We start from the raw sequence: 72089 nt of genomic DNA on the forward strand, positions 1-72089 counted from the left end.
GTTCGCAACAAAAGAGTGGAAGTGACAGAGGAAAGAGTACGTCAAGTTCTGAAGCTTAAAGACAACAGTGATGAACCACAAAGTCTTAGTCAAGATGATATTCTTGACGGTTTCAAAGGAATGGGATACGCAGGGGATTTCAGAAACAAGAAGGAAATCAAGAGGGGCGGTCTGACTCGGGATTGGAGGTTTATTGTTCACGTAATTTCGATGAGCCTAGCTCATCGAAAAGGCGGGTTTGACGGTTTGAATCTGGAGTGGTCTGCAGCTATGCTGAGCTTATGTACTAATCAAAAATTCAATCTCTCTGGATTAATATTCAATTATATGCGAGAGAATGCAAATGGAGCGACTTGGGCGATGTACCCGAGATTTATTCAAATGCTCATTAATGATCAACAAAAAGACCTCCCAAATGACGGAAATACCTACAAATTTCACGTGCCCACAAGTAGACAGTATACAGAAATCAAAACCAACGAATGGGTTTTGTTGCACGACTGGATGTATAGAGCTGAAAGACTACCCATCGTTAAAGCTGCATATCAGAAATACAAAGAAGGCGTCAAAGCTAAACAACAGAAAGCTGCACAAGCACAGGCCGAAGCAGCCGCCAAAGAAGAAAGTAGCAAAGGAAAAAGAAAAGGCAAACAACCTGCAGAAGAAGAACCTCCAAAGAAGAAAAAGACAACGGGAGGTTCTGAACGTCTTATGAGTTCAGCAATCAGGGCTGCAGAAACTGAAGAACATCGTCAGCACATTCAAGATCTGAAAGCCATTCATGCAATGCAGGAGAAAGAGAAAAGAGAAAAGAGTCTGAAACGTAAAGAAATATCTTCTTCCGAGATGCCCGAAGTAGTTACTGAAGAAACTCAAAATCTCAATGATTTCGTTGATCAAATTCTTGTTGATCCAGATGAGGCACAAGCAGGCAAAGGTAGATCAAAAGTTTCCCCAGTCAAACCCACAAGAATTTCAAAGCCACCTGTTGTTCCACAAAGGCTACGTCCATTTCAAGACCTGTATGATCGATTGATAAAAGACATCGGGCCCTCTGTGGCGAAAGAAATCTGTTTACTGAAGAATCAAGTTAATGATACAAACATCCTGAGAGAAAAACTCAAAGAATAGAGAAAGAAGAACAAGGAAATGACGGCATACATGGCCAAGCAAGCCAAGTTTGTCAGGTTTCAGCAAGCTAGCTTGGAGAAACTCTACAGGATGATGCGTGGGATATGTGAAAAGACGAAAATTGAGCCGATGTTTACTTTCGATGAAATTTTCGATTTTGAAGCTTTCATTCAGGAAGAAACAGCCCGCAAAGAAAAGGAAGCTGAAGCAAAGAAAAGGAGATTAGAATCTGTTGATAAGGCATTGGAGGGAAACGAAAGCGAAGAAGAGGAAGCAGATCGAGAAGTCATGCCACCGACCTTTATTGAATGGGGACTGGAGGATGAAGTCCTGTATGAGCAAGAAGACGGCAAAACATTTACTCCAGAGCACCCCGAGTGGTTTAGAAAAGAACGGGAAAAGCTTCCTGATCTTCATCAAGTGATAAGGGTCGTAAAATCTGAGGAAACTGAGAAAATCATCAGTTGGATGTATGACAATCTCAGAGGCATGTTTGTAGTGAAGAGACGTGGTGGGGTGATACAGTATTTTGAAACAGGATTTGATCTCTTCTCGCTCCCAAGGTGGGATCTGAGAGAGCTTGGGCGTCTGAATCTGCTAAACCATGGTGACAGAGGCATCGGAAGAGACTTTGAACGACTAATTACGAAAGAATGTGACAAGAATTTCCCGAATCATGCCCCGCAGCGCCCAAGACGCCGAGTGTCAAAAACTACCTTCGATCCAGTAACAGGCAAAGGAAAGGTGACGTGGGTTGTCAACCCTGCTAAAGTTGTCACCAGAGTCAAGCTTCCAGAAGAAATCCCTGTAGCCCTCAAGGATTTCAAGAAATGGTTTTATGATAGTCAAACCGGTGAAGCTGTAATCAGGTCAAACGATAATGTTGATATTCGAATTCTGGATCCTATGGACGTGTTTCAGTTCGGGCTCTCGGATCTCACCATGCTGAATGCAAGTCGGATAAACGTCGGAGCTGGCAATGCCAATCTTGAAGAGGCAGCACTGTTTCAGCGAGCAGTGGAGCGCGCCTGGAGATTAAAAAGAGACATGCTCGACATGGTAGACAAAATAGAGAAGCGAAAAGAGAAAGAACAGAAAAAGAAAGAAGCACGAAGGAAAAAGAAACACGAGAAAATAATAGAAGGAAGTGCTACTTCAACAGTAGAACCAACCTCCACCGACTCTCAAGCCACACCAACACCTCCGGACTCATCCACATATGAGGCCGCTAAGGAGGACCAAAAATCAAGTGAAGCTAATGTTAATCAGGAACCTCCGGTAGCACCAACGGAGATTGTCACACCACCAGAAACGATCGTTGTGGAAGAAAATCCAATCGAGCCTGAAAAGCAAACTACGGAAGATCCAGCGGTTACCACAGAAGAATGAGAAGACAAGCACGCAACAATCTAGGGGGATATTGTTAGAGCATGTGAGATCATTGGTACTTGTACTGGATTGGTTTGATAGTAGTTTGTATGCATTTTGAATGTTTAGGGGGTTATTTTGTAATTATCTAGAAGTTGTAATCCTGACTTAGTGTAGTTAAGATTCCAGCAAATTTATAAATTTGCTGGCAAGTCAGGAAGCTAGTATATATACCCCAAGCATTGTAACACATTCAAGCTTTTGGATCTTGGTTGAATCAAGTGTTGTTTACATTCATATTGTGCTTAGATCTGATTTCCAAGGTTATTCATTGTTATATCTTTCTGTTTGGATTCAATACAACACTAGTTGTATTCATCAATCCATTAGCTTCACCTTCATATTCATTCTTGATATTTCTTGACTCTTCATAGTTCAAACACTTAATCAATAGGTGTTTTGGACTAGAACAACCAACCACTGTGATCCGGATACGTTTTGGGATCTACACATTCCCAAGCCCTTGGGAATCCCATGCCTTAGTAAGGGTGTGAACTCACCTTGGTTTGTTCGGTATGCTAAACTATGCTCACAAGAAATCAATCAAGTCCTATATCAGGCACATATTCTCAATCAATTCAAGTTCGTAAAGTTTCGTATGCAGTTTATGACACAAAGTGTGCTTGGAAGTTAACATCATGTATCAGGTAGGCAGTAAGTCAATATCATGCAGTTCATATAATCTAATGTAGTTAACCAATAACACACTTTAACAGGGTTAGCAAGTTTAACATATACCAACTAGGTTACACTGTTGACAAAGTTAACATCTAACAGAACTAGTAACTAACTGCGTTACGCGCTCAACTTAACTGAGTTAGATAGTTTAACAGAGTTAACATGCTTAACAACTAACAGTGTTAATAATTAAGAGAGTTATATAACTAACAGTACTAGTGTGAGAAACATTGAACGAAATCACATGCATGGCGAAATCACATATTAGCGAAACCACATTAGGCGACGAAAACACATCATGGGCGAAAACTCCTACGGCGAAATCATTCTGGACTGAAAACCCTTTGGGCCAAAAACCATTTTGAGCCGAAAACATTATGGGCCGAAATCACTATGGATGAAAACACAAGTGTTTTCGTCTGTACCTTGTGTTCCCGTGGTTCTTAATCATCATCCCTCGCCTTTACAAGTTTCCAAAACCCTAAATAATTCTAATAGTTATGAGATCGAATCATCATTTCTATCATAAGAATCAGCATTAATGGAATCCATTCAAGTAACAGTTATGCAACAATCATTCAACATCAAATTATTATGATAATTAAGCATTAAGTTGAGCATGCATCGAGAACTAAACGAATGCCTTCACAACAACCGATCTACTCTACACGATTCATATCAGAAACATCAAATCCACCTATTCACTATTATGTCATCACTTCGATCATGTTTATTACGCGAAACCGTATTCTATAACCTAATACCGTATCCAACATGAATTCAAAACATCACATAAAATCACAGAATCATGATTTCAATTAAAAAATATACAATGGTAACAAACAATCAATCCCGAGCGGGTTAGACACTAACCTAGATATAAAGCTAATGGTTTGATCGGAAGGAGGAGGCTCCAAAGGCTTGCAGTTGCCGTCACACAGTTAACGAGACTTCTAGGGATTTTCTAAACTGATTTATGCGACCCACTCAATTATAAAAGAAAATTATAACACGTTGGGCCTTCACTGGTCTTTGGGTCGGCGAAAACAGAACCAACGAAATCCCCTTGATTTCGTTTAGAGGGTTGTGAGTGGGGGTGTTTTCGTTGGATTAATGAAGTCCAGTGATTTCACTTATATTTATTAACATATAATTGCTATCAACCATATATCACATACATCAAATATATTGCACACCAAAAATATACTTATAAGAACAACTCTTTGCGAACAAGTATTAAGTCAAGTAGAACCCTTGAAAACTCGGGTTGTCACACCAGTTTACCCAACTGGATATCTCGTGCAGGGGCATCAATACCCACCATATCAACAACCTCTTCCTCCCCAACTGGAGCAAACTCAGGAGATCCTGCAGAGGTTAGACAGGGTTGAGCGTGAAGCAGATGAAACCACAAAGAAGCATAATAGCTTTCTCAAGAGCCTTGCGAATCTCATTAAAGGCAAGAAGAAGTAGGAAGTTGTTTATTATATGTTATCTGGTATTGTCTTTCAATCAAGTCCCTGCGAGGACAATATTTTTATTTTCAATACCAAGTCCCTGCGTGGACTTATTTTCTATTTCTGTAGCCCTTGCGTGGGCAGTATATGTTGTTTCAAGTCCCGTTTAGGGCATCCTTGTACTAGTTTTATGATTTAATGAAGTTTATTTTTTATTTTTAAATATGTATTTTATTACATCATCATGTTATATCATTTCAATTTTAAATTGATCTGCTAAAGAAGTTCTTAGAGGTATAACCTAGCCAAAATATGGAATGCCTATGATGGTACAACCTTTTTAAGACAATAAATCCCTATTAGCATCTAAAAACATGTTAACATTCCTGGCTGTGCGATACGAGAAACCACACAAGCTTCCAAATGTACTTGGATCTTTTCAAGTCATTATCATAACCTATATGATCAATGCGAATCATGACTAATAAACATCAATATGATGTATACACCATAACATCCATTTGAGATGTATGCCTATAAGCAAAGGTGTAATAATTACAATAATAGTTTTATTGTATAAACTTCTTGTCAAAAAGGCGATGAACTATGTTCGACCCTAAAACGATCACTGATCCAGGAGATCATTGGTTATATTTTAATCGTCCTTGTGACAAGGCTTTTATGCCATCTAAATGTCCTTCGAGACGAGCCTTATGATATATGAAAATGTCTTTTAGGACATTGACAGTTGTGATTTATATTCTATGTCTAATAAAATAAAGGATTAAATCCTATTGATTGCTTATAATGGTTCTATTATAGCCTAGACAAATCATGATTAAATTGACTTTTACTTAAAATGGTCTATATGGTTATATAATACCATGACCATATAATGATCAATGCGATGATTTATTATATAATCTAAATGTATAAATATTGTTTGATTTAGTACTCAAGTCATGGTTGGCTCTGACGAAGCAAACAGTCATCCTGAAGAAGGAAACAATAATACCAGGATTAATATCACTGGTGCTGAGTTACAAGCAATGATAACTGCAGCAGTTGCTCAAGCTGTGGATGATAAGTTCAAGGAATCGAGTAATGTTCAGTCCAAAACTCATACGAAGTCCCATTCTCATTCACACACTCAGAAGAAAAGTGAGTCTCAACACTCATCTAATTAGAAAAGTGAACCACAGAGACAAGTTATTGTTAATCCGGCTCCTAAGTAAAACAAGGGTTGTACATACAAATACTTCGTCTCCTGTAAACCGAGAGATTTCACAGGAGAAAAAAGAGCAATCGACTGTATAAAGTGGTTAGATGAAATGGAGACTGCGATTGACGTCAGTGGATGTGCTAAGGAAGACATAGTGAAGTTTGTGTCTCAATCTTTTAAGGGCGATGCCCTCACTTGGTGGAAAGCATTGGTGCAATCCACTGGAAAGGTTCCTCTATATAACCTTGGTGGAACAAGTTCGTTGATCTTGTAAGGGACACTTATTGTCCTCAACATGAAGTCGAGAGGATTGAGACTGATTTCCTTACTTTGGTGATGAAGGATCTGGATTGTAGGTCCTATGTGACCAGTTTCAACTCAATGTCAAGGATTGCACCATACTTAGTCACCCAAGAACCCAAATGCATTACGCGTTTTATCGGTGGTTTAGCCCCATAGGTAAAAGGAAATGTCAAGGCTTCAAATCCTACTACTTATGGATCTGCTATGGATCTATCTTTGTCCCTTACTCTTGATGTTTTGAGGAGTAGGGCAAAGAAAAACACTGATGATGGGAAAAGAAAAAGGGAAGAAGATCATTCCCATCAATCGAGCAAGAAGAACAAAGGGAACTTTGGTTCCAAGAAAGGGCAGTCAGGTGACAAGCCCAGATGTAAGACTTGCAACAAGAGGCACTTTGGGAACTGTAACAAGGACCCACAAGCTAAACCATGTGGGATTTGCAAGAAGAAAGGTCACAAGTATGTGGAGTGCCGAAACATCAAGGATGCAACCTGTTATGGTTGCAATGAAAAGGGGCAGATCAAGACCAATTGCCCCAAGAATTCTAAGAAGCCCGAGGAGGCAAAGAAAAACAATGCTAGGGTTTTTCAGATAAACGCAAGGGAGGCGGTGAATAACGAGAACGTCATAACAGGTACCTTCCTCATTAATAATAATTATTCTAGAGTCTTATTTGATTCAGGTGTTGATAAGTCCTCGACCACAAGTTTTGTAATTTTCTGAATCTGCCTATTAAGGATCTAGACATAAAATATGAGGTAGAGCTTGCCGATGGTACCTTAGAAACAGCTTCAACTCTTCTTGATGGATGATCTATATCCATTAAGAACCATTATATTCTGCTATCCCTCTTTCCAATGAAATTGGCTGGTTTAGATGTGGTGTTAGGCATGGATTGGTTTTCGTGTAACCAAGCCCAAATCGCCTGCGATAAAAACCTAGTTATCATCAAAACATCTTCTGGGGAATCTGTCACTATTCAAGGAAATACACAATATGGTTTGCCCAACAATGTGTCTATTCTCAAAGTATCCAGGTCTTTGATGAAAGGATGTTTCATTTACATGGCACAAGTGACAGTGAATGATCCGAAGCCTAAGATTGAAGATATTCCTATTATTTCCGAATATCCTAATGTCTTTCCTGATGAATTACTTGGATGACCTCCTGAGAGGCAAGTTAAGTTCAGGATAGACATTTAGCCTGGATCTGCACCTATTGCACGACCTCCTTATCGACTAGCACCTACTGAAAATGAAGGAGCTCAGAACTCAATTGGATGACTTACTGGAAAAAGGTTTCATTCAACCAAGCTCTTTGCCTTGGGGAGCTCCAATATTGTTTGTGAAAAAGAAGGATGGATCAATGCGATTATGCATTGATTATCGTGAATTAAATAAGGTAACGACTAAGAATCGTTGTCCTTTACCCAGGATCGACGACTTATTCGACCAACTTCAAGGGGCAAGCTATTTCTCGAAGATCGATCTAAGATATGGGTATCATCAACTCAAAGTTAAAACTGAAGATGTACCTAAGACAGCATTCAGGACGGGGTATGGACATTATGAGTTTTTAGTGATGCCTTTCGGGCTCACTAATGCACCAGCAACATTCATGGATCTCATGAATAGAGTCTGCAAGCCATATTAGATAAGTTTGTCATTATCTTCATAGATGACATACTTATTTACTCTCGTAATCATGTTGATCATGAGAAGAACCTTTGATGTATCTTAGGATTGCTTCGACAGGAGAAGTTGTATGCTAAATTCTCCAAGTGCGAGTTATGGCTTCGCGAGGTTCAGTTTCTTGGACACGTTGTTAGTGAGCGTGGTATCCAAGTAGATCCCGCTAAAATAGAAGCCATCATGAACTGGGAAGCACCAAAGATGCCAACAGAAATTCGCAGCTTTCTGGGATTAGCTGGATACTATAGAAGATTCATTGAGAACTTCTCGAGGATAGTTGCACCATTGACTTCTTTGAACCATAAGAATGTAAAATTTGATTAAGGTTCAAAACATCAAGAATCCTTTGATATTCTTAAGCGGAAATTGAGCAATGTTTCGGTGTTGACATTACCTGAAGGAACTAAAGAATTTATTGTTTACTGTGATGAGTCACACACCGGTATGGGTTGTGTACTTATGCAGAAGGCCAAGGTGATTGCTTATGCATCACGACAACTAAAGGTGCATGAAAAGAATTACACCGCCCATGATTTGGAGTTGGGTGCCGTTGTATTCGCACTAAAGTTGTGGAGACGTTATTTGTATGGAACTAAATGTATAATCTATTCGGATAACAAAAGTCTTCAACACTTGTTCAATCAAAAAGAGCTCAATATGAGACAGCGCCGTTGGATGGAGACTTTAAATGATTACGATTGTAAAATTTGCTACAATCCTGGTAAAGCGAATGTAGTCGATCATGCTCTAAGCCGAAAGGAGAGAGTGAAACCTATCAGGATTAATGCTAAGAGCATTGAATTGAAGAATAGCCTGAAAGAAAGACTATTAGCTGAAAGATGTTGTTTTGGAAGATAACCTTCCAGATGAAAGTTAGGTGTAACTGCTGAACAGTTTGCACCTAGCAAGGATGGAATTCTTAGAATAAATGGAAGAATCTGGGTTCCTATTCTTGGAGGACTTCGAGATATAATCCTCCAGGAAGCTCAAAATTCTAAATACTCTGTTCACCCTGGAGGTGACAAAATGTATAGGGATTTGAAAGCTAATTATTGGTGGATAGGTTTGAAGAAATCTATTGCTACACATGTAGCTAAGTGCCTGACTTGTGCTCAGATTAAAGCTGAACATCAAAAGCCATTAGGTCTGCTTCAATAGCCAGAACTTCCCACATGGAAGTGGGAGTTGGTGACTATGGATTTTATAACCAAGTTACCTAAAACAAGGCATGGAAATGATACCATATTGGTTATAGTTGATAGACTGACTAAGTCAGCACATTTCCTACCTATTAAGAAGACTTATAGCTCCGATAAGATAGCCCAGTTATACGTGGATAAGATTGTATCCCTCCACGGAGTTCTGATGTCTATAAATTCTGATAGAGATACTAGATACACCTCTCACTTTTGGAAAAGTTTCCAACAATCTTTAGGCACTCGTTTAAATTTTAGTACTGCTGCAGACAGATGGACAGAGTGAGCATACAATTCAAACACTGGAAGACATGCTTCGTGCATGTGTTATTGATTTGGGAGGTAGTTGGGATGACCACCTACCTTTGATCGAGTTCTCCTATAACAATAGCTACCATACTAGCATTCAGGCTATGCCTTTTGAGGCGTTGTATGGAAGGAAATGTGGAACGCCTGTTTGTTGGGCGGAAGTAGGAGAAGCTCAGTAATCAAGACCTGATATAGTCTTGAAATGACGGAAACCTCTAAAGTTTGAGGTTGGTGACAAAGTCTTACTAAAAGTATCACCCTGGAAAGGTGTAATGTGCTTTGGTAAGAAGGGCAAGCTAAGCCCTAGATATATTGGGCCATTCAAGATTATCGAATGTGTCGGCAGTGTAGCTTATAAGCTAAACTTGTCTGAAGAGCTCAGTGGAATTCATAATGTGTTCCACATCTGTAATCTCAAGAAATGTCTAGCAGATGAATCGCTAGCTATGTCTCATAAAGACGTACAGATTGATGAAACCCTGAGGTTTATTGAAAGACTTATATCAATCGAGGATCGTCAGGTTATGTAGGATCATTTGCTAACCCGAACGAGTCGTTCAGAGGTTAAATCTTGCACTTCAGATGCGGAATAATAAGAATAGCAAGTAGATATAGCTTGTTCTTCCTTCTAACTGTCTTTTGTATTGATTAGAAACGATTTACAGCTCGATCGTCACACCGGCAAAGCTTCGGCGTGGAATACCAGGACTATCTAATAAGGATCGCTCAAGACCTATTTATAGGCTTCTGGGGCCGCTCATGTGGTCATGTGACACTTGAGCGGTCCAGGCATGTTCAAATAATCGACCCACAAAGTGTCGTATAAGCGGTCCAAGACATGTGTGACCATATAAGCGACCCTAGGTCCTAAAACCTATACAGACTCCCGTTTTCTCGTATTTCGAGCCCTATGCTATACAATTCGATATAAGACTTGATCCTAGACACTTAGACGGAATCAACAGATGTAGTGTACCAACAGGTTAAAAAGCTCCGAAGGAAGCAAGTACCTATAGTAAAGGTCAAATGGGATGCCCGTAGAGGTCCCGAATATATGTGGGAAGTTGAGTCCGCTATGCGACAGAAGTACCCTCACTTTCTCTAATAAAACTCGGGGTCGAGATTTCTTTTAAGGGGTTGAGGATGTAACACCACGTAAAAACGTGTCCAATTATGTAAAGACACGTGTCCTAAACTCTGAATATGTGAAAGATTGAGTTTGAAGGACTAAAGTTGTCAAACGGTGAAAATACGTATGCCAAGGGACTAAAAGTGTCAACATGCCAAACTTGTGCCTCTGAATGACCCTACGTGATGAATATATTCTTAATCGAGTGATTGATTGGATATAAGAAGCCGTTTATGAAAATAATCAGAAGATTATGAACCACAGGAGTTAAATGTGTCAACATGTTAATTCTTACCTCTGAGTGACCCTTTAACGAACCCGAGGCTTCGAAATATTCAAATATGCTCTCAAGAATAAGTGATATAAATTTCATGAGGTTTCAAGATCGTTATACGTTATTTATGCAAATTCCCAAGAATTAGGGTTCAAAGTTTCAACGAGGCGAAACTTATGTTTTCGGTGATCAATTAACGACACTGGGCCTAACAGAGTTTTGTTGTACTCCCTTGAACCTCTACAAACTAACTTCAAGGGCCTTATATCCCAAAAATGAAAGAAATAAAGCTTTAAAAGGTCCAGGGACTAAAACTGCAAACAATTGAAACTTTTTGAACTGGTGCCACACCCTTACACAGGCTGCGTAGCCCATGGTGAATCCCTACGCGGGCCGCGTAGCAGCTGCCAGCATCCAAAAAACTAGCAGCTGCATGTTGCAATCTGTTACACCGACTTTAGAGCCATTTTTTTCGATTCCAGGAGCTATTTGATGGTACTAGAATACCACTAGGACACCTGGAGTGATCCTAGATGCATTCAAAACAGCTGCAAACATCTGAGAGCATGGGAAATTTGTATATAAGAGAGCCTAAGTTCTTGTTCATATGCACACTTATTTTCAACATCATTCAAAACACATCTCTGGAGCTAGCAAGCATTAGGAGAAGACTTAGAAGTGTAGAAAAGATAGCAAGGACTTTGTGTAAGAGTTTTAATCCCTGCTTAGTCCTTTTAATTATTTAAAAACCGAAAAGTCAAGCCACTGACCGAAATGAAAGTGGTTATGGAACCATATTAAGGTAGGTGATTAACCCTTAAAAGGCACCTCCGATTTATTTCGTTTGAATAGTTAATTGTCGGGTCAAACTAGTTAATCAAAAAGTCAAACTGGACAGAAAGTTTAAAAATGATTTAAACTAATAAAACAGAGGTTCTAAATTATATTTTAACAGTCTAATAATTTGGTAATTAGTATTAAAACATGTTTGACCAGGTCTAATCCGACAATTATCAGTCTAAGGTCAGTTTATAACCGAAAGTCGCAAAAGCTTGACATTTACTTTGAATTTCAGTTCTGACCCATTTAAGCTTAATTATTCCATGTTTTATTCTTCCATTAGGACCATATTATTCAGTAGTATAACCCTTTGAAGTTATATTGCTTTGTCCTTAGTAGTTTGAATTATATTCTCTTGTTTGTTAGTATGCTTATAAATGCCGTAAATGCCCTTTTGACATATAAATTAGGTTTTTAGAAATGTGAGATGACAAAAACCTTTGCTACTGATATATAAGCTTGTCTTGAAAGTTTGACATCAGTTCTTGGTCTCAAATAGGAGTTATGCTCGATATCGTAATTAGACGCTTTTTATTAATTAATTTGCGATATCTTGCATAATACATGTTTAAACTTGGATTTTGAACCAAAACTCATTACCTACTATTAAGATATTATTTTTAAGGAATTTTAAGATTTTTGGTCACATTATAATCTGTTTAAAACATAGAGTTCTTGTGTAATTCGTTTAATGACGATAATACCCTTTTCATGCATAAAATGAGATTATCAAATGATTTGAATGCCAAACCTTTTCCTACTGATTTCATACATAAAATAAATTATTTTGAGTATTTAAAACTGATCAAAATCTCAGATTTACATAAACATCTTGATGTAATATCTTATTGATGTAATGAGATAAAATAAATATTTTTACTGATTACCAAAGACCAGAACTTCAAATTGTTATAAAATCTCTTTTATAATTATTAAAATTACCAAAATGCCCTTACGGGACTTAAATTGGTTTAAATTAATTTTTGGGCATATATGTTAACATCCTACTGATGTATTAACATATTTTAAGCATAATAACATTTGAGACCTGTACATAATTCATTTGGTTACCCGTTACGCATTTATGCGTTCGGATCGGTTATGTGACTAGTTTACGTGAAATAGCCGGAACGGGTTTGACCCTATCATTAAATCCTAAAATTCCAGAATGTGTTTAGTTTACCCATATTATACAAGTATCCAAACTTGTCGAGTCTAAACCACATTCTATTTCGGTCTCCGCTTAATCTAGCGTTTAAACCGTAAAGTTTCCTTCTAGCTAGCCGGTCTTAGTCTTTGACTTAACTAAAGACCCGTTAGCATCCTAGTAGGTTATTTAAACCTTCCATACATATTAAGTAGCATCCAGTAGAAGGTATCATCAAAAAGCTTTAGGATATACGGCTAAGTTACTTCTCACTTTTAGCTCCGATAAATATTTTTAACTTATTTTTCCTTATTTGGGCTTGGGATGTGGTATTATAATAATACCACTTGGTCGCGTATGTAATCATTTAATTCAATTGTGATTAATAATCTTACATAACCCGTTTTAATCTTTTTTGTTTGATAACATAAACATTGGGGGTTAATATGACCGTGTCCTGGATATCCTCGGCTCATTTCATTTGAAAATGGCCACGACCTATGCACGGGGTGTAGGCATACACCTGACAAATGCAAATGCTAAAATTTAAACCCACATGTTGGGGATAACTCCTTTGTGGGTTCTATAAGTGGTGAGTCGGTTAATCACGACCGACTTCCAAAACGGCCCCAATTATAAGACAAACATGTAAATCTGTATACAAGAATATCTTTAAATAATTGTCCCAAGTTATAAATGATTTCTGCCATGTGCACTTAAATCAACTTTTATAAATATTTTCAAAAGAGTCAGTTAATTGTATTTACCAGTGTAAACTAACGTATTTTCTAAAGACTGATTGACATGTACTTCTCGTAAATAGGCTGGAGCTACTAGGTGTCACATAAGAGGATCGTGCGAATCCCTAGATACCTGGAGTCTGTTATTTTCCGTTTTCTTGTATTTTATTTATGATCCGCCTGTAGATCTTATTACCACCCAGTCTGTATATTCTTTTGTTGGACACTCAGACATTATGGTTTGTAATATTTTATTCACCAAGCCTTCCGATGTGCTATTGTATAGTGTGTATTGACAATTATGATATCAAGTATGTCACAATACTCCCCTCCGGGCCCACCGGTAATACGTGGAAATATCGGGGTGTAACAACAAAGAACTCATGGTTCACGAAGACTCCCCCCATGAACAATCTGCATCCACGATGAATCCATGACAGAAGAAGAATGGTAGACGAAGAATGGGGACGAAGAATGATATCAGATACTCAACGAAGAATCTGTTGTTGACGAAGCATCACCTACGAAGAATCACCTGCGAAGAATGGTGTTCTTCGTAGGCCCATTCTTGAGTCTTCGTCGCCCACTTAACATTTGATTTTTGGTTTGGGCTTAACTGGAAACCATCTCACGAAGACTAGGACCTCATGATTCTTTGTCGGCCCAATTAAGTGTTCGTCGAACCTTGATTGTTCGCTGATGTGGTCTCTGCCGAAGAATCAAAGATGACGAACCATTCATTCTTCGTGGTCCATTGTTCGTCTTTACCTTGTTTCTGCCTTCACAGGATCTTTTTCATGCAATATAGAACGATTTACCTTACGAAGATTGTTTTTCCAGTAACGACGGCCGCTGTGTTGTTGTTCTTTGCATTGAAGTCGGTGGTGGCTGCACAAGAAGCAGATAAAGTTGTCTGGTTTGTGGCTAGGGTAGTAGGGAGTGTTAGAATGAAGGTTTGGATGATTGAAGGTAGAGGATGACAAGGATGAAGGCCGCTGTTGTTGTTCATTGTAGATGAAGACAGGAGATAATGGCTGGTACAGTATCATTTGCGCAAGGGTCCCTTTGTCCTAATGTGTTTGGGCCAGGAGTATCGGAGCATGTTTTTTTTTGTTTTCTGGGCCAAACACATATTTGATTGGGCCTCTCTACCAAATAAATCATACAACATTTTCAGTGAACATGTATACATGTTCAGGTTGGATTCCACAATAATGGGTCAATGACTTCGGGCCCGGTGTTAAAAGAATTTTAGTGAGCCAAAAATTTTAAGTATTGGGTACGAGTTCGGGGGCGTGCTAGATCAGTTTGGGATGATGAAAACATGATTTTTTTGTTAAACGTGGGGTAGTCACGGTTACCAGTGCAAATGTCAAAATTGGTGACGTGACTATTATGGGCCAAAAACCGTATTTTTTTCCACACGTGAAAGTTTGTTTTGTTATCGGTGTTCGTAAATGCTCGAAAGAATTTTGTTTATTGTCATATTCTCGCATTTGGTAACGATTGAAGGAACCTAGAGAACCAAGACCGGTCCTAACGAATTCACAAAGTCGAATAGTTATGCCTATAATGGAAGTTTTCGGATTAGGTGTTAGCAGAACTTTGGGAGGATACAAGTCAGATCCTACGGGGCTAGGGGACTTTCTTTATCAACTAGAATATTCAAAGAAGAAAGTTGCTTTCGTGTGTTTCCAAAAAACCGAGAACATTTGACTGTTCCGCTCAGTGGATGGAATTTGTCAAGGTTTAGAGATTTTACCAAAGAAATGGGGGGATAAAAATTTTCATATGTTTTGGAATTTCCTCGGTAAATTTCTAAACGCAATCACAGGTGATGGAGTTTGTGTTTTTCTGGTGATACCAATGGTTCTGCGTGGAATGTTTTGCATAGACATATTTGAGGATTTTAATTAATTCTCCAGCCAGCGTGAAGGGTTTTGCATGGAAACATACAGGTATCTAAAGATTACAGTAGTTTCAAAGCGCTGTTCACTGAAGATCCGGGGAATCTTTATGAGATTTTACAGGGATCTGGGTGTAATTCAATTCGTTGAATTCGCAAACAATGTACTTGGTCAAGCTGACATCCTGAGTACTGATGCTGATGATCCGTAGTGCATGACGTGGTCAACTTCACAAAGGTGAGACAATGAGATCTGGATCTAGTTCAACTTAGCATGCTGGTTGAGCTTGCATGTGATATAATCGGTCTAGCTGACTTCCTGAGTGTTGACGATGAGGATCAAAGTGCATTACTGTCACACCCAACCGATGGCGGAAACATCGGGGTGCGAGCACTAAGCGTTCAGATTGCTCATGAGAATTCCATAACACTATTATTTCAATAAAGATTAATTGATTTCATGTAATTGTCTATCAACGTCATCACAAGTATCTTATTACAAACCAAATCATAAAGTGTTCAAATTGTTCAAGAGACTATTATTAACTAGGCGACGTTTCTAAGCAATTCCTAGCTGAATTCCATGCATTCCAAGCATCCTATCAGCCCGCAACATGTACTAAAATATCAATACAAAAGTATTGGTGAGTATACGAGTTTAATAGTAGAGTAATAGATTAAAACAACTCATATCCATAGTGTACAATAAATATTTTCAGCCGTGCTAGTGTCGCAGTCCATGCAGTGATAGCCCAAGTATCCCGAAGCTTTAGTGTTTACCCAAGACTCAAGGTAAACTAGAATCCTCCTAACAATACCCCCCGAGAATATTCGGAGAGGTGCATCTTCCTATAGCGCTACTATTGTTAAGGCGGAACTACACACAGGGATTAAACGTTCATATAGCACAAAATAGTGTCAAGTATCACAAGTTTCATGTTTTGTTGGTGCACTACGTCTGTCGACTACGTCTTGTATCGAGTCTAGTAGTTTATAGGTTAGAACATGGCACGAAATCCAAGAAACATGTGTTAGATAGGGTTTCGCTTATGTGTCCTTGACATAGTTTCGCTTATGTGTGAAAGAGTAGTTTCGCTTATATGTCAAGTGATGGTTTCGCTCTTATGTACATGTCTGTATGAGCGAAACCTGATCACCTATATATAGGTTGAATGAGCGAAACCACATGCATAGTTGTAGGTGTTCTCTTCCGGCAAGCCACGAAGTGCTGCCGAAGTGTTGTCAGAGCTTGTACTTGCATCTGTTATCAATACAACAACAGTTAAAATTGAATCCAGCTGAAATCGCACAAAAACATTAGTTTCCGCCTCTTGTTTTGGATAGGAATTCTTCTGATTGACTCAATCAGGGCCGAAAACGTTCCTACATGTTTCATGTTTAGAAGGATAGAGTATGTTTCAAATAAGTTTCAAGTGTCACGTGTTTGAATATAGAATACATGTTGCATCCCAAAAGTGTTTAAAGCAAAAAGGGAATCGAGTATACTAACAGTGATTGCTTAAATAGTCGCAACTGTTATTGGATCAAAGGAAGCTCTTTTTAGAATTAGCCTGATTAGATTACAAAAGGATAAGGGTCGAGTAGACTAACAATGGGTTGAATAAAATGTTAAACCAGTAACTGGGTCGGCTGGATGTCCGATCGGATGGTCAGGCGGTCGGATGACCCTTGCGTGCATGAGGTGACAATGGCTGCCCGATCGGGTTGCCATTCGTTCGGGTGAGACTCACATGAAAGGGACCAGGGTGGCTTGTCTGATCGGATGGTAATCCGATCAAATAGCAGTTCGATCCAATTGTAGGTATCCTGATTATCCAATCAGATGGCTTCTCGATCGGACGGTTGTCCGATCGGGTTGCCATGCGATCAGACTTCCAAGTTTTGTTGGTTTACAAAGTGTTTAAAGTTTCAAGACAGAAGGCAGGTGTCACCCGAGAGGGTGGATGTCCGATCGGGTTGCCGTTCAATCGGGCGACCCTCTTTCTTGTTTATCACTATGTAAAATCTCTAAGTTTCATTTAAGGGTGACAACATGATACGTACTTTGACAACAGTACATTGTTAGCACAAGATCGTCCTGATCGGGTAGGAATCACCCCTGTCCAATCAGTCGCCTATCCTTAACGAAATTATGTCGGAATGCGTCCCATGCTCGTCTTCTCCGGTATAACTCAGATCCAAGCCGACTTTAGACTGTGCATTAAGTCCACAGCCTGTTTAGATCTGGTTTCTACCAAAATAAGGCAAAACTTGATGAAAAGATTAAAAATTACCCATTTTTATATGAAAAGTATAGATTTAGCTTAGATATAGTGTAAAAACGCATGAATCATCTTAGATCTGAGCTAGATCTTGCTTAGAATGACGTCACATGTCAGTTTGTACAAACCTACATGATGACATCACCCTCAAGAACTCAGATCCGAGAGATTTCATGGTGAGAAGTTTGATTTCAAGTGAGAATTACGTAGAGAATGATGTGTGGAGCATGAAAGTACAAGAATCTAGCCTAAAACGTACCGAAATCAGCAAGAAAATTGAGGAATTGAAGAGTGTGCGTGTCTGGTCGAGCAGAGCTATCACATCACCCAAAATGGTGATGTGACAGGTCTATTTATAGTGTGAGAGTGAAGTGGAGGTGGCATAAAGTAGATAGGGTGGTCACCCATTCGGGTGATTATCTGATCAGACGGTCATCCGATCGGACGGCCACTCTGGCCAATTGTCACACCCCAACCACGATAAAACAACAAATTGTGGCGGAAACATCGGGGAGTGTTGTAACAAAATCAATGTTTCAAAACACACGGAAATTTTAAGTTTCGTTTTATTAAACATTAAACACTTACATCGTCTTGTGATTTAACAAACAAGTTAAACATAGTCTATTTTTGTTACTAAGTCACTAAGGCCTCGTCCAGTCCTACGTGAGTATGCATCCTAGCAATCAACATCATTCAACAATACCTGAAACATATGTGAAAACAAAGTCAGCAAAGAAATGCTGGCGAGTACATAGTTTGAAAAATGTTGTTTTGAAAAATGTAGTATTGCGTCATAATTAACTAAATCCTTGTTTTGAAAATGTAGTATTACGTCATAATTAACTAACTCAAATCAAGTTGGTTATAATTTATAAAATCTTGTAGCCATGATTCTTAACCCAAAACATTTATTTAATCCAACCAAATTGTAATACATCTCGAAAAAAACTCGTTAATAAAACTCGTATGGTTTATATCATTTCGAAAACCTCATTGTGTGACATCGTTTTAAAATCGTACCAGCGGTTTATATCATCCCCAGTGAACTAATTAATGACACAAAATGTAATATGATAAGAGCATTTATATATAAGATGTACCAGCGGCATATCTACCATGCTTTTATCATGCTACACCTGTCCCATTATCTAATCACATCCCAAAACCAATCGTTTAACCAAATCGTTTATCTCATTTAACTCATTTCAAATCGTTTAACTTATCCCAAAATCGTTTAACTCGTTTTAATAGTGAAACTACTTTTGGTCGTCTCACTAATAACATTCAAACCTTCGTGACTCAACTATCTCGCCTTTCGCATTAATAAACCACCAAAGGGTAAATTAACAATCACAGATTCGGTCGTTACCCACCTAACCCACACATAATCATTGGTGCAGTCTGATAACGGGATTTGTCAGATGCTATGGTACCATAACCTAATACTGGTCGGTTTGGCCAAAATTAATGAATGTTATTCGTTATGTAATTACAACCAACAAGTTTGTTCACTTTATCAAAATAGTTATTAATTTAATATAAACCATTTTAATCGTTTTCCAAAAACCATCATTAAAACATCAAAATCATTTAACACATATGAATCACCCCAAAACATTCGAAAATAGTAAAATAGGGGAACTATGTACTCACCTGAGAATGCTTAGTGGTCTTTGAACAACAACCAAGCAAAGCTAGAGGGAGCACAGAATCAATCGGCAACCTAATAACTATATATATAAACCGGACCTAAGTCGGAAGATCGGATTGGATGAGGTCTTGTAAACCAAATGAGTTATTGGAACTCATATGACATGGTTTAACAATGCCTACATACTAAATCGAAACCTAACCTAAGTGCTTTCGACCTGTTACGACCCGTTTAGGTAGCTTACGCTACTTTCACGCGTCGTTCGTGTAACACGCGTTCGAGACGTCTAACTAGTCCTATGACAAGTATTATTTGCGTAAACATGTTTAAATAGGTTGCATTATCAGTTTAGGTGACAAAAGTTAGGTTTCATATGTTTAAGGTCCAATTACGCATGAAAAGGGCATTTTGGTAATTTACAAACTTTGTGTACTCGTCCATGAAATGAGTCGTCTCGTCATAGAAGTAGCAAGTTCCAGGAGGGAAACAAGCTTGTGCCGGATCTGCTTGAAGTTGAACAGGGTTCTGAGTATTTTGGTTTAACATTGCGACTGAACGACAGTCTCTTGCCAAATGACCAACAAGTCCACACTTGAAGCATCTTTGGCATTTGACACTAGCATGGTGATGGAGGTTACACTGATGGCACAAAGGGGCTGTTCCTTCGTATGGTGCTCGAGCAGCAGTAGGACCTGCAACAGCTTTATTTTGGATGACAAAGCAGCACCAGTTAATCAAATGTCCCCATCGTCCACATTGGGTACATTTGAAACAAGGTGCTTGATTGGGATGATGGCGATTGCATTGATTGTAGAAAGGAGCAGTTCCCAAGTACTGCTTCTTGGCTGGTGGTGTTACCACCTGACTAGGTCTTGCTTGATTTGGTGCAATGGCTGGAGGATTCTTTGAGGTTTTACGCTTCTTTGACCTTTTCAAAGGCTTGGCTTCTGCTTCCTTTAATGCTTCTGAGGTGGTTTCATCCGGGAGACGGGACATGGCAACAGCTAATTCAGCAGTCTTCAGGATTACTTCGCCTATTCGCTGGGTAACTTTAGTAGCCTGTTCGGACATCTGAGCGTCGTTGCGATTAAGTGACATTCTAGAGGAAATGGAAGACATATGAAGAAATGAATGAAATGCTATCGGGTAATCAAAACAGAACGACAACGCATAAAAATTGGGATCATTTGTTTGTTACCTAAGGCAAACAAATGAGACGGTGACAAATCAAAGTAAATGGGTCATATTAAAGTATCACTGAAGACATGCTCGCCTATAAGTGAATACTCACCCCAAGAGTTCCCAGGTAAGAGTGACTGGTCCGATACTGCGGATTTGTACGAACACTCTAGCCTTCGACAGAAAACTCAGGGTACATGCATTCACCCTTTCAGCTTGCACGTGTTCACATTATAAGACCGAAACTTTGCCGAGATTTTGAAAACTTAGAGGGTTCAAAACCTTATAACAAATCATCCTAGAACAGATGATTGGTTTTCAAAGTGGATTCGAAATTTATGTTCTTATTGCGGTTGTCACCTAAGGATAAGTGACGGTATTGTTTTAAGATCTAAATACAAGAATCTTGTGTTAGGGTCCTAGGAAGGTTATAGACTAGGTTAAAGCATTACTAATAACCTAATTCCCTATAACCATGAGCTCTGATACCAACTTTTCTGTCACACCCCGACCACGATAAAACAACAAATTGTGGCGGAAACATCGGGGGAGTGTTATAACAGAATCATTGTTTCAAAACACACGGAAATTTGAAGTTTCGTTTTATTAAACATTAAACATTTACATCGTCTTGTGCTTTAACAAACAAGTTAAACATAGTCTATTTTTGTTATTAAGTCAGTAAGGCCTCGTCCAGTCCTACATGAGTATGCATCCTAGCAATCAACATCATTCAACAATACCTGAAACATATGTGAAAACAAAGTCAACAAAGAAATGCTGGCGAGTACATAGGTTTTATGAGAGTGTGGGGTTCATGGCTAGTTTCCAAGCTGCAATACTTAACTAAAACCTTGTTTTGAAAAATGTAGTATTGCGTCATAATTAACCAACTCAAATCAAGTTGGTTATAATTTATAAAATCTTGTAGCCATGATTCTTAACCAAAAACATTTATTTAATCAAATCAAATTGTAAAACATCTCGAAAAAAACTCGTTAATAAAACTCGTATGGTTTATATCATTTCGAAAACCTCGTTGTGTGACATCGTTTAAAAATCGTTTCCCAAGTGAACTAAATAATGACACAAAATGTAATATGATAATAGAATTTATATATAAGATGTACCAGCGGCATATCTACCATGATTTTATCATGCTACACCTGTCCCATTATCTAATCACATCCCAAAACCAATCGTTTAACCAAATCGTTTATCTCGTTTAAGTCATTTCAAATCGTTTAACTTATCCCAAAATTGTTTAACTCGTTTTAATATTGGAACTACTTTTGGTCATCTCGCTAATAACATTCAAACCTTCGTGACTCGACTATCTCGCCTTTCGCATTAATAAACCACCAAAGGGTAAATTAACAATCACAGATTCAGTCGTTACCCACCTAACCCACACTTAACCATGGGTGTAGTCTGATAACGGGATTTGTCAGATCCTATGTTACCATAACCTAATACTGGTTGGTTTGGCCAAAATTAATGAATGTTACTCGTTATGTAATTACAACCAACAAGTTTGTTCACTTTTTCAAAATCGTTATTAATTTAATATAAACCATTTTAATCGTTTTCCAAAAACCATCGTTAAAACATCGAAATCATTTAAAACATATGAATCACCCCAAAACATTCGAAAACAGTAAAATAGGGGAACTATGTACTCACCTGAGAATGCTTAGTGGTCTTTGAACAACAACCAAGCAAAGCTAGAGGGAGCACAGAATCAATCGGCAACCTAATAACTATATAAATAAACCGGACCTAAGTCGAAAGATCGGATAGGATGAGGTCTTGTAAACCAAATGAGTTATTGGAACTCATATGACATGGTTTAACAATGCCTACATACTAAATCGAAACCTAACCTAAGTGCATTCGACCAGTTACGACCCGTTTAGGTAGCTTACGCTACTTTCACGCGTCGTTCGTGTAACACGCGTTCGAGACGTCTAACTAGTCCTATGACAAGTATTATATGCCTAAACATGTTTAAATAGGTTGCATAATCAGTTTAGGTGACAAAAGTTAGGTTTCATATGTTTAAGGTCCAATTACGCATGAAAATGGCATTTTGGTAATTTACCTAAGGTGTAACCTCAGAAGGTTATTCCCTATGCAACTATGGTCACTAACCATGCATGGCCAGATCCTAATGATCGACCAAACGAGTCGAGTTCGAAAGTCTACGCGGTGGTTTAGACCGCTTGACTTACGACTCTATACAAGCACTAACTAAAAGTGACGAGCTAAACATGTTAAAACATGTTTAACCTACTGATTGGGTATCAAAACAAAGTGTTTTGATACCTAAAAATAGTTTCGTTGCAAAATGCATGCTAAAACGCATTTTGACCGAAAATTTGACTCGTCACTACACCTAGTTAACGTGGTAATCAGCGGGTATAATCACTAAGGATTATAACCAACGTGATTACAATCACGTTGCAAAGTTCAACCGAACTTTGCGTTGACCAAAGACTGGTCAAACTGAAAGTCAAACTATATTTGACTTTCAAACTAGGAAAACATTAAAAAGAATGAAAGAATGCTCACTATGGATCCTTGCTATCTTTTCTACAAGAAAAACAGGTTCCAATCAGTTGAGAGAGCTCCCAAACCAGATTGTAGAGAAGAGAGGAGAGAAATGAGCAATGAACAAATGAAATGGTTGGGCTATATATACTTGTTGTGAGTTCATGTGATCATTCCAAGTGGTTTGTGTGGCCAACAAGGAATAATCTTGACCCTACAAGTGTTTGGAGTTGATTGGGAGCCTTGGTGATCACACAAACTTGACCATTACACAAAGAAGTTACCAAATCAGCCCCTAAATTATCAAACAGCAGCAAAAATCAACTTTCTGGTCGCTAGGCATGCTTTACGAACCGCAAAGGGTCCCTTACGGTTCGTAAGGACCATGCTGCAGATCAGCAACTTTCAGAAATCGATAGATTTGGCCCCTGAGCTTGTTTCGACGTGTTTTGGCACTTCTAACACCCGTCAAGCCCATTTTTAAGCTCCATAATGAAGTCAAAGTATGGGGAACATGAAAAATGCTCAAAAATATGTCGGATGTTGGTTCGTTTGGCCGTACGGTTGCGTTGTTCGGCTAATTACGACGGAAATCGTAACGGACGCAAAAATGATCTCCAGATATATTCTGAACGTAAGATATGCGCAAAAAATGCAAACTTATGCACTTTTTGACGCTTTTAGTCCCTGTTGATCAAATAAGTTTATTTTTGCGCACCAAACACCTCAAAGCCTATTTATAAGCTATGAAAAGGATATTTAAGGCATGTTTAACTTATGATCAAGTTCCGGAATGTTCGTTACAGTACGAATCTGCATACTTTCGCAGTTTGTCGAAATTAGTCCCTGTAAGCGAATAAACTTGATTTCGACACACCAAAGCTTCCAAAACTTATTTATAAGTTATGTAAAGGTTATTTAAGGTATGTTAAGCCTATGTCACTATTCCGGAGTGTTTATCACGTTAAACGGATTACGTTTACGCATCAGTTCGCGTATAACTTTCCACTAAGCGATTTAGAGCTCGAAATTGAACTAGAATTGATATGTGCAAATGATACACATATTTATACAAATCCCAAGTATGAAATACAATATTTCATTGATTTGGTATTTGTTTGATGGCCGTGGAGGCACAGATGTCACACTAATCCATCTTTTCCGTGTTCCCGGTTAAGAATTGTTTTACGCGTTAGGTTAGGCGTTGTGTCGCATATAGTTTATGTAAAGTATCTAGATTACATTTCAAAAAAAAAAGTTTCCAAGTTTCATAGATTCTGCCAGTGACAAGGCTGCAGTCTCTCATTCAACCAAGAATCAAGTTTCAGGAGTCTAAGGAGTCAAGCACCAATTTAAGTATCAAGCATCAAAATCAAGCGTCAAAGTATCAAGTATCAGGAATCAACAATAAGAATCTAGTTTCCATAGTATCAATAATTAAGTGTCTAGATTAAGCATCAAGGGTCAAGTATCTAGATTAAGTATCAAGTCTCATAGTTTAAGTGTCAAAAATCAAGCATCTAGAATAAAGAGTCAAGCATCGTAGTATCAACAAGATTCATAGTAAAAGTATCAAAACATCAACCCCATAAAACCACAGGGACTAAAATTGACAACCCATTAGAAGTTCAGGGACTGTTCTTGCCACATGTCGAAGGTTCAGGGACGTTGGGCGTTACAGTCTCCCCTCCTTTAGGAGATTTCATCGCCGAAATCTTAGAAGAAGACTATTTGAAGAGATGTGGGTACTTGGCCTTCATATCACTTTTCAACTCCCAAGTGAATTCGGCACCGCGCTTTCCTTCCCATCGAACCTTGACAACGGGAATTTTGCTGCGCCTTAGACGCTTGACAATTTGATCCATGATTTTGACCGGTTTCTCCACAAACTGAACAGCTTCGTTTATTTTCAAGTCTTCAAGAGGAACCAACAGTTCCTCGTCGGCTAGGCATTTCCGTAAGTTAGATACATGGAACACTGGGTGCACGTTGCTTAGCTCTTGGGGCAAGTCGTGTTTGTATGCTACCTTGCCAATCCTTTCAAGTACCAAGAAAGGACCCACAAAGCGAGGAGCAAGTTTTCCCTTCTTCCCAAAACGGACTACTCCCTTCTAGGGAGATACCTTGAGAAGAACCCGGTCACCAAAAGCAAATTCCAAAGGCTCCCGCCTATTATCAGCATAGCTCTTTTGTCTGCTCCTAGCCTTGATCAAGTTATCACGGATCTGAAGAATGTTATCCGTCGTCTCTTGAACAATTTCAGTGCCAGTGAACTGCTTTTCCCAACCTCATGCCAGCTGCGAGGAGATCGGCATTTCTCCCATATAAAGCTTCGAAAGTAGCCATCTGAATACTGGAATGGTAGCTATTGTTGTACGAGAATTCAATCAATGGTAAATGTAGATCCTAGTTACCACCAAAGTCGATGACACAAGAATGGAGCATATCCTCTAGGGTTCGAATACTACGCTCGGTCTGCCCATCCGTCTGAGGATGAAAGGTCGTGCTAAGATTCAAGTGCGAACCTATAGCGGACTGAAATGTTTGCCAAAGCCGCAAAGTAAAACGACCATCACGGTCCGAGATTATGTCAAGGGGTACACCATGACGGCTTATAATATCATCGGTATAGACTCGAGCAAGTTTCTCCACTCTGTAATCTTCACGGATAGGAAGAAAGTGAGCGGATTTGGTTAAACGGTCAATAATCACCCAGACACTATCGTGGCCTTTCGAGGTTCGGGGTAGCTTAGTAATAAAATCCATAGCGATACTATCCCATTTCCAAACTGGGATCTTGACTTGCTCTAAGAGTCCACAGGGACGCTGATGTTCAGCCTTTACCTTCGAGCATGTAAGGCACTTAGACACATATATGGCAATGTCCCTCTTCATGCCAGGCCACCAATAAGTCGTAAGTAGATCCTGGTACATCTTATCGGCACCTAGATGGATAGAGTAACAGGATTTATGAGCCTCGGTCATAATGAGTTCACGGAGATCGTTGCGATCTGGCACCCAGATGCGATTTAGATAATATTGCAGACCATCAGATTTAGTTTCGAGCTGGTCCATCCTAGCGTCGTGAATTTCTTCTTCTAAACTCCATTCGGTTGCTGATGAATATTGAGCTTCACGAATACAAGTGTGTAGATCACTAGAGATACGAATAGCCTTGAAATGGGTCTTACGACTAAGGGCGTCGGCTACTACATTCGCCTTTCCTGGGTGATAGAGAATTTCGCAATCGTAGTTGTCACACCCCGACCACGTAAAACAACAAAACGTGGCGGAAACGTCGGGAAGTGTCGTAACAGAATCATTGTTTCACAACCATGGATTAAATAGTTTCGTTTTATTGAATTATTGAACTCATTGTTTTAGAACAATTTAGATAAATACAAATAATTGTTTCTCAGTTTTAAAGTCAATAAGGCACAAGTCCGTCTTATATGTAGCATGCATCAACAATCATCACACAGCAGTACCTGAAACATATATGAAAATAGGTATGTCAGCATAAAAATGCCTGTGAGTAACATAGGTTTTGTTGATTTAGATTCATGGCTTTAGTTAACATAAGAAAAAGGTTTTATGTTTTGCCAAAAATAGCCATGAATCCTTGTGAAAAGTTTTGTTTCTAAAATGCATTGTTTTGATAAAAGGTTTGTAGTATATAAAATATACTTTGGTTTAGAAAAGACCGGATAAGTAGTATATCAAAATATACTTTAGTTTTGAAATAGTTAATAGGTAGTATAAAATATATTTTGGTTAATGAAATAGTAGATTTGATAGTATATCTCAAATATACTTTGGTTTAAGAATAAAAATGTTGGTAGTATATCAAATTATACTTTGGTTTGAAAATAGCATATCAATTATGCTTTGGTTTGAAAATAGCATATCAAACTATGCTTTAGTAGTATATCAAAATATACTTTAGTAAACAGTAGCATATCAAACTATGCTTTGCTTTTGAAAATAGCATATCAAACTATGCTTTAGTAGTATATCAAAATATACTTTAGTAAACAGTAGCATATCAAACTATGCTTTGGTTTTGAAAATAGTATATCAAACTATGTTTAAGTAGTATATCAAATTATACTTTGGTAAACAGTAGCATATCAAACTATGCTTTGGGTTATAACAAAGTAGGATAATAAAACATATGTTGGATTTTGTACATAGTATATCAAAATATACTTTGGTTAATAATATCACATTTGAGAGTATATAATCTATACTTTGGTAGTATATCAAAATATACAAAAGAAATTGTGATTTGGATTCATTCAAACCTTAGTGTATCAAGCTACACATTGGAGACTATAGAAATACCACAAAGGCAATTTCTATTGGGTTAAAATTTGGTTTCTGACATTCCGTACAACAGGAACGGGGTGTCTAGTCCTATAGTGCTATATCGTACTCCCAATCGGCTTGGTGAATGTATTATAATGAGTACAACCCAACAATTTGTTTTACAAGTTTTGAAAATCAGTGTTTAAAACCATAGATAATCGTTTAATTTGTCAAAGAAATAGGTACTATGCATATGTAATCATATAGTTTAAAATCATGAAAATATCAAATAGGCATATATGTTTCACCCTAAAATATTTGAAAGCAGTAAAATATGGGAACTATGTACTCACTTGAGATTGCAAGTATCCTTGATTTAGTGTCCTAACAAAGCTCGGGAAATCAAGGAATCAAGTGGCACCTGGTATGGAATCACTATGTCATACAATCGGATCCTAGATCAGGAGATATGATAGAATGGTGTTCTATAAATCAAATGAGTATTTGAACTCATATGGTATGATTTAATAGAGCTAACATTCTGATTTGGAAGTCTACCTAAGTGCTTTTGACCCGTTTCGACCCATTATGGTAGTATAAGCTACTATAATGCGTCTTTTGCGTAAAACTATGTTCGGATGGTTAACTACGTGCTATGTTATGTTTTACATGCCCAATTATCCCGAAACATGTTACTAAATCAGATTATATGTCAAAAACGTGTTCACATATGCAAAAATGCGGATTTATACTTCAAAAGGGCATTTTGGTCATTTCCTATGGGCATATAAGCTAACAAACAAATGACTAACCAATCCTAAGTGATCATAAGGTATAACCTCAGAGGTTATTCCCTATGCAACTATGATCACTAAGTAAGCTTGGTCGGATCCTAATGATCGACCAAACCGGTCGGGTTTGAAAGTCTAAGTGGTTGTTTAGTCCGCTTAACTTAGACCCTAAACAAGCACTAAACTAATAGTGACGGATTAAACATGTCAAAACATGTTTAACTACTTTAGAAAACTGATTTGGTATCAAAACAAAGTGTTTTGATACCTAAAAGTAGTTCCGTGGCAAAATGCATGCTAAAACGCATTTTGACCGAAACTTTGACTTGTCACTACGCCTAGTTAACGTGGTAATCAGTAGGTATAATCGCTAAGGATTATAACCATCGTGATTACAATCACGTTGCAAAGTTAAACCGAACTTTATGTTGACCATTGACTGGTCAAACTAAAAGTCAAATACTTTTTGACTTTTTAGACTAGTAAGCAATAAAAGAATGAAGGAATACTCACTAAAGGTCTTTGCTATCTTTTCTACCAAGAATAAGTTTCCAATCACTTGAGATGGCTCCCAATTCAGATTAGAGAAGAGAAGAGAAGGAAATGAGGAAGGAACAAATGAGAGTTGATGGCTATTTATAGTTGTTGCAAGATCACAAGATCAAGACACGTGTTTGTGTGGCCAACAAGCAATAATCTTGACCCTACAAGTGTTAAGGACTGATTGGAATCCTTGGTGAACACTTAAACTTGCTCAACACACTAGAAAATTGCATAAACAGCCCCCAAAGATCAAACAGTTTGCTGAAATTCATTTTCTGTCACTGGGCATGTTCACGCGGCCCGCGTAAGGATAGAGAGGAACCTTACGCGGCCCGCCTGGGCTCCCCAGTTCAGCACAAGTTTCACTTATTAACAGCTTTGGTCCATGCATGCTTTTGAGTCCTTTTTAGGCACATTTAACAGCCGTTAAGCCATTTTCAAGGCTATACAAGGTCAATAAGGTTTAGAGGCCTCAAAATATGCTCGGAAAACTCTAGGATGTCAATTCGTTTGGTCGTACGGTCGCGTTGTTCGCTAAATTACGACGAAACTCAAACGGGCGCGAAAACGAACCAAATTAAGCGACGAATGTATTTTTGCATGCTGATAACTAAAATAAAAATATTTTAATGTGCACAAATATTTTGGATGTCTAGATGAGGCCAGAACGTAAGATATGCGCGAAAATGCAAACTTATGCCGTTTTTGACACTTTTAGCCCCTATAAGATCATATAAGCATGTTTTCGCACACTGAACCTATCAAAGCTTATTTCTAAGCCATGTTTAGGTTATATATGGTATGTTTAACTTATGATAAAGTTCCGGACTGTACGTTACCTTACGAATCGGTATAGTTTCGTAGTTTGACGCAAATGGTCCGCACGATCGAATAAACTTATTTTTGCCATACCAGACCTTCTAAAAGTTATATCTAAATTATGTAAAGGTCATTTAAGGTGTGTTAAGCCTATTTCACTATTCCGGAGTGTTTGTCGCGTTAAACTAGAAAGCGATTTAAAGCTCGAAATTGAACAAGAATTGATATGTGCAAATGATATACATATTTATACAAATCCCATGTATGAAACACAATATTTCATTGGATTTGAATTTGTTTGACGGTTGTAGTGACACAGGTGTCACAGTCTCCCCTACTTTAAGAAATTTCGTCCAGAAATTTAATTCTAGAGGAAACTTGTGAAGACAACTGTGATTGTTTCGCTTTCGAATGAATCCTCCGTTTCCCAAGTAGAACTCTAGGTCACATTTGGATCCTTAGCGAATCTGATAATTGCCAAGATGTTGTCATTGTAGTAACAAAAACATGGGGTTTCGAACAACGGGTAGGAGAATGTTTCCTATGAAGACTATTATAGGAAACTTGTGTGTGCTCAAAATTAGAGTTGGAGATTGCAAAATAGAATGAAATTGGCCAAGGTCCAGGACTTCTAGTAACTTGAATAACGCTACATTCGCAATGTATTAAGGAACACTTATATATAGGAAGTACCAGCGGCGTATCCACCATGCCCTTTTTTCATTGTTCCCGTCTCGTTATTATCATCACTATAGGTCTTAACACATGACAAAACTTGTTGTGGTTTCTGTGCACTGAATTCCATAATTACGTATGCATCCATAACTAAGTAATTCCTTGCACAGTCCGCACAGTTCATTTCATAATGTGTAGGGTAAAATCAATCGAACAGACAATGAAATGACTTGACTAGATCACCAACAGATCTTTTTAATTAAATCCACGAACGATCTTTTTAACTAGATCAACACATGATCTCCTTATCTAGATCGTCGTATGATCTCTTTAAATAGACCATTTAAGGGATCTTTGTAACTCAAAAACCAAATAATCGTTTTGAAACAGCACTTTGGAATCCAAGGGTCTGACTATTTGCATAGAAAGCTCCTTAAGGATTTAAGATAGTACTTTGAGTATCCTTCTGAGAATCTAACATATGAAAATACGGAAGATTCCACCAGGACTCAGATAGCGATCTTTGGAATTGCACATAAACACAAAATCACAAAATTGTGCATTTCTTAATTTAGCTATCAGCTCATTTGTTAATTTGAATTAATGCATTTTGAAGTACACTAGAATCCAATCATGGACTTCAATTAGTACTTAAAACATCCTCAAGAATCTAACTATGACGACAGAAAGATCTTATAAGGATTTGGAATTTGTTTCTGTATCATGACATTTGTATTAGAGCACATAAGGAATCCAGTTAAGGACTCATGATAATACCTTTAGATATCAAATCAAAGATTTGAAAGGGTATTTCGAGTATTTGTTTAAGAATTTGAAATTTTGTACCTTGTACTTTGTTTCTTAAGAGAAACTAGTACTTAGGATTTTTGGGGAGGTCACAAGTGATCACAAAAATGAAAGAAGCACATGAGAAGTTTGTTCTGCAGGGAACACGGTTCTTTGGTGACGTTATTGTAGAGGTATGTCAAACAGACACACAACCATATCAGTTTCGTAAAATAAAATTGGAACAACCATTTTATTTATAATAACTGAATTGTTTCGATGTCAAAAGATAACAAACAAGGTAATACAAAAGTTTAATTGTTCACTGCTGCATTGTCATTTGTATTTTCCTCGTTTATGTTAAATTCTCGTCCACGTACTGGATTTGCATTAACAAGTCTTGGGCAATTATTCCTGTAGTGAGTAAGATCACCACAGTTATAGCACGATCCAGGTGGAAACTGTGCTCGAGCAGCAGGATTGGCAACATTCTGGTTTTGGATAACATGGCGACATGTATTGACCAAATGTCCCAATCGCCCACAGTGGGTACACTTGTGACACGGTGTCTGGTTCTCATGATAACGGTTGCATTTGTTGCACAAGGGTGCAGTACCAATATAGTTCTTCCTAGCACGAGGTTGTGCTGGCTGATTTGGTGCAACCTGATCATTCTGATCAACCACTGGGAGTTTTGTGAAGCCTTACGCTTCTTCGACTTCTTAGAGGATTCGGTCTATTTATCCTTTGGTTTCTCATGAGCAGGCTCGTCAGATGGTTTTGGGTCACCTTTTCGGAAAAGCTTACCCTTCCTAATTTGAGATCCAGTCAAGGTTGCAGATAGTACAATGGCTTGTCTGACGGTATTGGGGTTACTACCAGTAACAATATCCTGAACTGGGTCAGGGAGACCATCGATGTATTTTTCGATCGCTTTCTCCAAAGGTGTAACCATTGTAGGACATAACAGACTTAACTCCTCGAATCGATCAGTGTAAACTTGATGTTCACCACTGTCTTGTTTAAGATCATCAAATTCTCATTCCAAAGCCCTGAGCTCATGACGAGGACAAAATTCCTTCATCTTTAGAGCCCGAAGCTCTTCCTAGGTTTGTGCCATTGCCACTCGATCCCTCATTACACCGTTCCACCATGTGAGTGCTCTTTTCTGGAATACACTCGACGCAAACTCAACTTTTCGCTCGTTTGGGCATTGCACATGACGAAATGTGCTTTCGAGACTCTAAAACCACTGTAGGAGCCTAGTGGCCCCTTCAGACCCAGTAAATGGAAGTGGCTTGGCTGAGTTAAAGGTCTTATAGCTGCACTGAACATTGTTATTGTTCGCTTGATTTTTCTGGGTAATAAGGGTCGGGAGTACAGCAACGATTTGTTGACTGATTAAGGCTGCCATGGCGGCATCCTGAGCTTGATCACGTCGAGGAGGCATATTCTAAAAGAGCAAAGGAAACATGAGGGAAAACGAGTGAGATGCTTATTGGATATTCAAAACTGGGTGTTAAGAATATCGACAAGGCATAAGGATTGTGATCATTTATTGGTTACTTAAAACAATTTCTTTGCAGGCTGTCTAGACCACTACCAAGTTAAAATACTATTTCTTTGACCTACAACTATTCTCTCTGCGACCCTGCACATTTTAAACATCTCCAAGCCAAATAGATGAGGCCATCTTTCCAAGAAAGAAAGATCACCCACCCAAGTGTCAATACAAAAACGGATAACATTCCCATTGCCAACACCCCACTATGTTACCATTAAGCGGAAGGAAGTTCCTTTGATTGTTTTTACCATGACAGGCATCCACCACACAAAAGATTATGGTTTTCGGCCCTGTATCTCCAGCCCCATTTAATGAGAAGAGCCTCATTAACCTCTTTGAGTCTGTTAATACCCAATTCCCCTTGTGTCTTAGGCCAAGAGACCCCCTACCAAGACACCCAATTCATTTTAGAATTGCTACTAGAACCCCCCCCCCCTATAGGATTTTTCTCATTTTGGCTTCGAGATTCTTGATAACCCCTACCGGAGCCTTATATAAAGAGAGATAGTAAATAGGCAGACTTTCCAAAACCCAGTTAATCAACGTAAGCCTCCCCCCTATCGACAAAGTCTTAGCTTTCCAAACTGATAACCTTTTATCAAAAACCTCGATAATATGCGACCAGTTACTACTTCAGTTCATATTATTCCCAACCGTAATCCCCAAGTAAGTAAGCGGGATAGAATCCGGATTACATCCAATCACTTTAGCCATATCGAACATGTCCCCACTATCGACCCCCAACCCGTAAATATTAGATTTTTTCATATTGATTTTAAACCCGAACAGAGGTAAAATACTCTCAACCATCTCTCCACGTTTTTCAGATTATCCAAATCCCATTCCCCCAACAAAAGAGCGTCATCCGCATAAAAAAGTTCTGAAATAACAGGACCGTTATTAGGAGTTTGGATACCTTTGAATAGCTCTTCATTCTTAGCTTTGCCTAGTAAGCAAGACAGGGCTTCCATGACCAGAAGGAACAAAATGGAGATAAAGGATCTCCCTGTCTAACTCCTTTGGTGCATTTAAATTCAAAGGTGGGAGACCCGTTAACAAGAACCGAAGACCCAGCCGAAACAAGGATCCCTTCGATCCATTTGCACGATAAATTTGGAAAACCCATTTGCCCCATGATATCCAAAAGAAAACTCCAACAAACGTTATCGTAAGCCTTTTCAAAATTCGTTTTTAGGATAAAAGCCTTTTTTATTATATCTTTTAATCCAAGCCAATAACTCATTTAACATTAACGGACTATCTAAAATGTACCTCCCTTTAAGAAACGCCATTTGATTCTCCGATATGATGGACCCAATAACCTTTTTAAGACGATTAGCAAGAATCTTAGATATAGTTTTGCTAATGACACCAATCAGAGTAATTGGTCTGTACTCTCTCAGTCCCACCGGGTCTTTGTTCTTTGGGATGAGAGTAATATATGATGAGCTGCATGCTATCGTGATAGATCCTTTGCTATAAAAAGAAACCAACAAGTTATAGAAATCAGTTTCGAATAAATTCCAATAACGTTTGATGAATTTGAAATTAAAACCATCTGGCCCAGGGGATTTGTCCGAACCACACTCGAACACCGCACTTTTGATCTCTTCTTTGCTAAACGGGACCGTCAGAGACGCCGCATCGACCTCCGACAGACACTTCACGTTATGGCAACTAATTTTAGGTTTGTCTTTAATTTTCTCCTCAAAAGACTTTTTGAAAAACCCCATTGTCTCTTTTTTGATCAAAGAAGGTTTTATGGTCCAAACACCGTCAATTATGAGACCCGGAATATTGTTGAAGACCAACCTGCTTTTGATGTACCCATGAAAGAAAGCTGAGTTTTCATCACCTTCCAACTCCCATCTACATCTAGCTCTTTGTTTGAAATCTTTAATTTTGAATCCTTCAAGCTCATTTAGATCTTTCAAACATTCCATTTTGGCCGACTTTTCCTCTTCAGATAACTCTCTTCCTTCTGATATCTCTTCCAGGGTTTCTAAGTCGTCCTTTAGCGTCATCTCCAATTCCCCTTCCTAAGATAAAACCTCTTTTTCCACATTTTTATAGCCTCCCTGATCCCCTTTAATTTATGCATTAACGCCTCATCGGGCTCCCCACCCACAAAAAACCTCGCAGCAGCCTTGTTGACCAACTCATCAAAATCCTTTCTCTCCAACCAAGAGTTGAAGAATCTAAATGGTTTTGTCCAAAGTTTTTATCCGCACAAGTTAAGATAAGAGGGCAATGGTCCAAAAGAAGTTTCGGCATCGCCCTGAGACAGGCCACTGGCCACTCTGAAAAGAACTCATTACAGACCAAGACTCTATCGATCTTACTATGTTTGTTACCATTATCCTTAAGATATGTGAATTTTCTACCTTTCATATTATATTCTCTTAACTCATTTTCAAAAATAAAATTATTAAACAACGAAGCACATTTTTTGTTGAAAATAGAAATTTTTTTCTCTCTTCCCTACTATGCACCGCATTACAATCACCCAAAATCACCCACCATCCCGGAAAACTTCCCATCACCCCCCCAATGTCCTCCCAAAAAACCTTTTTTGAGGGACTTTTTGCGGAGCGTAGACGTTAATGATATTAATCGCTTTATTGCTCCCCTTTAGAGTCCCAAAAGTAAGAAGGAAATTAGGATGCTTGATAGAATCAGGTACCTTAAAAATACTACGATCCCACATGCTGACAACACCTCTAGATCTACCCGCCGCCGTCACGTGATCCATCTCGAAATTTCCTGCTCCCCAAAATTTCTCAAATTCAATCCCTGAAACGTCACAAAACTGTATTTCCTGTAAAGCGATAAAATCAATACCATTCTCACGTTTCAAATTTTTTATCCAGCCTGCTTTGTTTTTACCGCCCTCTCCTAACCCTCTAATATTTAAAGATAGAAAATTTATCTGTCTCCTTTTTGAATTCCTTCTTCCATAATCGCTTATTTAATCAGATTCTCATGGTTCTGGAGCTCGACTCCCACTAGATCCCCCAAGACGGCTGTAGCGTGTTCCCTGTTAATTATCTCTTCCTCCTCCTCGTTGGGCTTTGACGGGTGGTCCATTGGACAACCCTTTATGATGTTAAAAGACAAGTTTATCCCTCATTTAAGTGTATAATTATCTTGAATTGGATAACTATTGTTGCTTATGTCTCAGGTGCGGTTTGGTGGCTTAAAGTGGATAAAATGCAGCTTTGGAGGGTTTGAAGACGAACGGGTCATGTGCGGAACGAAAGAAGAAACAAGGCGCACATTTCAGGGGTCCACCGTAATTTACGGTGCCACCATCATTTACGGTGGCCTGAAATGTCAAAAGATCCCACCGTACGTCAGTCCTCAACTACCGTAACAACCTGATGGCCACCGTAACTTACGGTGGCACCGTAAGTTACGGTGGAAGCTGTGAGAAAAATGTAACTGCCTCATTTAATCAGTTTTGATGGTGTCTTTTGGGATATTCTCATCATTGGACGGTTTGGGAGCTTGCTAGGGGCGATTTTGGCTATCTTTCTTGGTTGTAAAAATTTTCTAAACAATTCGTTTGTGTTTTCGATCCATATGAACATTGAAGTTGTTGCTATGATGATTCACCAAGCTATATGTGTCTAAACTTATGGTGATCATCCTGAATTGAAGGTTTGTCTATGACTTTTGTGTTTGGATTCGTATTTCTATAATAATAGACTTGCAATGTTTGTTTGTTTGTTTATTATGGTGTGTGAATGTTTGTTTGTAAATTGTTGATTGATGTTATAATCATATTCTAAACCGTACATTCTTGGTCTCGTTGACAATCGAGATATCACGGGAGGGATTAGGGTTGGATATTAATCAATTGGTTATCGGGTAACAACCTCGCATTGTCATAATCCGAGTACTTGGTTCCCTTTTATCACAACAAACAATTATACACGAATCATGTCTATGTGATTCTTTCTAGTGAATTTAAACTCAATTGTCAAAAGCAAACTGGAAATTTAGGATGGTCGCTTGTTCCTAATCTGTTTACAAACTACAATCTTTGATTTGCAATTTAATTAGTTAATTTTTGTTCTTAAAACCAAAACAATCAACTCTTGAATTTTAATTTCTGCATTTTAGGTCATTGTAGTTAAATCACAAAGCTATAACATCAACACATTTTCCACATACTCCCTGAGTTCGATACCCACTTACCGCTAGCTATTAGTTGTATTTGGATTAAATTTAATTGTGCCTACGACAGCACGTCAAATTTTGGCGCCGTTGCCGGGGAGTAATGCGCAACGTGTGTTAATTTAGTAGTTTTGTTTGTTATTTTCGGGTTTACGCTGGTTGTGTTTAGTGTGCAGGTACTTTCAGGTGTATGCATACTAGAGGCTCTCACAAGTTGTCACTACTATCGTTCGATCCGGAAACTGAAAGGACATTGAGGCAAAACAGAGTTCTATTACGAGAAAACAAGATCATTGGTTCACCTACTTCACCCATTACACCGAGAAACATTATGGTTGATTCACAACTTCCACTTACAACAGGTCAAACGACCTCATCCTTTATACCTACTTCCACCCAACCATCACCAAACACCACTTTACCTAATACCACTGTCGAATTCACACCAACCAATGTCACGCAACCGATCACTACCCAAGTCGAACCCACCATTACCTTTAACCCTTCTACCACAATCCCACCATTATCCCACTTCTTTCCCCCAACTACGGGACAATCATCATCTAACTTCGTAATTGCACCAAATTCAACCATTGTACATACTACTTCATCCTTTAGACCACAACACCAATCGGGTTTTCAGTACTCGACTCTTCCATTTGGGCAATCTTCGGGAATTCAAGGAGATGGGTATGATGAAGGATATGAGGAGTTTGAAGGTTTTGATGAAGACGAGTATGCTTATGGGGGTGATGGAAATCAAGGAGAATTCGGATACATGCAAGGTCAAATGCAAGTAATGCCAAGTGTTGATGGAGTACAACAACAACAACTCATACCACAACACATTCGGCCAAGACCACAAGGGCCGCAAATGCAACGCCCTACACCATTGCACCAAGTTCGACCGCAACACGTACAACCACAATTCCAAAGACCAATTCAACGCCCACCGATGCCACAACAACAGTTTCAACAACCAATTGCACCACAAGGGCAAGTACCAAGGCCAATGGGTCCTATTCCTCCAAGGGGTAGGTTCGGTGTACCAAGGAGGCATCTTAGAGAAAATGTGATGGGCATTGAAGCGCATTTTAGGCTGGTAATCACTCATAATCCTTCACCAGTAGTCATTCCTCACAATGATCAAGGGAGGACATTTGAAGTGAGGACTAACTCATTGCAAAGCTTGCCAAAATATAAGGGTTTAGCAACGGAGGAGCCTTACTTTCATTTGGAGGCTTATGACTCGATTTGCAACACTCTTGGGAGTCAATGATTCTCAGCCGATGATATTAAATTGGTACTATTCCAATTTTCTTTGGAAGACAAGGCGAAAAAGTGGTTCTACACGTTACCTTCAGCATCTATATATACATGGGGGGAAATGCAACAAACCTTTTTGGACGAATTTTACACTGCTCAAAAGACGAACGATGCTAGAAAAGGGTTGAGGAGCTTCCAACAACAACATGGTGAAATGTTTCATGAGGCTTTTGAGCGTTCCATGTCACACCCCCAAAATCCACATGCGGAGTACCACCGCTGGGAGGCGTGATTGACCAGGATCTTAACCATCAATCACATTGAACTCATAAGTATAGGTAAATGATACTTTCATTTATAAACAACAAGTGTTACAATATTACAATATTTCATAGTTTACAGTGGAAGCATATATAGCTCAATGAGTGTTTATAAACCCGCATGTAAGTTCTTAGCTCTTGTGTTGCGTTTCCATGTGTCTCGACCCATGACCACTCCAGCTTCCCAGACAACAAGTTCCTTGGATATGCCCCTATAAGCCGGCAAGGCATGTAATAGAGAGTCAACAACAATGTTGAGCCAGTTCACAGTTGGGTGTTCGTTTTACTTGTTTTACGAAAACATAGTTTGTCTTTAGTTGGCTTACTTGCCGTGGGGGTTTCCCATAATTGAAAACTTGATTAACCAGTTTACCCTGTTTCCCAAACATATCCATAGATGGTGGGGGTTTCCCAAGTGAAATGTTTATTGTCTAGGTATGGTATCCGTATTGTGAACCGTACGTTCGTTTAGTACTCATGTATCGTATATATTTGTATCGCAGTCTCCCAAACATGTGTGCGAAGGTTTGTGGGGGGTTTCCCATGTTTTCTAGACTAGGTATATTTGTATCGCAACCCACCTGGCATGTGTGTGAAGTTTAGTGTACACTTCGCAGCCATTCCAGGCATGTGTGCGAAGATTAGTTCTATTATCGCAGCCATTCCCGACGTGTGTGCGAAGAGAAGTACATGTATCACTAGTCTAGCCGTAAGTATAAGCACCCTTCCCCTCCCGAGGACAATATTACGAAGTTCAAGTAACTAGGTAAGTATAAGTAAATCCTCCAATCCCATTCCCAACCCCGGGAATCCCATGCCTTGGTAAGAGTGTGAACTCACCTTGGTTTGCTCGGTATGCTTAATTACTTGTGCACAAATCATTCAATCAAGGCCTATAGTATGCACGTATACACTATCAGTTTCTGTTTGTACATCACAGTAACATCACTAAGTGTGCTTAGGTATTTATTATCACGTATACATAAGCAGGTAATCAAGTTCGTCCAATTCATGTTTCATGATAGAGATTATGGCTTAAGAAGTAACTATTTCTTTAAGCTCATGGCACACATAACAGATGGTTTACCATACACTCAAGGCACATCAGATTTCCTATTTTTCTATTAATGCTATCATACATATGTGATCAGTTCATGTACACTTTGTTTCCATGTAAATTTCCAAATCTTAGAATGCACGCAAAATAATGAACACCGATTAACTCATAGCAGTTTTTATTACTCAATCAAGCATGCAGTGTGTGTGTATGTTTTGTATGCTAGCTCATACTTCCTAAACCATGAAAAAGATGCATAAACAGACAAATAATGAACCTTCATGTCTCATACTTATGTTAAATATTATTCTGTTATAGATCAACACTGGTCGGCGAACTCCAGGCGACGAAACACATGGAGTTTCGTCGAGATGACAGGTGACGAAACACTTTCTGTTTCGTCAAGGCGTAATGTGGCGAAACTCAACCCCTTTCGTCACTCCACAGTTCACGATACACAGAAACCCTAATAACAGTATAATGGTTATTCATCATCATCGGTACAGTTATATGTGACGGAACCCTAATTACTACTAGCTTCAACATACAATCATCACGGAATCATTCAATCAGATCATCGATATTTATATACCAAAACTGTAACACATGATCACAAAACACTCAGTTAACATGATTATCAAGCATCAGACTAACATGATCAGTGGCCTAATCAACCTCAGATCTATTCTAAGCAGTTCATGTTAGAAACACCAGACTCAATCCCTCAACCAACGCATTAACAACAATCAAATCTCGTTATACGTGACCGAAACTGCTAATCTAGCAACTTATCATTCTCAACCTAGCATCAAGCATGGGTTTACGTATTACATAATATCAACAAACAATGATTTCAATTGCACAACTAACAGGGATATCATTCAAGCAATCATGTAAAGGTTAACACTAACCGTGATGGGTAAAATAGTAACGGATCGTTCTAGAGAGCTTCACAGGCACAAGGTTGCCGTTGCACGCAGAGGGAACTCTAGGGTTTTGCTAACTAATCATCTACGCGACCTACTGGGTTATAAAAGAAGATTATAACATGTTGGGCCTTACTGGGCTTCGGCGAAATAGTTGGGCCGGCGAAACAAATCTTCTTTCGTCAAGCTATGTGTGACGAATCACACCCTTGTTTCGTCGGAGAAGCGTATGGCGAAACACACTTGTGTTTCATCGGGTTGTTCAAACTCTTAACAGATAACAAGTTCATGCGATCAAGTACTTTACACATAGTCAACACATAGAATTTCAGCATTCATCTCACTTGTAATCCAACGTACAGTTACAATTTAAACAAATCAAACAACTAGACAGTCAAAGTCAACGTGCAATAAATGCGAAAGTGAAAGTCGGAAACTCGAGTTGTCACATTTCAATATGATGATCAAGAATTGCCCTCACCATGGAATTGAGTTGTGGGAATTAATGAATGCTTTTCAAGAGGGGTTGACTGCCGAAGATGCACGTGATTTAATGTCTATCACCGGTGGGACCTTTGGTACAAATTACGAGAATGATGATTGGGAGTTTTTGGAGAGCATGGCAACTACATCAAAAAGAAAAGCTCAAGCATCGAGGAGAGCACGACCGACCATTGCCCGACCTCAAGTGCACGCAATAGATGACGGTAATGTTCAAACCACTAACCAAATTTATGATGTTTGTGCATTGTGTAATGAAATAGGTCATGCGGGTGAAAATTGCCAAGGAATGGTGGAAGGGAAACATGAAGAAGTTCATGCCGTTCAAGGTCAAGGAGGAGGTGGTACAAATTATAACAACATGAATTCTAATACTTACCACCCCGGGTTGAGGAACCACCCAAATTTTCGGTATGGCAACCCTTCAAATCAAGCTAACCCAAACTTTCAAGGTAGCCAAGGTAACTTTGGTTCGCGTCAACCCTATACCAATTAAAGTGGGTATAGAGGTGGAAACAACCAAGGCTATCAAAGGCAGTACCAAACGGGTCAAGAACAAAGGGGGTCGTCGGGTGGAAATGAAATGATGGATATGTTGAAGAGTATGCAACCGGAAATGCAAAAGAGAAACCAACTTGATGAAGTCCGAATGCAAAAAAGATGAAGTTTGTTACAAGACCATCCAATCACTAACAACCCAAATGGGTCAATTGGCAACCGATGTGGCGGAATTGAAGAAGGGAAAAGGTCCACTTCCAAGCGACACCAAGGTAAAACCGTCCCATGGTCCGTCACGAGGTAATGTTAATATTAATCATGTTAGTGTCTTGAGAAGTGGAAAAAAATTCAAATCCAATTTATCACCCGAATTGGTTGAAGGGTGGTTGAGGATATCACGGGTATTGAAAGTGATGATGAAGTTTCACCGGTAAAATCAAAAGGATCAAATTGTAGGATCGTGAATTGACCCGAACGGGTCGTTCAGAGGTGTTCTTCTGTGTTTCAGGTGCGGAATAACAAGAAACGTAGGTAGAAATAGCTTGCTCTTCACTTTAATCTACTGTATTATTGATTTGACAATGATTGCAGCTCAATCGTCACACCGGTAGCACATCGGTATGGAAATTGTCAAAAATTCTTATAGTTTCGCTCATAGGGACCCTATTTATAGTACTTGTAGTTTCGCTTATGTGTACATGACATATAAGCGGAACCTCTACAGTGACAACAAAGCGGAACCTCTAGCATATGTCCCTTTAAGCGAAACCTCCCTTTTACACACATACAATCTTTAGTTTTCTCGTAAAACATGCCCTAAACTATAAAATACAATGTATGACTCAATTCAAGACGAAGTCGACAGATGAAGTGCACCAACAGACTCCCCCTCAGATGTTGACGGAGTCGTCCATCGAGTCACGACAATGCTGTATCTTCACATCTTCAGTCTTGATCAGTCTCTGGGCTTTTCTATCTCTCTATCTTCAGACTCCCCCTCTCAATTTGCTGGCATTCCTTTGTTCTTCAGCAACATCTTCAGGATCGTTGTCTGTCCTACACAGGTTCTCAGTATCGATCAGCCTGGCTCAAACAGAGATCTTCAGGAAGAGAAACCTGGCACTCTATCTTCAGCTCCAAGATCAAAACCTTGTTAAACCTGCACATTCTTAACCCAGAAATAAAATTTCTAAATTTAACAATTTGAAAGCATCAATACTAACTTCCTCACAAATACATCAACAAACACTCTCCCTCAGATCATTCACATATGATGAACCACTAATTGATTTTAAAAACATATTTTGACAATTAGACACTCTCCCCCTTACAACAATGTCATCATGTTTAGCACTTAGAACTTAGAAAATCAGTTTTCCTACATCAGTTGTCGAAAATCTTTTTGACTTTTTCAAAAATTTATGCTGAAACACAAACAAAATCCTTTTATATTTTTCAAAAAGACAATAATTGACACCACTTGAACGAAAATTCTGAAATAAAATATTTACAGACAATATTTTTGTGAGTTCATGTAAGAGGATCATATCAGTTTATGAGACATGTCACTAACACCGTTAAGCTTGATGACATTTTCAGTTCAAAACAATTCACCTAGATTTTCAATATATCGGTCCACTGAAATTCTCACACAAAGTTCAACTGTTTCGAGATACGATGTCAATGTCTTAGATACTAACCTATCCGTGTGTGTCCCACTACTTGAATATACTCCCGTATCCAGATCCCAATATTCAGTCTTACAGGTTAGTATACCACAACTGATATCTGTATAGGGGTTAGATGCGAGGGCAGTGAGAGCTCAGGTCGATACTTCCGTATACGCAGAGAGATGACCGCTTCGACTTTTGGTGTGCCCCCTTTAGAGGATCTTTTTATTTCAACAGTTGCGACTATCAATTTTATTGTGTCATCAGCATGCTGAGGGCGAAGCTATGTTTCAAGCTTTTGCGGAAAGTATTATTTGGGGACTAGGTCAGTACTTCCATACAACAGAAGTCCCGGGATAATACCCCAGATATCACTGAGCAAAAAGACCTATTATCTCAGAATAAGGGACCTTTCAAACAAGATTTCAGGGGTTACCTATATATCCAAGTTTGTGTTAACCCACAGAACAAGCGAGTTTGAAATTTAGTTTATATCTCGTCACAATTTACTAAGTGTGTAAAAACGTACTGGCACATCCTCAGTGAGATTGTTTATCACATTTTATCTTTACATTTCTTTAGCATGTTGTGACAGCCTACTGATGTACTATCATTTCTGTTGGTGCAGTATGTCTAAAGCCTATGTCTTAAGTCTAGGGTCTTAATATATCAAGTTTGTATACTTTAGGGGTCAAATATATAAAGTTTTGGAATGTTTATTTCCTGTCTGTTTGAAACAAGTCCGTTTGAGTTTCAAACGGAAGGGTTGTATGCTGGCCGTTTGAATCTGTGTGTGTCATTTCAAACGGTCAGCCTTGCCTATATAAAGGCTTGTGTGCTTTTCATTTCAAATGTTCAGAACTGAAAGTGTACTATTACTCTGCCGGAATTTCAAGTCAAAGTGAATGAAAAGAAAGTAGTTTAAAGTATCTGCAACGTATATTCATCTATTTTCTACTCTTTCTATCTGATTCTACTATGTTTGTGTGTTTCCGCCACTCAAATAGTGTGTATTACTCAAATTGAATCATTCTAGAGGTCAAACTGATCCTACAATTGGTATCAGATCCGTGGTGAAACTCGTAGCGACTTGTCTTTCTCTTTCTCTAAAACTCGAACAAAGATGTAGTCGACAGACAACTGCACTAACAATTTCCTCTTTTCACAACAAAACTCATTTTTGAATTTTATCATGTTTTTGTCTTTTTCAAATTTTCAATTTTTTTGGATTTTCTGAAAATTTCTTACTCCCCCTAAAATGCAAACACATATCAAAGGAAATTTGAAAACTACTAGACTCTTGACCCAACTTGAAAACATAGAAAACAACACAAATTGTACAGAAACTTGACAACTGACCTCGAATCACATCAAATCGCCATTCACTCGGCATAAACAATCTGAACTCCCCCTTTCAACAAACCCTTTTCTCATTTAGATCTCAAAACATTTAAGTTTGTTTTAATTGAAATGATTTTTCCGAAAAATGAGTTTGTTTTTACCAGTTTTAAGTTTACCACTTGTAAAGCATGGGGATATGGTTCATCATCTTGTTTATCAATCTCATATATATAGTAAATCATGTACAATTTAATATCCCTGATTTACCATTTGCAATTAAGAATCCTCTTGATCCACTTGTAAATGATAACTACTTGAAAGAATAACCAACAAATACCACTTGTAAGTATATCCGACTAAAACCATTTGTAGGTTTTCCTGTAGGAGTGAGAGATCTACAAGAAACCTCTTTACCACTTGTAAGATTAGTCAGAAAGATGCCGATTCCTGCTTCTCAATTACCAACCTGGAAGCTCCGGCGTAGTCCTTTCAACCTGTAAAATTCAAACATTATTCAAAAATTTTCATACAGAATCATCAAAACATGAATGATGCCGATTCATGATCCACGATATAAACTTGGGATCTCCGGCATAGTCCTAAGACTGTCATGGGAAGCAAACTTCCATCCAAGTCTTCTCAGACTTGATGGCTTTCAACTATTTTGCAATGGGGTTGTATGTTGCCTTTTTAGTCGCATAAAAATCTTTAACCCCCTTTGCTTTCCTGTTGGTGCATGTTTGTGACAACTGCTTAGATTTGGTCTTTGGATATCTTGTAATTAGTTAAACGATAAACGGTTAGCGGGTTTAGCTTTGTAATAGTTAGTTGTAATGTTTGGGCTAACTAAACCCAAAGAATTGGGTGATGGGGGGCGAATTGGGCCTGTCCAATTCGCAGCCCATGTTGTTTAACCTAGCCCAGTTGTGAACCTTGTGTTATATAAACAAGGTTAGACATTAGGGTTAAGGTTAATCAGCTAAAACAGAGTTTGAGAGACATTGAAATTCGTGAGAACTAGGGTTTGGACGAATTTGAGTGTGTTAGAGTTTTGGATTGATTGTAATTCCTTGTGATTGATAATCAATAGAAAACCCGGTTTGAAAGTGATTTGCTGTTTCTGTTCTACACGTTTTCTGTTGCAATCTGATCTAGAGGATTCCGCACTCTAGGTTAGATAGACAATTCTGTGAAAGATCCATACATTAAGGGGACCTACAATTGGTATCAGAGCATTAGGCTCTTGATTGCTCGGTTCAGAATTGTTTGCTGTAGAAACAGGGAGTAAAATTTTTGAAATTTTGGAAACCTGATAATTAGGGTTCTTAAAATTTTCGAAAATTTTTGTGTGTTTGATCTTGATTTGCGAATTTTGTTGGCTGTTTTGATATTCTGGTTTGTTTGATTGCTGTTTTGCAGGTTTTATGGTTTGCAGGACTGTTTTTGGTTGATAGTTTGGAAGAATTTTGGCTGAATTTCTTGAAGATTCGAAGACTGTTCTTCGTGTTCTTCATTAATTTCATCAAAATTTTCATCAAAAGTTGACTGATTTGCTTGTTTGATTTTGCAGGTTTGTGTTGGAGAATCTTCAGAATTTCTAACAGATCAGGTTTCCAAAGATAACCAGCGAAATTGATTAACTTTGCTGACTGACCAGCGAATTTAACTAATTCAGCATATTTACCAGCGAATTTGGGACATAATTTCACGGTGATCGGCGAATTTAAAATCCATAGGCGACTTTGGTAATCGTGTTAGTTTCCACAGCGAAATTATCACGGTTTCAGCGATTTTACCAGTTGTTATAATAGCGAACTGGTTAACCGGCGAAATTAATCTGGGCGAAATTGGCAGCGAATTTGACCAGCAAATTTAACAGTTCAGCGAATTAACCAGCAAATTTAAACTGATCAGCGAATTTAACCACTGACCCAGCGAAATTAACATCATAACCAGCGAATTTATCAGCATATTTAAGGGGTGGAATTTCCATTGGCAAGCGTCGGAAAATTTTCAGTGTTTTGCAAATAGAAATTGATCCGTAGCTCGTTGGACAGAACCGTTTGCACCGTTGGACAGAACCGTTTGCACCGTTGAACTCTGGAAAATCCCGAATTTGGTTTTTGACATTATATATCATTGGATTCGTCTTTTCGAGACGATTCTAACGGTATAATTTGGTAACCACTGTTTTCGGACGATTTTTGTACGGTTTTATCAGTACGGTTACTGTTAAACGTGTTTAAAGATGATTAAAGTGCACAATGTCGAGAAGTGGCCAAAGCTTACAAATGTTAACGAATATGTTGTCTGGAAGGAGGAGTTTGAATTGGCTGTGAAGAGCGAAGATACCAGAATGTGGTATTGTATTATAGATGGATACATTGCTCCTACACGTCGTGCTGAAGGAAGGATAAAAGTGATTTCTTATGACAAGATGGATGAATCTGAGAAACTGATGGTTGATGCTGAGAAGAAAGCTTTAGCAGTGATAAAGATGTCCCTGCCTGAGGGAATTAAACATACCATCAAGCACTATGGGACTTCTTATGATCTGTGGGAAGCTTTACGAAAACGTTATCAGAATTCATCAAGACAGAGTGTAGGAGATCGTGCGTTAGATGAAGAAGCAGTTGCTGTGAAAGAAGAGAAGAAGGAAGCTCTTGAACAGAAGGTTGAGAAGAAGGCTGTAGAAGTTTCAAAGTGCATGAATGGTGTGAATGAACTTACAACAGAGGTGAAGGTAACACCAGAACCTATAAGTCATACGTGTCATAATTGCACTGAACTACAGGGTGAATTTGACAGACTATCGGAACAAAACAACATTCTGTTAGCTGATTTGGAAAACCGAAAAGAGTTAAATGTTCTTTTGATTAAAAGAGAGTCAAACTGTTTAGAAAAACTCAAATCAAATGAACAGGAAATTAGCAGTTTAACAAGCAAAGTCAATGAACTATTACAGGTCATTGATTTGGCTCGTGAAACTGTGAAAGAAAAGACTAACGAGCTTTCAGAAAAGTGCACAGAATTGGCTGATGCACAAGCCAAAATTGTAGAACTTCAGGGGAAGTTACATAATTTTGGGAATTCTTCGTTAGTCAGAACTCAAGGAGTAATGATAAAACAGGGGTGGGGTTTACTAAAGCTTCATCTTCTGACTACTCATTTTTGCCAACTGAAGATGAGCTAACTGATTTTGTAACCACTGCACATGTAGTGAATCCGATAGCTATGGACTTGCCAAGTAGTCCAGTTTCTTTGAAAGAATCTGTTGGGTCTAACAGTACACCTCATAAAGTGGATGAGGATACTGAAGACAAAAAGACCAACACATTTAAAAAGGGATCAAACAAAGAGAAAATATCCTGTTTTAAATGTCACAACAAAGGGCACGTGGCGAGTTGTTGTCCTTTGAAGAAAGGTAAGCAAAAAGTTGACGAAGTTATTGACGGGAATCAGGTTGGGTCAAGCAATAATGTGAAATCAAGTTGTCAGACAATGAAATCTGAATCTTGTTCAAAGACTTCCAATAAGAAGTTTTCGAAAAAGAGATATTGCTTCAGGTGTCACCCCAAGGGACATGTAGCTAGCTGCTGTCCTAACAAAAAGAATGAAGCATAAGTGAATGAGAGGAAGAGAGAGAAGTCATCAGAGAAAAGTGGTGATAAGCAGGAGAGAGAGTCCAACTCTCCAAAGAAATCTGCTCCCAAGCAACCACAGAATGTTGCTGTTGGTGTAGATAAGGGTGGAACAGGAACTTCACAAGTTCCACGTTTTCAAAGAAATCAACAAAGATTTCAGCCTAGATCTCCACCAGGCAGATTTGAGAGACCTAGAAGCAGTTCACCTAGAATGAACAATCAAATTACAAATAATTTCAGAAGTCAAGGTCAATATCAAAATCGATACCAGAATAATGGTGGTCGAAATTTTTATAACAATGGCTTTAGAAATTACAACTATAATGCTTCTTGGAATCAAAATCAAAATTTCCAAAGGTCAAATTGTCCAAATGTATATAGGAACCCTCAGGACCAAAGGCCTAGTGGAAATCAAAATCAGATTCCAACAAGTCTGAGATCCAAGACTCCAGTTAGGAGTAATGGATATTGGATGGATGTTCCGGTGGTTGGTGAATTTGGACGACCCAAGACCATTAAGGCTTGGGTCCCCCAATCTAACTAATTTCTTAAGTTAGTGTGTGCAGGAGCTGCTAAGGAGGAGTATCAACTTATGTTGATATTGGCTGCTTCAGGCACATGAAGGGGGGTGTGAGATTGAAGATATATGTATATTAAACGATTTAAATTGAAGTTCAAAGTGCTGAGTCAACACAGAAGATAACCTGGCAGATCTTTTTACTAAAGCATTTGACAGGGCTCGCTTTGAACACTTAGTCGAACTCAACGGGATGAGGAATCCTGAATAACTGGTTTTTCATAAGAATTTTTGTAAATAGTTTACTGTTTTTCTTAAATAATCAAAAACATAAAAAAAAACAGAAAAATCAAAAATGAGTTATCACTGTGTGAAAAGAAGAAATGATAGTACATCAGCAAGTTAGACTGTCACACTGAAGTTGAACCAAAATTGCTTAAGTGTGATAGCAGCTTCATCATATGATGTACCAGTAGGCAAAAGCATGAAATAATCAACTTACTAATGTGATGTAAACATAAATGAACTGAATATGAGTGGGGAACGCATCAGTGGTGTATGGCTTAATGACCTTAATTCTTGCGTTGATAGATTGCCAAAATCTGAGGTTTTAGGTCTTTATACTGTTATTTCATCTAGGGATATCTTGACTGTCTGTCTGTTAGAACTAAAATTGTACATGACCTCAGGAAAGATAGTCACTTGGAATTAGCTCATTTCTATTTGAATGTCTGTATGTTTCCCGATACACACAATTTTGATCTGATTCTGAAATCTTCTCTGAAAAAAGTCGTGTACCTCCTCTGCTGCATCCAGATATATGCTGACCTGGAGGTGCTAGGCAAGGACAGCTTCTGCTGCATCCAGATACATGCTGACCTAGCTGTACGTTGTCACGCTATAGATCTACTACACCCGAAAGAGGCCCTCTAGTGCCCAAAAGAAACCCAATAAACCTATATCAAACTGAGAAAATCTCATTTGATCTGTATATTATATCATCTCTACTAAAGATCTATTCTTTTCTCTTCTCAACCTATTCCCAGTTAAGATTTCAGAACTCAGGATTGGACTTGTGAAATATGTGGTAGGGAAGATACTTGCATGATAGAGTGTGCTGTTTATATTTCCAGGATTTGATTATTCTTTTTTTGGGTGTTCATTGTTAAGCAATCAAAACATGATAACACATATTATATGCATACCTAGACACCGTCATGATATTTTATAGTATGACATCAGTATACTCACCTACTACGATGAATCTTTGTGCATACCTTGATCGTGGGGGTATATCCTGAAGTGGGACACACTCTTATATCAGTAATAAAATTACCTTAAAGTATCATATCGTGGGGGTACTTGAAATGTTCATGCATTTTGTTTAAGTGGACAAACATACTGGTAATCGTCTTGAACTGCTTTTCATTAAAACTTTACATAAAAAATTATCTAATTGTGTGAAACAGTTTGATTGTGCTGATATGATCTTCTTACCAGTGATTCTCACAAAAATAGAGTGTTTATTGTTTTTGTATTTCTTTGCTTTCAGAAAAATATAAAAATCCAAAAATAGTCTCTTTTTCCGTTTAAAATTCTTAATGTACGGAAAACTGTTATTCTTGGAGGAATTGTTACCGATAGGGGGAGACGGTGTTAGAAAGTGAGTTCAAAAATTTTCAATTAGGCAGGTTCTTATGTGTTGGACAAAAAGTTTTGCGTGTTGGTGATGAAATTGAAAATGCTTAATCTGTGATACAGTTTAACTAATCTCTTGAAAAATAGTAATTTATTTAACTTTGTTGAAAACTTCTTATGGTTTCTCGAGATGTTTGTTTTATAGTATACAGATTGAAGCAGTTTGTTGCTGAGAAGTTGCTGTGAAGTGTGAAGATGAGAGTTTGATTGGCTGCATGGTAGAACCTCCTTTCTATATTGCAGACAAGATTGAAGAGTTTGAAGATTGTTGTGCAAATGCTGAACTGGAGTTTACTCAAACGCTAACGTGTTGAAGATTTGGTGATTGGATGCATCAGCTTAGGGGGAGTTTGTTGCTGACAGAAGCTATTGAAGCTGAAGCTATCCAAAGACCAAAGACAGTGCAAGACTACTTGAAGATTGCAAGAAGACTGAAGACAAAGTTTTGACTCAAGACAAAGTTTTTATGAAGCTATTGTCAAGGGGGAGTTTGTTGGTGCATGTTTGTGACAACAGCTTAGATTTGGTCTTTGGATATCTTGTAATTAGTTAAACGATAAACGGTTAGCGGGTTTAGCTTTGTAATAGTTAGTTGTAATGTTTGGGCTAACTAAACCCAAAGAATTGGGTGATGGGGGGCGAATTGGGCCTGTCCAATTCGCAGCCCATGTTGTTTAACCTAGCCCAGTTGTGAACCTTGTGTTATATAAACAAGGTTAGACATTAGGGTTAAGGTTAATCAGCTAAAACAGAGTTTGAGAGACATTGAAATTCGTGAGAACTAGGGTTTGGACGAATTTGAGTGTGTTAGGGTTTTGGATTGATTGTAATTCCTTGTGATTGATAATCAATAGAAAACCCGGTTTGAAAGTGATTTGCTGTTTCTGTTCTACACGTTTTCTGTTGCAATCTGATCTAGAGGATTCCGCACTCTAGGTTAGATAGACAATTCTGTGAAAGATCCATACATCAAGGGGACCTACATTTCCCGTTCAACATTTTCCCAAAAATTTTCTTTACACTTCTATTAAAAGTCTTCTCGACATCAAATTCATTTTTCTCAGTGTAAATCTGTTTTGAGATATCTACTTTTCCAATTTTCTTTTTAACTTCTTCAAATTTCAGTGATGGAAAATCATCATCATTCACTGAAATTTTCTTCTCAATATGTGGCTCTTCTGGTTTTGTGAAACCAGATTCATTGCCGACATTCACATCATTCCGTTTAACAACCCACACTTGGTTGTCGTTTCCTTTCTTTTCATACAAATTCTTCTTCCAACATTCACCAACCTCATACATTGAGTTTTAAAAAATTTTAAGTCTATTGGTTGATGGTTCAACATCAACAACTTTTTCTTTTAATTTCTGAGAAACTCCCTGTTTTGTTTTTGCATTCTTTGAACAATTCCATGCAATGTGACCAGCTTCATTGCACTTGTAACAGGTACGAGTCTCTCTTTGATACAACACTTCAGTTCCATTCTTTCTCTTGTCAGCAAGAAACTCTTGATTTGATTGTCTCCAGAATGGTTTCTTTTGTTCATCTTCTGAGCTTCCACCTGACACAAATTCTGTTTTTGTTTTAGAATTTTTTTCAGTTTTATAGTTTTCTGGTGGAATAAAACCTAAATCTTTCTTTTTGTAGCAACGATTTTGGTTAGATTTCTTTTGAAAACCAGAACCAGAATTGTAACCTTTTTTCTTGTTTAATCGTTGTTGAACTCTTGAAGTATATTTTTTAGATTTTTCAAAACTTTCAAATTTTTCAAAACTTTCAATTCAGGAATATAATCTCTATTAGTTTGAAAGTTTTGTTAATCAATTCCGTTTTAATACTCATTATTGGGAACTCTTTATTGTAATATAATTTGTTAGAACCATTCAAAGTATAAACAACTTCGAATGTTTCATCATTCAAATTTGCTTTTGATAACAGAAATTCTTTACTGTAAGACCGTTTAATCGACGAATTTTCCCTGTTGACTGATGAATTTGACTTTCTAGACTCAGACTTTGACTCGGACTCCTCATCAGTATCCAACCCCTGATCGACCACCTTTTTGATTAATTCAGACTCATGATCAGTATCGGACGAGGTAAACGTGACATCAACGTTATCTGGTAAAACGTTAGTTGTGTTGGTTTTAAGCTTTATATTGACTACTTTCTCAAGTTGCTCCTCGTTTGGTTTTCTAGGAGAATACCCTTCCCAAATTGGAGGCGGACACTTGTTATAGCTAATAGTCGGTTTCTTACCACGATCTTTCTTCTTCTTTTGCTTCTCATCTTGAAAAGCTTCCATACCTGCAACAGTTGGGTACATACGATCAATGAGATAATCAGAACTAGAATAACTTTGTAGCAAACGTCTAATTCTCTCATTCTCGATCTTTTCTGTCTCCAGCTCTTGCTTCCATTTATCACTATCTTCGATGTAGAAATTGATGGCTTTCTGCTTTGTCATCATCACAGCATTCATCATCGTTAGTGCTTGTTCTCTCTCAGAATTTGTCTTTTGGAGGCCAGTTACTGTTTTGTTCAAGACATCATAAGATTCTTTTACATAGTTGGGATTGAACAGTAACTGCTCCTTCTTCTTCTCGTACTCAGCTATTATATCATCTTTTGTTGCACATTCCTTGCAAGCTTCCAAACACTTTGTGCAAGGCTTGACAACTTCAACAATCTTCTCAACCTCGATTGTTTTCACCATTTCTATCACTTTTTCTTCTTCTTTCACGTTCTCAGCTTCAATTACTTTCTCATCTTCAGTAATCTTCTCAGCAATACTTTCAACATTTTGAACATTATCTTCAGATTTCTTTTGTTTTTCTTTAGCAGCTCTTTTCTCCTTCAGTTTCTCCATGCGATCTGCAAAATAGAAATGGAAACTTTCAGGAGAAAGATGAGATTTTGCAATATTTATATGTTTTTCTTCTTCATCGTCACTGCTACTATCAACTAGAGACTGATCAAACTGTACAGATTTTTCAGAATCAGCATCTGACAAACTAGAATCAGATGGTGTTTGATCAAATACAACTTCTTTTTCAGAACTAGCAACATTTTGAACACTCTCTGTTGGGATTGAACCCTAACAGAGGAACAGATAATGTAAAGCCAAAACCGGATGTCATCAGTGGACCATCAATAAGCAGCAGTTTATCCTATGCTCTCCCTTGACAGTGGTTATCTAACAGCTGATGGATCTTAAGTGCTGCTCAACTACAACGACTGATAAACCAAACTCTGATGATTATCCAACGACTACTGAAGACAAACACTGATGCTCTATCTACTGTTGTTTCCTAAGTACTGCTGAAGACTCAAGCACTGCTATCTCAAAGACTGATCACCTTTGAAGAATGCACTGAAGATTAAACATCTGTACTCAGGCTACAACAGTGGAACGTGAAGAAGTAGTTTTCCTTAGCTTTGCTTTTTACTACTTATCAGATGCTACATGTCAGTAGTTTGTATAGAACAGTGTTTATAGTTTGTTAGGTCGTTAGATGTCACTATCATGGTGACGTCAGCTGAAGCCCATCAGTAGTTTGGTTTGCCTATAAATGTGACAGTATTCTGTACTGTTATATTTTATCGTTTTGAGTGAGTTCTTCTCCTCAATTCAATCCTTTCATCTTGTGCAACCAGCTCTGGTGTATCAGGCTGAGGGGGAGTTTAGATTGTACGCTTGCATTGTAATCTTTTGCTTTGATGTAAATCTTTTGACCCAATGAAAAGCAATTGTTTATCAATCTATACTTTCCTTTGATTGTGTTTACAAAGTTTGCTACTCATTTCCGCTGCACTTAGTATCCGCTTTATGCAAACAAACACAATCATGACGGCTCCAGATCCTAACAATTGGTATCAGAGCTTGGACAGTCAAATTCGATCTAACAATCAATTTGACATAACAGTTCAGCTCAAAAGTTATTGATACTAAAGGATTGGTTGTATTCAGTTGAAAAACAGAGTAACGAGTGAATCATGGTCAAAATGGTTATTCAAAAACTCTTTAAATCAGCCAGGATGTCATATGACACACAAATCTCACACAACAAGTGTTTTCATGCATATGTCACTCATAGTTTTCGGATCTGTAAAATATCTGATAAATTATGGGATCGTTCTATGTTTTCAAAATTGATTTCAATTGTTGTTTTGATATTTGTGATGTTCTCAATAAACACTAAAGTATGTACCTCAGTTCAGCAAAACTTGTGTTCATCCAAAACACTAGAATACTGCTGACATAGAAAAGGGGGAAATAAAACTTTAGGCAAAATCTCTCATGTGCTCAAAGGCAAGTTGAGTTCCTTCAAAAGGACCAAATCGACTTTGTCTAAAACACATTGAGAAAATAAGGTGTCAAAACTGTCCTAATCATAGGTAATGTGAGATCTGTAATAAAACAGGAACGAATATGGTCAGATCTCTCAAAACATTGCTTCAAAGTGACTATGGACAAATTATGTTCAAAATATAATCTCCTAGTGAGTATTTCTGAACATATGAATAAAAAGGGTAAAAAGGGAAAAGAAAAATGAACAAATCTCAAAGTGTGGCTATCTCAAAAACTTTTGAAATCAAAAGAAAAGAGTATAAGCATAAAACACTTTTGAGGTTTAAAAGTTAGATCATCAGTGGTCATCATCATGCAACTGTGTGCATTCATCAATGCAGAAATTGTTCTGGTAGCAATGGCATCTCCGATGATTATGCTTAAAAGAAAATTTCAATCAATTGACAAGAAAATGACCCAAACAATGGTCAAAATAACTTGAGAATAATATGATCATGAATTTACTGGAAAATTGTCAGATCCTTTTGATTATTTTCAAAACTTCCTTTGATTTTTGTCAAGGTGTTTTCCTCTAAAATAAAAACTAGATGTATTTTATATTTTTTAATATATTATGATCTTTTACTCATTTTTTATAGTAAAAACTACATCTGAACAAACAGGTGCTAAAAGTTTTTGTCAAAAGTCAAAACACTGCTGCACAAACAGTTGTTAAACATATGATCCTCATTGGTTTTTATCCACTGTTGTATCTAAAATTTTGTTGTGCCTTAACATCTGCTCACTAAAATCTTTCCACTGCTAAGTGTCAAGCTCTGTTCTTCAAAAACACTGATGTTTAAAATCAATGTTTCATCCACTGATACGTCCATTGTTTCTTTTTATTACCGTTGTAACTACTGATACTTGATCCATCAAGAGTTTTCAAAACAATTGTCCTCCATTATTTACCATTCCATCAGATGTTTGACACGTGGTCAGTTTTTAGCCTTCAGATCAAAATAACCGCTGCCACATCAGCAATCATTTATTTCCTAAATAAAACCCTGATTAAATCCAAACAGAGGATTACACTGTCGAATTGAATTCCAAACATTCTCTTCACAAATCAGTTTCCCTCTCATAATGTAACAACTCTCATTAAAATTAATAATATGATAATTAGTCAATAAGGAAACCATAATTGAGACACCCAAGTGATTTGGCACTAACCCTGAAATTTCCGGAATAATCGGAATCAGGATCAGGGCCCCTAAAACACGGGGGGGTTAAACCCTGTTTGATAATTATCTGTATAAACCGTAGTCTATTTGAGAATTTTCGAATGTTGTTGATTCATCAGGGCTATGCTACTGACTAGGCTAGTCTACAAGCCTAAACGCACCCTTTACGGACCGTAAGGGTTATGGCTTACGGACCGTAAGCAAACCAGGTCCCTTACGGACCGCAAGGGTCAAGTCATACGGTCCGTATGCGAGTCGAAATTTGCACTATAAATAGCCGACCTTGGCAGTCGACTGTTGATGTTCAAAATTCGATCAAACTCCTCCTGTACATCGAATTAGGCTTGTTATATCACAAATTAAACACACACCGCACTCGAATTGCCGCCGCGGAACAGGGTAATTACTCCATCGCTATTACGATTCATTTTCCGGGATCAAAATATCCAAAGAATGTCTAAGTGCCGCCCACATTGGGTTATGCTTTGTCATTTGTCGATAATTCGATAAATGAGTTGAAGCATTATACTTTGTCGTTTGTCGATAATTCGATAAATGAGTTGAAGTATTATACTTTGTCGTTTGTCGTTGATACGATAAATGAGTTGAAGTATTGCACTTGGTCATTCATTATGAGAATTTGATCTCGTAAGTTATCGTAACTGCTGTATTGATCACTAACCCTGTTTTGTGTGCATTATGGTTGAAATTAGGTTAACAGGGCTAAAATCATATTCTGTCAGTACTAAATCTGCAATGTGAGTTATTCTCCTTTTTGTGTAAACTCTTTTCTCACAGTTTGTGAGTTGTTAACTGTTTTACAATACTCCAAATTATTTTCAGAATTATAACTTACAGTGATTAAGTTTTGTAATCACCAAATTACAGTATGTGGGGTGTTGTGCACATTACTTGATAATCTTCACCATTGGGGCAGCCATTGGGTGATATGACCATAATCACAGACACCATTGGACGTATGGGCCAATGGGTCGAGTGGTAAAGTACTGTGGGTAGATTGGTTGATATCAGAAACATTGTAAAAGATCTTACCACTGTGAATTATAATAAATGTGTCATTTTCCAGTAACTAGAATAATTCACTCAGTATTTCCCCGCTAACAAAATCTTTTTCAAACATGTTTCAGGTGATCTGCTGTAATTCAGGAAAAATGCAGGGGAAGCATTTCAAGCTTAAGATAGTGGCTCAATATAAAATAAAGAAATGTGTTTTATCAATAAAATCTTGTTATTGTAAATTATCGGGGTTTTATCCCGAATGGTGAAATAAAAATAATCGGGAAAAATTTTAACTTAGCCGATCCTGTGAATAAAATTTCCGCTGCTAAACTCACAATAAATAAAGTACCGCAGGATTTCTGTCTCGCGGCTCCTGAAACGGGTAAAACCGGGTCGGGGGCCGTGACAGAAACAAGGTGGTATCAGAGCCACTAAGTTAAGCTAATTAAGTATTTAAACGATACTTAATTTTTCCTGATTACTATTACGTGATTATGTGTTTATGTGCCTTTAACTGATTATTTGTTAGTTACAGTATGGGTAAACAAAAGTTGCAAGATATCTATCTTAAACTAGATAGATCAATTTACGAAGAGGGAAGTTTGTTCAAAACTAAATTTTCAAAGCTCCCTACAATTCCTGAAGAAGGAATATTTGTGCAAAAAGCGAATTATGAATATCCGCTTTCTCCTAGAAAAAGGAATATGATTATTAAGAAAAGTAAGGAGCAAATCAGAGAAAAGAAGATTAAAAAGGAAACACTGGAGTTACTTAAGAAATTACCTTGGGAAGATAAACTCGATGAAAAATGGGCAAATTTGTACATGTAGCCACTATGGCAGAACATGCAAATCTCTAAAGATGCCCTAAATTTAGCAAATCGCACTTCTCAATAAGTAAATAAATAGAATTTAGTAAAATAAATCTGAGTGTGTTTCCTGTATTTCGTACAAATAGTGTGCAATAAAACGTCCATGTTATTTGTTAAACTTTGTTTCAAAGTTTTAACTTGATATTTTGTGCATTTTGCATATATGCTACACAGCATGAACGAGATATCTGAAGCTTTTCAGAACCTCAATTTGTATCCAGTGAATATCGAAGTTTCTCATGAATTTACGGGATATTTTGCTGATGTGGACCAACCTGTAAAATTCCCTACTCCACCAGTGACCAAACCAAAAAAAAAGCCAAAGAAAAATTATGTATGGGGAAGCCGTATACGTAAGAAAAAGCCACTTACAAAACCTCCTAGAACTAGTAAACCTTTAGAAAAAGGAAAAGCGATTATAATCCAGGAAAACCCTAATCAGCAAGAACAGGAAACTGAAGCCAATGACGAGTCTAGGCAAATGGAGGAACAGTTTGATCAGTATTCTTAAGAAATAGAAATAGAAATAGGGGAAGGGTCTAGAACAACTCAGGTAGAAGTCGGAGAGAACTCTAATACAAATAAGAGAATTACTTTTCAGGATCAGATAGATATTTTACTGCAAAAATGTGAGACTATGCAACCTGCCAACACAGGTATCTTTACCTATCCTATCGAAAACCCAATACCTATGAATTTTTCACCAACAATCACTGAACCAATAGTCCATGACCAACCTGTAGAAATAGAAGAATGGTGGACTAACGATTGGCAATTTCAAAATATTGTCAATAGCCCTTATTCATTTCTTCCACAGTTTGACCCAGAACCCCTACCTAATCCACCAATGAGCAATGAAAATCTGGCTGAACTTCGCCATTTCGGTGAAGAGTTGATGGATGCCGTGAATAGAATTAGGGAGATAGGGGGACAGATTGCCTGGAAGTATGACGAGAGGGAACTCCGTTTCTAGAATAACAAATAGGAGGGTGGTTAAACTATCTTTGTATAATAGTAAAAGTAAATAGTGAAACCAGTTGTAATATAACGAATAAAACATTGTAAAATATCGGTGTGTATTGATGCATACTATACTGATATGAAATGGAATCGAGAAATCGATAATTTTGGCTTTATGTGCTATAAATTGTTTAATTATTTGTATAAATTGCTAATTGCTAATTATTCATAATAAATTATCATCAGATGGCAAATAATGGTAACGAACCAGTAAATGAAGTTAATCAATCGGAGCAACACCCAGAAGATCAATATATGACCAAACAAGATATTGAAAATATTGTTGCTCAAGGAATAGCCAACGCAATTCCAATATTCGTTGCTGCTATGAAAAATCCAAATGATCCGCAACATATCGTTCCTAGTAAACACACTATCGAAGATAATTTCAGTAATAGTATAAACGGGGGCAATGATCATACAAATCATGACAATGAATCTCAGCACACGCCGCGCCCTAAGAAGCGAAAAGCTGCAACACCTGGTTGCACTTTCAAAGAATTCCTTGCTTGTAAACCCGCTGAATTTGCAGGCAACGAAGGAGCAACTGCAACACTGCGATGGTTAGAGAAAACCGAAGCAGTAATTGCAATAAGTAAATGTGCTGAAGAAGATCAAGTCATGTATGCGTCATACCTGTTTAAGGAAGGAGCACTAGAATGGTGGAACACAGTGCTGCAGGCAAAAGGAAGACGGGTGGCTTATGCTATGACTTGGGACGAATTTAAAAATCTAGTTGAAAGGAAATTCTGTCCTGAGTATGAGAAGGAACAGATGGCAAATAAGTTCCTCAATCATCGAATGACAGGGGTAGATTGTCGTGGTTATACTTCGACATTCTTCGAATATGCGAGAGTGGTACCTAACCTGGCTTCGTCAGAACCAGTACTTATTTCTCGATATATTTGGGGATTAATTAGTGAAATTCGCAATATCGTCAAAGCTGCAAGACCTCGTACTATTGACGATGCAGTAGAATTAGCTAATACCTTAACCGACGAACTGATCCGCACAAGAGATGAAGATAGGAAGAAAGAATTGGCTCAGAAAATTACCCAAGGATTTAGGGTGGGTAATAGTAGTAATTTCAAGAAGAAAGGAGCAAGACAATCTTCCATCCCGCCATTTTGTAGAAATTGCAAAAGGAAGCATTTTGGAAAATGCAATGCAATTTGTAACTTCTGCAAATCTGTGGGCCATAGTGAGGAGAACTGTAAGAAGAAAACTGTAACCTGTTTTCACTGTGGAGAAACAGGACATTACAAAACCGAATGTCCTAAACTGAACAAAATCATCGATAACAAAGGTAAACCAGTTGAAGGAACTGTTAAGAAGAATGCCAGAGCTTTCCAACTAACTACTCAAGAAGCCGAGCTCATTCCGGATGTGATAGCCGGTACGTTTTTAGTTCACAACGTCTATGCAAAAGTATTATTTGACTCTGGTGCAAACCAAAGTTTTATAAATACTTCATTCTGTCAAGCTCTTAAGTTACCATTAACTACCGTTAGGCAGATTTTCACAGTCAAAACTGCAGATGGGAATTCCATAGAAATTAATCAGGTTTTGCAAAAAGTAGAAATAGAACTTTCAGGTCATAAATTTGTTGCAAACCTATTACCTATGAAATTAGCCGAGATTGATGTCGTGTTAGGAATGGATTGGTTGATAGCCAACCATGCTCAAATCATTTGTGATAAGAACTCTATAGAAATTCGAGCACCTAATGGACAGGTAGTTAAGATTGCAGGAGATAAACCTCGGAAGCCATTAAAGTTCATATCACTAATGAAAGTTGCTAATTATGAACGGAACCAAGGAATAGTATATGTGATTTCAGTAATCATTTGTACTAAAGGCAAAGAACTCAAGGAAATTCCTGTAGTCTCAGAATACCCAGATGTATTTCCAGAAGATTTACCTGGGTTACCACCAGATAGAGAGGTAGAATTTAGGATTCATCTAATTCAAGGAACTACACCGATAGCCAAGGCACCTTATCTTAGCTCCTACCGAAATGCTAGAATTGAAAAAGCAATTAGATGAATTACTAAGCAAAGGATTTATACAACCTAGTTCATCCCCTTGGGGTGCACCAGTGTTGTTTGTGAAAAAGAAAGATGGATCAATGAGAATGTGTATTGATTATAGAGAATTGAATAAGGTTACAATTTAGAATCGATACCCATTACCTAGGATTGATGATCTTTTCGATCAATTACAAGGAGCTAGGTATTTCTCTAAAATAGACTTAAGATCCGGATACCATCAGTTGAAAGTATAAGAGGAGGACATACCTAAAACTGCTTTCAGAACTAGGTATGGTCATTATGAGTTTACAGTCATGCCATTCGGATTAACAAATGCCCCAGCTGCATACATGGACATGATGAACAGGATTTGTAAACCATATTAAGATAAATTTGTGATCGTATTCATTGACGATATACTCATTTATTCCAAAAGTCAAGTCGAACATTGTCATCACTTGCATGTACTCTTAACTTTGTTGAGAAAAGAACAGTTGTACGCTAAATTTTCGAAGTGTGAATTTTGGCTACAAGAAGTGCAATTCTTAGGCCATATGGTGAATAACGAAGGTATTCACGTAGATCCTGCTAATATCGAAGCCATTACCAATTGGAAGGTTCCACAAACTGCAATGGAAATTAGAAGTTTTATAGGTTTAGCCGTTTATTATAGACGGTTTATTAAGGATTTTTCCAAGATAGCTGTACCATTAACTAAGCTAACCTGTAAAGCCACTAAGTTTGAGTGGGGACCAAAACAAGAAGAAGCTTTTAGAATCTTAAAGCAGAAATTAACCAATGCGCGAATCTTAGCCTTACCAGAAGGAACAGAAGATTTTGAAGTATATTGCGATGCTTCAAAACTGGGATACGGATGTGTGTTGATGCAACGCAAGAAGGTAATTGCGTATGCCACCAAACAATTGAAAAAGCACGAAGAAAACTATACGACTCATGATTTAGAATTAGGAGCTATAGTTTTTGCCCTTAAAATTTGGAGACATTATCTGTATGGAAGTAAGTTTACTGTTTATACAGATCACAAAAGTTTAAGGTATATATTCGGGCAAAAAGAGTTAAACATGAGGCAAAGAAGATGGATGGAAGTCTTGAGTGATTACGACTGTGATATTCAATATCACGAAGGAAAAGCTAACGTAGTAGCAGATGCCTTAAGTCGTAAGTATCATGAAAAACAAAGACGAGTCCGTGCTCTTAGAATAAATCTACAAGTAGATTTAAGGGAACAAGTGAAGGAAATCCAGAAAACGGCAATCAAGGACGATGCTGAAGGAATGAAAGGTTATCTAAAACAATTGGAGCAAGGAAATGATGGAATTTGGAAATTCCACAAAAGTAGAATTTGGGTACCTAAACAAGGAAATCTAAGATCGAAAATTTTAGAAGAAGCCCATAAATCTAGGTATATTGTACACCCAGGAAACAATAATGTCACACCCCCAAAATCCACCCGCGGAGTATCACCGCTTGGGAGCGTGACTGACCAGGATCAAGCCACCAATCATACAGAACAATACATATAATAAAAGTAATTGTCATTTAAACCAAACCAATTCCATATGAAAGGTGTTCCAAACCATAAGAAAGTTATCATTGTTTAGCGGAAGCGTATTATTAGAAATCCCATAGTAAATAAGTATCAAATATCAAAAGTGTTTAACAAGATGATCACGATCCAAGCCCCACAACGACCAGCTCCTCCGTGTGCAAGCTCCATATACCTAACGTCCTGCAAGGCATGTAACAGAGGGTCAACAACTAGTTGAGCGAGTTCACAGAAAGTAAATGCGTAATAGTAAGTTCGTTTGTAACAGGTGGCTCTACTGGGCCGTTAGTACGTTCTATTGGTGGGGGCTTCCCATGTTGTATAACCACTAGACTACTCGTAACCATAAGTATCCTACACAACCGAGGATAGTAATAAGCATAAGTATCCTTCACATCCGAGGATAGTAATAAGTATAGGTATCCTTCACATCCGAGGATGGTAATAAGTATAGGTATCCTTCACAACCGAGGATAGTAGTAAGTATAAGTCTACGTAGGTTGTAAGTATGTGTCCTGCACAACCGAGGACAGTGAATAGTATAAGTATGTGTCCTGCACAACCGAGGACAGTTGTATGGTAGTCTAGTAACAGTGTAAGTACAGTTCTAATCAATCTCAATCCTTCAATCCCAATTCCCGTGCCCTGGGAATCCCATGCCTTAGTAAGGGTGTGAACTCACCTTGGTTTGCTCGGTATGTTATTGCTTCTAGGGTTGATTAATCTCTAAGTCCGTTACACACGACCTAGGATATATTGCACATGATTCGTTCCATTAGGGTTTACAATTCCTCGATATTCAAACAACGGTGCTTGGTGTGTTTATTGTGTACACGACGATATTACATATAATGTTCACACATGCAGAATCATACCGTTGCACACAATTATTCACATAGAATCATACGTCATGCAAGCAGTCAATTCTATTCACGTAGTTCATGCGTAGTGTCCCTGATTTCATGGTTTAATCTTACGTGTACATTATTCTAGTGGCCACTGTTAACACTCTTTATACCTTTAACAGTGTAAATACTTCAGATGTTTAACGGAAACAAGGAATCAAAGTGTCATACAGGCTTTACAGGACTAACATAATATATCATGCAGCTACTTGTTTCAATTTGACAATTACACAGCATCATACAGTTACACAATATCAGACAAGTGTGGGGGGGGGGGGGTTTCCCCTGTTTGAAACTCGGATAACACATGACATATCATCCAACCTCGGACATATAATCAACATACAAATTCGGACATGTATGATCATATTAAACTCGGACATGGATGATCATATTAAACTCGGACACAACACCATCATTAAACTCGGTCCACAAGGTAATCCATTAAACTCGGTCCAATAGATAATCCATTAAACTCGGTCCAATAGGTAATCCATTAAACTCGGACAATATATCATCATTAAGGTCGGACCTTATCTCCCCCTATCAAAGTCGGACTAGGGTGTGGGGTGAGAAACTCGGACCACAATTCACTAATATACTCGGACCACAATAGACTAATATACTCGGACCACCATAGACTAATATACTCGGACCACAATAGACTAATATACTCGGACCACCATAGACTAATATACTCGGACTTGTAACATGATTTAGAGGTCGGAAACTCTATAGTTTAAGAAACTCGGTTATATGTTTTCGTTTAAGAAACTCGGTCACATACTCATTCAATAAATTCGGTCCAAAACACTTGTACATAACTCGGACCACAAATCATGTTCACAAAGCTCAGACAACAAAAGTCATACGAATGTTTTATTCAATTGAGATCGTAACAGTTACGTTTTGCTATCATACGAACATGAAACCCTAAATTCATACGTTTGCAATACACTGATCGAAGCAATGACCACTATGTCTACATCTCACGCATCACAATCATCAAGTAATTGATTATCTGACTAATCATCTTCATCACACAACAACCAACATCAATAAAAAACACAGAAGCATCATGTGAAGACTAGGGTTTACACGCATTACAAGAATTAAGCATTGCTAACAATCAAACGATTAATAACAAATGATAACACAATTACCTTGGATGATTCTAGAGAAGGAGGGGAATCAAAAGTGATGAGTATCTTGGTGATGATGATTGCCAGAGAATTAGAGGATTGCAAGTACGTGTTTTGGTTTCTTGGGAATTATTAGAGAATGATTAGGGAAGGGAATTAGGGTTATTAGTTGTTAAAGTTTCACTATCAACCCTAAGCACCCTTAAGTAATATTTATTACAGTTTCAACACCACATTCCATTATTTGACAAATCTTTCACAAGTAACACATAACCATGCATAATCACACAATACAATTCGTTGTATCAAAACGTATATCATTCCATAGCAAATAATTGTGCAAATAATCAATTAATAACACAAGAACGTGCAATAAATGCGAAATAGAAATCTTGGAAATTCGAGTTGTCACATTATCCCCAACTTAAAAGAAATTTCGTCCCGAAATTTGGTACGCACTCACTGAGGAAGCTAGGTAAGTTACATCGTTCACTGGTTTTCCTGGGGTGTCACATCATCCCCCCGTTGATTTGGAATTTCGTCCCGAAATTCAGTAGTAGTAGCTTCAGCCTCAGTAGTGGTTGCATTGGTTTCGAATAACTGGGGGTACTTTTCTTTTATCTGGTCTTCGCGTTCCCAGGTGTACTCTGGGCCACGTTGGGAGTTCCAACGAACTCGAACAAGAGGGTTCTCTTGTGTTTGAGGACCTTAACATCCCGGTCCGTGATTTCAACTGGCTCCTCGACGAACTGCAACCGCTCGTCGATAGTGAGTTCCTTAAAAGGAACTATGAGGGTCTCATCTGACAGGCACTTCTTCAGATTCGACACGTGAAATACATTGTGAACTGCACCGAGTTCAGCTGGTAGATTCAGTCTGTAGGCTACTGGGCCTATTCTTTCAGTGATTTCGAACGGTCCAACATACCGTGGATTAAGTTTGCCTCGTTTACCAAATCGAACCACACCCTTCCAGGGTGAGACTTTTAATAAAACCCGGTCCCCGACCTGAAATTCCAAAGGCTTGCTACGCTTATCCGCGTAGGCTTTCTGACGGTCGCGTGCTGCCGCCATGCGTTGTCGTATCTGTGCAATCTTTTCCGTGGCGTCCACTACAATTTCTGGACCCGTAATCTGACTATCCCCCACCTCTGCCCAACAGAGAGGTGACCGGCATTTACGTCCGTACAATGCCTCGAATGGAGCGGCTTGTATGCTGGTGTGATAACTGTTATTATACGAGAACTCCACCAAAGGGAGATGCTTTTCCCAGCCGTTGCCGAAATCGATAACACACGCCCGAAGCATGTCTTCCAAAGTTTGAATTGTGCGCTCAGACTGCCCATCTGTCTGAGGGTGATATGTTGTGCTCATGTCTAAACGAGAGCCAAACGCTTTGTGCATCGCTTGCCATAGTTCTGACGTGAATCGTGCATCCCGATCCGAAATGATAGAGGTTGGCACTCCGTGCCTCGAAACAACTTCTTTCAAGTAGATGTCTGCTAAGGTAGAGAACTTATCCATTTCTTTGATAGCCAAGAAGTGAGCAGACTTTGTGAGTCGATCAACGATCACCCAGAAAGTGTCATTCCCGCGCTGGGATCTAGGTAGGCCAGTAACAAAATCCATGGAAATTTGCTCCCATTTCCATTGTGGTATTTCCGGTTGTTGAAGTTGGCCTGATGGTTTCTGATACTCGATTTTAACCCTTGCACAAGTCAAACACTTGCCGACGTAAGTTGCGATAAGAGCTTTCATGTTTAGCCACCAGAAAGTTGTTCTGATATCGTGGTACATCTTATCCGACCCTGGATGTGCCGAGTAGCGAGACTTGTGCGCTTCATCCATCACAAGTTCGCGTAAACCGCCATAAAGTGGGACCCAAATACGCCCCGTTACATAGGAGGCGCCGTCTTCCTTTTGTTCCATTCGTTGCCTTGAACCACGTAAGGCTTCAGCCTTGATGTTTTCGGGTTTTAGTGCTTCTATCTGAGCAGCTCGTATCTGTGCAGGAAGACTGGACTGAATAGTAAGCTGTAGCGCTCGCACGCGCTTAGGTAGAGTGTCTTTCCGACTGAGGGCGTCAGCCACAACATTGGCCTTGCCTGGATGATACTTGATGGCGCATTCATAGTCGTTCAGAAGTTCAACCCATCTCCGTTGACGCATATTCAAATCCTTTTGCTTAAGAATATGCTCGAGACTCCTGTGATCGGTGTAAATCGTGCACCTGGTACCGTACATGTAGTGTCGCCATATCTTAAGCGCGAAAACAACAGCTCCCAGCTCTAAATCGTGTGTCGTGTAGTTCCGTTCATGAATCTTGAGTTGCCGCGAAGCGTAGGCAATAACCTTATCACGCTGCATCAATACGCAACCAAGCCCATGTATCGATGCGTCACAATAAACCACGAAGTCATCTGTGCCCTCTGGCAATGAGAGAATAGGTGTGCTGCAAAGCCTATCCTTTAAGTACTGAAAAGCGGTCTCTTGGGAATCTCCCCAACGGTAGGTGACACCTTTCTGTGTCAGCATAGTAAGCGGCTGCGCGATCTTGGAGAAGTCTTTGATAAATCGCCTGTAGTAACCCGCCAAACCCAAGAATTGGCGTATTTCAGTCGGTGTACGCGGTGCAGGCCAGTTTCTGATCGAATCAACCTTGGATGGATCGACATGAATCCCATCCTTGTTCACCACATGGCCTAAGAAGTGGACTTCACGAAGCCAGAAGTCGCATTTTGAAAATTTCGCGTACAGTTGCTCCTTTCGAAGAAGTTCCAAAATAAGACGCAAATGCTGCTCGTGCTCCTCCTGACTCTTGGAGTAAATCAACATGTCGTCGATGAAAACGATAACGAACCTGTCTAGATAGGGTTTACACACCCTGTTCATAAGATCCATGAAGACTGCAGGCGCGTTCGTAAGCCCGAATGGCATGACAAGAAACTCGTAGTGACCGTAACGAGTTCTGAAAGCGGTTTTGGAGACGTCCTCATCCCGGACTCTCAGCTGATGATAACCTGACCTCAAGTCTATCTTAGAGTAATAACACGACCCTTGCAACTGGTCGAATAAGTCATCTATGCGCGGAAGAGGATAACGGTTCTTCACCGTCACCTTATTGAGTTCACGGTAGTCGATGCACTTTCTGAACGTACCGTCTTTCTTCTTCACAAATAACACTGGAGCTCCCCAAGGCGAAGAGCTTGGACGAATAAAGCCCTTTTCCAAGAGCTCTTGCAGTTGCTTCGACAGTTCTTCCAGTTTGGTTGGAGCTAAACGATACGGTGCACGAGCTATAGGTGCTGCTCCTGGAGCCAACTCAATCTGAAACTCGACTTGACGATGAGGCGGTAAACCGGGTAAATCTTCAGGAAACACCTGAGGGAAGTCACGTACAACTGGAATATCCTCCAGCTTCTTTTCCCTTGCTGATGCATCAGTAACAAGAGCCAAAATGGCTGTGTGCCCTTTACGTAAACATTTCTGCGCCTTCAAGTAGGAGATGATGCCAACCACAGCACCACTCTTGTCGCCTTGAACTTCGAGAGGTTCTTGACTAGAGCGAGGAATACGAATAACTTTTTCCTTGCATAAGATCTCCGCGTGATGTTGGGATAACCAATCCATACCGATGACGACGTCGAAACTACCCAAAACTATGGGTATAAGATCAATCGAGAAAGTCTGACCCGCTAGAACAATACTACAACCCTTGACTACATGTGCGGCTTCTACACTTTTACCATTGGCTAGTTCTACGACGTGTTTGGTGTTTAGGGGTGTTGGTGTAAGTTTTAACAATTTACTCATTTTCAAGGACATATAACTTGTATCAGCACCCGAATCAAATAAGACAGTAACGTAAATATCGTCGAGAAGAAACTTACCCATAACCACATTGGGATCATTCACTGCATCTCCTCGACCCAACACAAAAGCACGACCACGAGCTTCATTGCCATTGTTGTTGTTGTTTCCCCTGTTGTTGTTGTTCCCGTTGCCCTGATTGTTGATATGGTTGTTGTTGTTCTGGTTCCTGTTCAGTTGAGGGCAATGCCTTTTGAAGTGACCCTCTACACCGCAATGAAAGCACCCTTTGTTACCCTGCTGCTGATTCTGCTGTGCTTGTGGTTGCTGCTGATTCCGGTTCGCAGGTCGAGGGCTTCTACAATCTTTGGCCTCATGACCCATCTTGAGGCATCTTTGACAACGGCCCTTATTACACTGGCCACTGTGATGTTTGTTGGAGGTGTTACACTTCGGGAGGTTTCCTCGATATCCCCCCTGTCTGTGGCTGCCTGAGGAGTGCTGACTGGGACTCTGGTAACTGTCTGTCTTTCGTTGCTGAGCTTGTGACTGCACTGAAGCTGATCCCTTGCTAGAATCCCCATCCCATTTTCTCTTACTTTCACTGGGGAGTAGCAAGTGTAGTAGAAACAGTAGCGGTAGCAGTAGCGCTGATACGCTTTGGCAGTCTGTTCTGATCCACTACCTGATTTGTGATGCGGTGAGCGAGGCGCTGAATTTCTTGGATGTTGTTGAGGTTAGCCGACGTCACGTGGCTCTGGATCTCTGGCGCAAGCCCCTTGAGATACAACTCAATGCGCTTGTATAGTGGGTCCACCATGGTTGGACATAGCACAGCCAACTCGTTCGATCTCTTGGTGTAAGCTTCGATCTCTGACCCAACCATTTTCAAGTTATACAGCTCGTCTTCCAACTTGTGAATGTCTTCTCTAGTGCAGTATTCCCTCTTAATCAATTCCTTGAAATCATTCCAGGGTGTGGCGTTAGCAGCTGCCAACCCTAAGATCTGCACTTGTGCGTTCCACCAAGTGAGCGCAATCCCTTCAAGTGTGCCAGTGGCGTACTTCACCCTGCGAGCCTCAGGGCATTCACACATCTCGAAAACCGACTCGAGCTTTTCAAACCAGTGGAGGAGTCCAACTGCTCCCTCCGTGCCACTGAACGTGCTAGGACGACAATCCATGAAATTCTTGAAGGTACACACAGGTTGTTGCTGAGCGGGTTGACCTATTGTGTACGAATAGGACAAAGTTAAATACGAGAATTAATGTAGGATCTAAAGATCCTAGTGTCTATACTGCAGGGTATACTACCTGCTTGAGCAGCTGCAACTGCCGCAGCAACTTGAGCCTGAACAAGAGCCTCTAGCTGGGCTTGAGTTATGTTGATACGTCCGGCCATTGATCTTCACATCAAAGGCATCATAAGTGAGAAAAGTTCGCAAATAGTGCGATGACAGAAGAGCGTAAGCACGTATGTGTTCTCAAGCAATAACAAGTAGTGAGCAAAGTAACGTAAGCATACTACGAGCAAAGTTCTATGCAGTTCTAGCAAGCAGGTAATAAACATAAACCTTATTACCTAGGATGTCGAGTCTTGCACATGGAGCGAAGCGTCGTTGTGGATCGTTGAGAGCACTGTTCAGGTTATAGTCTGGTTTTAATAAAACGTTTTTCCATATTAAAACCAAGTTCTCTATAACCAATGGCTCTGATACCAATCTGTCACACCCCCAAAATCCACCCGCGGAGTATCACCGCTTGGGAGCGTGACTGACCAGGATCAAGCCACCAATCATACAGAACAATACATATAATAAAAGTAATTGTCATTTAAACCAAACCAATTCCATATGAAAGGTGTTCCAAACCATAAGAAAGTTATCATTGTTTAGCGGAAGCGTATTATTAGAAATCCCATAGTAAATAAGTATCAAATATCAAAAGTGTTTAACAAGATGATCACGATCCAAGCCCCACAACGACCAGCTCCTCCGTGTGCAAGCTCCATATACCTAACGTCCTGCAAGGCATGTAACAGAGGGTCAACAACTAGTTGAGCGAGTTCACAGAAAGTAAATGCGTAATAGTAAGTCCGTTTGTAACAGGTGGCTCTACTGGGCCGTTAGTACGTTCTATTGGTGGGGGCTTCCCATGTTGTATAACCACTAGACTACTCGTAACCATAAGTATCCTACACAACCGAGGATAGTAATAAGCATAAGTATCCTTCACATCCGAGGATAGTAATAAGTATAGGTATCCTTCACATCCGAGGATGGTAATAAGTATAGGTATCCTTCACATCCGAGGATAGTAATAAGTATAGGTATCCTTCACAACCGAGGATAGTAGTAAGTATAAGTCTACGTAGGTTGTAAGTATGTGTCCTGCACAACCGAGGACAGTGAATAGTATAAGTATGTGTCCTGCACAACCGAGGACAGTGGTATGGTAGTCTAGTAACAGTGTAAGTACAGTTCTAATCAATCTCAATCCTTCAATCCCAATTCCCGTGCCCTGGGAATCCCATGCCTTAGTAAGGGTGTGAACTCACCTTGGTTTGCTCGGTATGTTATTGCTTCTAGGGTTTATTAATCTCTAAGTCCGTTACACACGACCTAGGATATATTGCACATGATTCGTTCCATTAGGGTTTACAATTCCTCGATATTCAAACAACGGTGCTTGGTGTGTTTATTGTGTACACGACGATATTACATATAATGTTCACACATGCAGAATCATACCGTTGCACACAATTATTCACATAGAATCATACGTCATGCAAGCAGTCAATTCTATTCACGTAGTTCATGCGTAGCGTCCCTGATTTCATGGTTTAATCTTACGTGTACATTATTCTAGTGGCCACTGTTAACACTCTTTATACCTTTAACATTGTAAATACTTCACATGTTTAACGGAAACAAGGAATCAAAGTGTCATACAGGCTTTACAGGACTAACATAATATATCATGCAGCTACTTGTTTCAATTTGACAATTACACAGCATCATACAGTTACACAATATCAGACAAGTGTGGGGGGGGGGGGGGTTTCCCCTGTTTGAAACTCGGATAACACATGACATATCATACAACCTCGGACATATAATCAACATACAAATTCGGACATGTATGATCATATTAAACTCGGACATGGATGATCATATTAAACTCGGACACAACACCATCATTAAACTCGGTCCACAAGGTAATCCATTAAACTCGGTCCAATAGATAATCCATTAAACTCGGTCCAATAGGTAATCCATTAAACTCGGACAATATATCATCATTAAGGTCGGACCTTATCTCCCCCTATCAAAGTCGGACTAGGGTGTGGGGTGAGAAACTCGGACCACAATTCACTAATATACTCGGACCACAATAGACTAATATACTCGGACCACCATAGACTAATATACTCGGACCACAATAGACTAATATACTCGGACCACCATAGACTAATATACTCGGACTTGTAACATGATTTAGAGGTCGGACACTCTATAGTTTAAGAAACTCGGTTAGATGTTTTCGTTTAAGAAACTCGGTCACATACTCATTCAATAAATTCGGTCCAAAACACTTGTACATAACTCGGACCACAAATCATGTTCACAAAGCTCAGACAACAAAAGTCATACGAATGTTTTATTCAATTGAGATCGTAACAGTTACGTTTTGCTATCATACGAACATGAAACCCTAAATTCATACGTTTGCAATACACTGATCGAAGCAATGACCACTATGTCTACATCTCACGCATCACAATCATCAAGCAATTGATTATCTGACTAATCATCTTCATCACACAACAACCAACATCAATCAAAAACACAGAAGCATCATGTGAAGACTAGGGTTTACACGCATTACAAGAATTAAGCATTGCTAACAATCAAACGATTAATAACAAATGATAACACAATTACCTTGGATGATTCTAGAGAAGGAGGGGAA

The sequence above is a fragment of the Helianthus annuus genome, chromosome 9 (genome assembly GCF_002127325.2).
Source record: "Helianthus annuus cultivar XRQ/B chromosome 9, HanXRQr2.0-SUNRISE, whole genome shotgun sequence".
NCBI classification, from domain to species: Eukaryota; Viridiplantae; Streptophyta; class Magnoliopsida; order Asterales; family Asteraceae; genus Helianthus; species Helianthus annuus.